The 50,662-nt window shown below is 43.1% G+C and overlaps 1 protein-coding gene and 1 pseudogene across 2 annotated transcripts; both read left to right on the top strand.

The window, feature by feature from the left end:
- Window positions 1–3,002: 3,002 nt before the first annotated feature.
- Window positions 3,003–24,285, top strand: CEP55 (centrosomal protein 55). 2 transcript variants are annotated; one of them, XM_012454791.3, is made up of 9 exons: window positions 3,003–3,313; window positions 5,719–5,916; window positions 8,755–9,030; window positions 11,616–11,684; window positions 17,486–17,636; window positions 18,984–19,297; window positions 20,523–20,594; window positions 21,323–21,448; window positions 23,137–24,285. In XM_012454791.3, exons 2-9 carry the CDS (start codon window positions 5,731–5,733, stop codon window positions 23,335–23,337), a joined length of 1,395 nt encoding a protein of 464 aa, XP_012310214.2. In that variant the 5' UTR covers window positions 3,003–3,313; window positions 5,719–5,730; the 3' UTR covers window positions 23,338–24,285. The 2 variants fall into 2 exon arrangements, with proteins under 2 accessions (XP_012310214.2, XP_012310215.2); XM_012454792.3 differs by lacking the exon at window positions 21,323–21,448 and having other exon boundaries at window positions 3,159–3,313.
- Window positions 24,286–27,090: 2,805 nt separating this feature from the next.
- LOC105718882 (small ribosomal subunit protein uS10-like) lies at window positions 27,091–27,458 on the top strand (annotated as a pseudogene).
- Window positions 27,459–50,662: the final 23,204 nt, after the last annotated feature.

Here is a 50,662-nt window from a genome sequence, read left to right as displayed (position 1 = left end):
TAGATTTCATAAAATTTACGATAAACAGGTTTTTGTACCCAGGTTATTCCAAACACTTAAAATTTTTCAGTAAACATAATAATAAAAAGAAAACAAGAAAAACAAAAATTTTTCAATAAATTATTAGTTTTTAAATCAAGATTAAATAAAATTAGAAATTCAGTTTCTCAATAACAGTGGCCACATTTCAAGCACTCAGTAGCCATCTATGGCTAGTGCTACCCTATTGGATAGATCAGGAGGCACCTTTCCATTACTGCGGAAAGTTGTATTTGATAGTGCAAGTCTATGTGCTGGTGAGGCCCTGTGTGTTCCTTAGCATTGCCTTGGAAGATGTAACCTTCAAAGTTGATAGGTGCTGTAATCTACAATTGCCTGCCTATTTCCATTTAATAACTTTAAACCCATTCAGCAGACTTTTGATCATGTTTTGGTTTCCCAAAAACAAGTTCCTACTGGGAAGAAAATGAGCTCACCTGCTGAGATAAATATCTAGTCTGCTTGGCTGTTACCTTTCTCTTTACATGAATAAAGATGAGTTTCCCAATCTTCATCCTAGACTATCCCTGAGTGAACTAGCAACATCAAAGTACTTGTGAGACCTTGTGGAAACTACCAGCTCCTCACAACTTCATGACTGGCATCCCCTATCTGTAAAGAGCAAACAGTCAAGGCCTGGCGCAGTGGCTCACACCTGTAATCCCAGCACTTTCGGAGGCCGAGGCAGGTGGATCACCTGATGTCAAGAGTTCAAGTCTAGCCTGGCCAACATGGTGAAACCCCATCTCTACTAAAAATACAAAAACATTAGCCAGGCATGGTGGCAGGTGCCTGTAGTCCCAGCTACTTGGGAGGCTGAGGGAGGAAAATCGCTTGAATCCCAGGGGGCGGAGGTTGCAGTGAACTGAGATTCATGTGCCACTTCACTCCAGCCTGGGTGACAGAGCGAGACTCCATCTCAAAAAAAAAAAAAAAAATAAGAGCAAACATTCATTTTCAGGGCTAGCAATGGCAATTAGGGAATTTAATAAGCCCCTCAGGCCAATGACTCTCTTATCTACTCCTGTTCCTTAAGACCCCTACTCATAGGGCAAGCTTTAGGCAAGAAGGTTCTGGAGGGCAGGTGTGGAATTGGAGTGTTTGGCCCAGGAGGCTTGGGTGCTGGCTCCCCAGGTGCCAGTCTGCCATGTACTACCCTCTCTCCAGGGTTCCTTCTCCCTCTCCCCCATTTTCTCCCCATTTGGCTCAAAGGTGAACAGGGAAATGTTTATATCTCTTTAAGAATCTTTGTAAATTTCTGTGGAAATTAATTTTGCCCCTCATCTCAACTCTGAACAATGAATAATGTTCACATGCTGATTTATCTTTTGCCCTGATTTTTCTCACCCTAATCCCACCTGATACGTTAATTCACCTTCCCATCAGAAATGGGAGCTCCTTGGAAGCAGGTACCAAACATCATCTTCTTGCATTCTGTTTTGTTTTTGTTTTTCTGATTCTTTAAAATTCCCCACATGGTTTTCTCATCCATTCTATTCAGTAACATTTGAGAATGTTGCCTTTTGTTTAACAATGGCTAACATCAATTGAGCATTTACTAAATGTTAAGCACTTTACATGAATTTCTTTCATTAAAAAAAAATTTTAAGGTTTTAAAATTAGAGACGGGTTGGGTGGGGTGAGGGCGGACCCCTGTGTTGCCCAGCCTGGTCTCCAACTCCTGACCTCAAGGAATCCTTCTTCCCCCGTCCTCAGGAAGTGGTGGGATTACAGGAATTAGCCATCTCAGCTGGCCAGATTCCCTCATTTAATCCTTATAAGCAAGTTATGAGGTAAAATTATTACTTGGATCATTTTACACATCAGGAAACCGAGGATCAAATAGGTTAAATAAACTTATCCAAGGAAACACATCTAGTCAGGGGCATTAAGGAATTAAATCTGGAAAGTCCTAATCTAGAGTTTATAACCTTTGAACAACATTGCGTTCCTAGGATGTTTTGCTACCGTGTATCTACTGTTTTAAATCTCCAGTGAGCTTATGCTTGGTCTAGGAGAGAAAGGGAGGCCCTGCCAAACACCTCCTATGCTGCTTCTCTCAGCTGTAACCTTCTCAAAGCGGCTAATCAAGAGCTAGAATCGATCCATAGATAGGTATCAGGCTGGTATCAGGCTGGAGGGTTGCAATCTGGTCCGAAAGCTGGTCCCTCTAGCGTTCATAATCTCAGCGTTCAACCTGGGCGTGCCTCTCAGTTTTCCCGTTACACTCCCTTCTGTGCTGGTGCTTTTTGGCAGTAATCCAAGCACTTTGGGAGGCGGAGGCGAAAGGACCATTTGAAGCCAGGAGTTCGTGACTAGCCTGGGAAACAAAGTGAGACCCTCCCTGTCTGTATAATTTTTTTAAAAAAATTAGCCGGGGGTGATGGCGTGCGCCTGTAGTGTCAGTTACTCTACAGGCTGAGGCAGGAGGATCGCTTGAACCGGGGAGACTGAGGTTGCAGTGAGCTGTGATCGCACCACTGCACCCCAGCCTGGGCGACAGAGTGAGACCCTAGGGGATGACAAGGGGGCTGTGCTCCACTGTGAAATCCCGTTGCTCCAGGGGCAGGAGGGGCCCACTTCACACAGGGATAAACTATGCTCAAGGGCGCAGAACTAGTTCGTCCCGTTCCAGCGTCACTGGGTTTATCCCATTAAGAATACTAATTTGCTTCCTCCTCAAAGCAATAAACACAAAACCAGCCCCCGACTGCGAGACACCGAGCTTGTTGAGGTCTGAGCCCACAGAGAACCCCAGAGCCCAGAATTAGCTGGCGGGCGGGGGAGTAGGCGCCCCCGCCCCTCTTCGGCCCGCCCTGAGGCTTTTTCTCCGCCCCTCAAAGGCGACAGCCAATCGGGGAGCCTCGTTTTCGCCGCGCGCGGGCGCGCGCGAACGCCACTCCTCCTTCCTGCGGCCGCGCCCGGCCGGCAGTGACGTGCCCCGCCCCGCAGCCGCGATATTCAAACTCCCGGAAGCGGCATCCGCGCCTGATGGTGTGACTCGGAAGACGCGAGCGCAGTGGTTCGCTTCAGTTGCTGGCTGGCCCCTGGGAGGCGACCGCGGAGGCTGGCGAGGGGCGGCCAGGACACGCAGCCCCGGGGCCGGCCCGGGCCGGACCGCTAGGAAGGGCGGGCCAGTGGGCAGATCGAGTCGGCGAGATTCAATCTCTGCCCGTCCTGATATCAGTCTTTTCCCTGGCGCTCACTTCGTGCCTGGCACCCGGCTGGGCGCCTCAAGACCGTAGTCTCTTCGATCGCTCTTTTGGACTAGGCGGTGGGTATCATCTCCTTACAGATAGGGGCAGAGAGTCCAAGTGACTTGCCCAGGGTCTTTCGTTAGGGAGGCTTTTTTTTCTGATTGGCAAGAGCTTTCGTTTTCTGTTCCTCAAACATCTTTATTTTAGAGGTGAGAAAACTGGTGCCTCTTTTTGCACTTTCTCTTTTCCTGTCTGTCTCCGCAAGTGAGATTTTATGTGGAAAATGTTAAAGATTGGCGTCCGCTTGTAGAAGATGCGGTTGTAATAGATGCCTTGTACCGTTTACTGGATGGAAGCGCTTGTTTGGTCACCTCCTGTCCAGCATGGACATTGGTTCAGCCAATCAACCAATCATTTCTGAGCGCTTGCTGTTAGGCTCTGTGGGTGACCCCCCCCCCAAAAAAAAGTGCAGTCCTTGAAACAATAGTTGAACTGAAAAAAAAAAAGGTTAGCAGGGAGTGGAATTGGGTACCAGATTGTGTGTAATGGTGGGGGGGGCAAGCTGTATCATTTATTAGAGTTCACAGAGGCATGCTAAGGTCATATCTATGACCTCAGCATATCTATGACCTTGTCAGTCAAGGTTTGAACTGTGGAAACCTTGTGGATGACTGGAATAGAAAATACAGGAGGATGAGCGCAGTGGCTCACACCTGTAATCCCAGCACTTTGGAAAGCTGAGGCGGGCAGATCACTTGAGGTCAGGAGTTTGAGACCAGCCTGACCAACATAGTGAAAGCCCGTCTCTACTAAAAATGCAAAAAATTAGCCAGGCGTGTTAGTGAGTGCCTGTAATCCCAGCTACTCGGAAGGCTGAGGCCGGAGAATCGCTTGAACCTGGGAGGCGGAAGTTGCAGTGAGCGGAGATCGCGCCATTGCACCCAGCCCCGGAGACAGTGCAAGACTAAAAAGAAAATACAGGGAAAGGAGGTTGGTGAGACTAGGTAGTGGAGGAGATCCAAACCGTCTGGGCCAGAGGCTAGAAACCGGTAGTCATTCACTGCCAGAGTTTCTGTCCACAGGTTAGGAAGCAGAAGTTCATGGTTCTTTCAAGTTCTGCAGCTCTGTATTTCCATCATTCTGTCTCAATGACTTGGTAGCAAAGTAGTTTTCTGTCCTACGACCCACGATATCAAGTCAACAGTGTGTTATGAACAGAAGCACAGAGGAAAGAACTTCCTGTGGCAGTAGGTGACTGAGAGACGCCAAAACCTTGCATTTCTTCAACTGATGGATGAGTTACCTTAATTTTTCACCTTATAATGGCAAAAATCCAGGACAAACCTTCTGATGGATGATTTGTTCTACTCAGTGTCTACAGTTCTGGTATGTTTAGACATTCTGATTTCAACCAGGACGATCTTAAAAGTCACTTCGCTACCATTCTAAGGTCTCTCCTATTTTTACTGATATCATTTATCACTGTATTTCTGTGTAATATTTATTACAGTTTGAGAATTCATGAATCCTTGTTTGTTTCCTTGTTATAGCCTGTCTTTAAGGCCCATGACATCACGGAACATGTCTTTTTTTTTTAAACCAATTTACACCCAGCATGTATCAGGGTACCTGGTAAATTGTAGGCACTATAGTAATTTTTGAATGCATTAATGATCTCATACTCCTTTATATTCTTTAATCACACTGCCATTATTTTATCTTGGGATGCATGAAGTGGAAAAATGTTTTTTAACCTCCCTAATTAAAAGTTACTTTTATATACTATTTGTATGCATCGATGCTTCACTATATTTTTGCCTGCTAAAGTTTATATTATATACTTGTTTCTAAACTGTCATCTAGTACTGTTAGCACATGCTAAGTTTCTCCTTACTTAATTTGGCCCCTTATTCTTAATTCCTTTCATACCTAAATCTCCTGAATATTATGCCTCTTTTCCTGTAAGTGTCTCATTTTAGGTTCTCCTCACATTTTCCCACTGTGCTGTCTCAAGTGACTATTAAGATAGATCTGAGCTAGGCCATCTTCTAAAACAGAGGACATATGTCGAGTAATGACATTTCAATGCCTATATACTCAGAATTACTTTATTTACCACCAGCTTTTTATTTTGGGCCAAGATATGTCCTTGATTGTGACCTACTTCCTTCAGGCTTCATTTAATGGTTGGGGACCCCTTCATTGTTTTTTAAACAAAACTTTTCCACTGAAGAATAACACAGAACACTGCACAAAACATAAATGTACAAGTTGACATATTTTAGAAGGTGAATACTCCCATTTATCAACCACTGAGATAAAAAAAAAAGTTAAAATACCCAAGAAGCCTCCTTCCTTCTCCATACTCTGCTGGTTTGGATATATCATTTCTATTTAAAGCAGATAGGTTATTAGACCTGTTTCAAACTTGAGATTTAAATTTTTAAACTCAGAATTATACAGTTGATTTTTATTTTTACAGACCATTTCAGAGATGTCTTCCAGAAGTACCAAATATTTAATTAAAAGTAAGTGGGGATCGAAGCCTAGTAATTCCAAATCTGAAACTGCATTAGAAAAATTTAAGGGAGAAATTGCAGACTTAAAGACGTCGGTGGATGAAATCACAAGTGGGAAAGGAAAGCTGACTGAGAAAGAGGAGAGACACAGACTTTTGGAGGTAAATGGTCTTCTGATCCTTTAAATTCTAAGCTCTCCAAGAAAGCGATGCATTAAGATTTCCTGATGCTACCTTCTTCTTCTTGGCGTGTTCTCTGTCTTGTCCAGTTCATTAGTTTTGGAAAGCTGACCTTGGGTTTAGAATCTTAAATTCCTACTTTGACTTTGCTAAGTCTTAGATGTACTTTAGTCATTAACTAACTTCTCACCTTTAAATGTAATTGAGTGTGTGTTTTGAGGTTACCAGGTACTAAGTTTGTTTTGGAAATGAAGACATTGCGATTAATAGTTTTGCACCTTTTTAACACAATAGTATGGTTGTTTTTCAGTTATTTAAAACAAAGTATAACAATTCATCATTCTTCCTATAGCTTCTTGGTAATTTAGCTTAACTACATGAATATTCTTGATAACTTTTGTTATGTTGTATTTAAGATTGTAAAACATTCTGGCTTACTATTTTTACTACTTTAAAATTGATGGCATAACTTAGAAGCATTTGATTTTCCATACTTTTTTTTTGTTTAAGACTGGGTCTTATTCTGTTGCCTAGGCTGGAGTGCAGTGGCTTGATTATAGCTCACTGCAGCCTCAAACTCTGGGCCTCAAGTTATCCTCTTGCCTGGGTATCCCAAAGTGCTGGGGTCACAGGTGTAAACCACTATGCCTGGCCATTCCATGCTTTTTTGGAGTACTGTATTACTCGTTGATGTACTTTAAGGATACTATGCTAGGCTTATATCTCTTTTTTTCTGTGGAGAGGAGAAAATATTTACTCAATAATTATATAATCTGGTTTTCTGGCTTACTAAATGTAAAAAATCAAATCTGTCCATTTCAGAGATTTCCTTGTTTAAAACATATTTTATCATGCATATTGGCTGCTTTCCAAGTAATTCTGGTTTTCAGGGTTTTGGAGGAAAAATTATTAGATGTATTGGCATTTATACTCTGTTCAACTGTATTTCAGATTCCTTAAATTACAATTTGTTATGGCATAGACAGTAAAGAAATTAGGAACTTATTAGAACTAGAGGGACTTAAAAATGTAACCATAAATGTAATCACAAATTTGAATTTAATTATTTTGCAGAAGTTTATATTTAGAAAATAAATGGTTAAGGCCAGGCATGGTGGCTCACACCTGTGATCCCAGCACTTTGGGAGGCCAAGGCGGGTGGATCACCTGAGGTCAGGACTTCAAGACCAGCCTGGCCAACATGGTGAAACACTGCCTCTACTAAAAATACAACAATTAGCTGGGTGTGGTGGTATGCACCTGTAATCCCAACTACTCAGGAGGCTGAGGCAGGAGAATCGCTTTAACCCAGTAGGTGGAGGTTGCAGTGAGCCGAGATTGTGCCACTGTACTCCAGCCTAGGTGACAAATTGAGACTCTGTCTCAAAAAAATAAAATAAAATAAAATAAATGGTTAAACAGTGTACCATTTGATTTCTTTAAATTCTCTAAACAGGTACATAATAAAACTGATTTATTTTTTGTAACAATATATATGGAGGTAAATGCTTTTCAAGCATTGAGAGAAGAGTCATCACCAATCCATAGACATGAAGGTTGTTTTGCAATCTAGCAAAGGAATCTTATCTCTTCCCTGAGAGATAGCTTTCCATTTCATTCCCACATTTTGAGAAGCACTGGGTACTTTGTTCCTTTATAATCAATTGAAATTAAATTTCCTATCACTTCTACCCATTTGTTCTAATTGTGTCTATTAAGGTTACACAGAACAAGTCCTATTTTTCCTTTGCAAACTGACAATTTATTAGCTATGTAAGGAAATCTTGCTTCCTCTTAACTTTTCTTCAGACCAAGCTCATATTATTCAGCCTTTCTCGCTTCTTATCATCTTGAACAGTTTTTAGTTTATCCATATTTCTCCTGAATTATGCACTTAGAATTGAACACAGTGTCCTAAATACGTTCTGGCAAACACAGATTGAAATGATAGTGCTACATGTACTTAGCTGGATACTGTACTCCAAGAAAGCCTAAAATTGTATGGCTCTGTATCTGTATCATACCACTGATTTGAATTAAGCTTGTGGCCAGCTAAAATCCCCTCATCATTTTCAAATGAATAACCATCCACATAAACTTAAAATTCCCCCATTTTATATTTGAACAACTACTGCTTTTTTTCTTAAATGCAAGTTTTAACTTCATGTTGTTTTGACTGTTAGCCTATAAAGTAATTTTAATAATTATTTCTATCATTTTTCTATTTGACTTTTTTCTTTATGTCAGCAGCAGTTTAAAAAGCATTACTTATCTATATCTTGTAAATCTTTGAGATGTTGAGCACTCCTTTAAAGATCACCTTCTAGATTCAATATTGAATAATTTATCAACACTAAGCAGGTTAATGAATGCTTCCCTCTCCTGCTGAAATATTCTGTAACTTTTAAGTTCCACTGATTCAAGTTCATCAATGAGCATGTATATCTTGTGTGACCCACTTTTAGCTTTTAGTTTTTACAAGATCCAGTATTACGGAAGAATGATTACCAAATACTCATGGGAGAGCTAGCTCTTCTTTAGCTTTCTCTCACCACCCTTGATAGAGGTGGTTTCTCCTTTCTTCATGTCTGTGCCCATTTTTTAATGTCTTAACTGTAGCACTTACAACATTGCATTAAGATATTGGCTTAATTCTTTGTGAGCTATCCGAACATAAAACCTTGACTTCCTCATCTTTTTTGGCCCTGGTATTTAGCATAATGCTGACTTGATATATAATAACTGCTTGTTGAAGTATATATTGTTTAGCTAGATGTTTGACCTGGCTTTGTTCTAAGATTCTTCTTAGTTTATATCTAGAAAATTCGAGTCCTTGAAGCTGAGAAGAAGAAGAATGCTTATCAACTCACAGAGAAGGACAAAGAAATACAGCTACTCAAGGACCAGCTGAAGGCCAGATATAGTACCACCACATTGCTTGAACAGCTGGAAGAGAAACCCAAGAAAGGTGAAAGGAGGGAGCAGCTGTTGAAAGCCTTATCTGAAGAGAAAGATGTATTGAAACAACAGTTGTCTGCTGCAGTCTTACGAATTGCTGAACTTGAAAGCAAAACCAGTACACTTCATTTATCACAGGTGCTAATCATTTCTTCAAGACTTTTTTTTTTCTTTCTGATACAGTTTGTAATTCTTAGGAAGAATGACTTTGTTAAGACATGCTTGCCAAATGATGAGACAAATGATGATTATAGTATACTAACAGGTCACTTAACATTTTTTAATAGCCCAGTCCCTTCTCCATAAGCAAAAATAGTTATTACGGTATCATCTACTCCCTGTACCATTGATTTGCCTGAAGGAATATTCAGAAGACAAAAATCTGTGTATTTATGATTACCAAGATTTTGTTGAGCTTTTATTCCTATGGTTTATATCATGAAAACAGTAGGCTTCATTTTTTTGGTTATTTTTCGTATTTGAAACATACAGTTATAATATCAAATATACTGCACTTTCAGTTTCTCCCTCTTTTGTTTGAGAGGCACTAGTGTCATAGAAAGAACAAGGATATGGAAGTAGACAGATAGGAGTTCGGATCTTGGTTTTGTACATGCTAGCTCTGTGACTCTGAACAAATTTGTTAACCTTAACCTTTACAGCCTTAGAGACAATACTAGACTTCTCCAGACCCCGTCCTAAACCTTGGTTTCTTTCTTTTTTTTTTTTTTTAAACATATAAGTCGGGAGGCTGAGGCAGGAGAATTGCTTGAACCGGGAGGTGGAGGTTGCAGTGAGCCAAGCTGCACTCCATCCTAGTGCCTGGCAACAGAGTGAGACTCTGTCTCAAAAAAAAAAAATATATATATATATATGTATATTTGCTAAACCTTAGTTTCCACATCAGTAAAATCAGGATAGGAATACTGATAATTAAATGTGATAATGTATGTAAATTGCCTCCCATAGTGCCTAGCATATAGTAGGTGCTCAGTAAATGGTTACTTATTGATCAGATCTTTGATTCTTTTGGAGATTTCAACATTTGAATACTACTAACATTAATATCATCTATAGGCCGGGCATGGTGACTCATGCCTGTAATCCTAGCACTTTGGGAGGCCGAGGTGGGCAGATCACCTGAGGTCAGGAGTTTGAGAGTAGCCTGGCCAACATAGTGAAACCCCATCTCTACTAAAAATATAAAAATTAGCTGGGTGTGGTGACATGCACCTGTAATCCCAGCTACTCGGATGACTGAGGCACTAGAATCGTTTGAACCTGAGAGGTAGAGGTTGCAGTGAGCCAAGATTGTGTCACTGCACTCCAGCTTCGGTGACAGAGTAAGCCTCTGTCTCAAAAAGAAAATCATCTATAGAAGAAAATCTATAGCTTTCAAATATATCTCAATGCTGTTATGGCTCTTTCTCTGTACTTTATTTCCCCTTTAGGAGAGATAGTGATCAGACCTATACATTTATGTGTACTTTCATAGCTAGGCATTTGAGTGTTTCTGCAGATAAGTTCAAAAAAGTGGAGTTTTTCTAGAGAATTTCCACAGAGCTGAAACTCATAAAACATTACAGTCAGATTCAAAGTAGTTGACTAAAATTTTTCTTTGAAGTTCAAGAGTTAGTTTCTCTACTTTGGGAATATGAAATACAAAGTTGGCAAAAATTATAATTTTTAAAATTTTTACTATTTATTTTTTTTTTTTGAGACAGTGTCTCATTTTGCCTCCCAGGCTGGAGTACGGTGGCGTGATATCAGCTCACTGCAACCTCCACTTCCTGGGTTCAAGCAATTCTCCTGCCTCAGCCTCCCAAGTATCTGGGATTACAGGCACTTGCCACCATGCCCAGCTGATTTTTCTATTATTAGCAGAGATGGGCTTTCACCATGTTGGTGAGGCTCATCTTGAACTCCTGACCTCAGGTGATCCACCTGCCTCGGCCTCCCAAAGTGCTGGGATTACAGGTGTGAGCCACTGCGCCTGACCTAATTAATACTATTAGTAATACAAAATATGATTCTAGAAAAAAATTTTTACCTTTTGTTTGACAATTTAATGTCTTCTAGATGTCATTTAAATAGCCGAGTTGTTTTGTGTTTGTCTTTTTGGTAAAAATCACTGGGCTGTTCATATGCACTGAGGGCTATTCTGGTAATCCGGGGGTCCAGAGGACCACAGAGTCAGATTAGATAGAAAATCTCAGGGTTTAGGGGATCTTAATTTTGACAATGGTTATCTCTGGTAACTCTCACCTGGCTTGATGGTTTACCACCATCTCCTAGATCTGGATTTTTTGTGTTTTTTTGAGGCAGAGTCTCACTCTATTGCCCACGCTGAACGGCAGTGGCGTGATCTCAGCTCACTGCAACCTCTGCCTCCCAGGTTTAAGCGATCCTCCTGCCTCAGCCTCCCGAGTAGCTGGGATTACAGGCACATGCCACCACACTCGGTTAATTTTTCTTTTTGTATTTTTAGTAGAGATGGGGTTTCGCCATGTTGGCCAGGCTGGTCTTGAACTCCTGACCTCAAGTGATCCGCCCACCTCAGCCTCCCAAAGTGCTGGGATTATAGATGTGAACCTCAGTGCCTGGCCTGGATCTGGATTTTGGGATGTCCCTGCGAGGTATATTGTATTATTATGAAACTGAATATAATGAGGCAACTTCTATTGTGGAATGTCTGATGTTAACTAATGTTGGATTATTTACAGACTGTGCCTGCAAACGGCTTCAACTCATCAATATGTAATACTCATGAAATGGAAATACAGCTGAAAGATGTAAGTTCATTTCCTTTTAAGTTATGGGTAAAGAGGGCTAATTCATTTATTCTTAAGTTTTATAGAAATTGGCAACATTAGTGCTGTGACAGAAAAACTGAATGGTTTGTGAGCTTCATTTAAGTCTGTTTCCAGACATTCAAGAATAATTTCCTAAGCATGGTCTCCTTTTTTTTTTTTTTTTTTTTACTCTGAGATGGAGTCTCACTCTGTCGGCCCAGGCTGGAGTGCAGTGGCACAGTCTCGACTCACTGCAACCTCCGCCTCCTGGGTTCAAGCAATTCTGCTGCCTCAGCCTCCTGAGTAGCTGGGATTACAGTCACAAGCCACCACACCTGCTAAGTTTTTGTATTTTTAGTAGTCATGGGGTTTCACCATGTTGGCCAGGCTGGTCTTAAACTCCTGACCTCACGTGATCCATCCACCTCTGTGTCCCGTGAGCCACCATGCCCAGCAGCCATGGTCTCTTTAGGGTAGAGAGCCCTTAGAAATCATCACTGCCACCAAATACCTCAGTAGCATCCCTTCTCAGATCATCTCAGTCTAATTTGCCTAATTTGCCCAACCATTTTATTGTTTTTTGTTTTCTCATTTTTTTTTTCTTTTTTTGAGACAGAGTCTTGCTCTGTTGCCCAGGCTGTAATGGACTGGTGTGATCTCCGCTCACTGCAACCTTCACCTGGGTTCAAGTGATTCTTTTACCTCAGCTTCTCAAGTAGCTAGGATTACAGGCACCTGCCACCACACCCAGCTAATTTTTATTTTTAGTAGAGATGGGCTTTTGCCATGTTGGCCAGGCTGGTTTTGAACTCCTGACCTCTCAGGTGGTATGCCTGCCTCAGCCTCCCAAAGTGTTGGGATTACAGGCATGAGCCACTGTGCCTGGCCTCCATTTTATTATTTTAATGTAAATTAATTTATAGTATCTTCTCTTTTGGCTTATCCATGCAAGATGCTCTCTTTAATATGAAGTTTTCTCTTGAAACTAGGGTTTGTTTTCATAGGTTGAAAAGGAAACTACACTTAGTACTTCTTTTCTCTGAATTTGATATGAGGTTATTTTAGTTATATAGTAAAACTGTATTATTTCAAACTTACATCATAAATAGATTGGTGGGTTTTGTTGGGAATGGAATAAATTGAGGACACAGGACTGCTATTTACAGTGTTTTTTTTTTTTTCCAAGGTTTAGAGATATGAAGTATAAAGTTTCTAACTTAAGTATTAGGTCAGTAGGTTGGTATTTTGGTTCCAGAAATATTACTGGCATGTCTCTCCTGATCTAAGCATGTTCTTAAGATTTCTGTTTTACTTCATCTATCAAGTATACTTTGAAGTCTTTTTGATCTTCAGAAAAAGAATGTAACTCTCCTGGGTGTCTAGCCAAGTGCTAAATACTCTTATCAGAGTAATTTACCTAGAGGTAACTGAAATGAAGAGGAAATATTTCATGTCTTATTACATTGAAGTTTGTTATACAGGTCCTCTGTATATATCCATACGTATGCATTAGATGCGTGTATCTAGAAATAACTTACCTTATACACTCCTGCATTCCTCTTTATTTACTCCACCTTCACCACAATGCCTTTCCAGCTACTCCTTTAATAAACCACCTTTTCTCTTTCCGTTCCCTCTGCCTGGGACACTCTTCCCCAGATATCTTCATGCTTTTCTCCCTACCTCATGCAGGTTTTTATTTAAATGCCACTTTCTTGGCAGTGGGGGAGGGCAGACTGGGGACTCCTTGACCACTTCGTCTAAAATTATAGACAATTTCTGTTCCTTTCTCCTGTTTTTCCCCCTCCTCATCACGTATATGTGAAAGTGGCATTTAAATGAAAACCTGCATCGCCATCATGTGGCCTTTTAGAATATTACTCCTTGAATCTTCAACTAACATGTATTTTTGTTTCTCATACTTAAGTGATGTTTGGTTCCTTTAAAAGAAAAATAAAATAAAATAAAATTGGTCCGGTGCAGTGGCTCATGCCTGTAATCCCAGCACTTTGGGAGGCTGAGAAGAGTGGATCACCTGAGGTCAGGAGTTCGAGACCATCTGGGCCAACATGGTGAAACTTCGTCTTTACTAAAAATACCAAAAAAAAAAATTAGCCGGGCATGGTGGTGCATGCCTGTAATCCCAGCTACTCGGGAGGCTAAGGCAGGAGAATTGCTGGAACCTGGGAGGTGGAGGTTGCAGTGAGCCAAGATCGTGCCATTGCACTCCAGACTGGGTGACAGAGTGGGACTCCATCTCAAAAAAAAAAAGAAAACAAAATTGGCCAGGTGCGGTAGCTCACGCCTATAATCCCAGCACTTTGGGAGGCCGATGTGGGCGGATCACCTGAGGTCAGGAGTTCGACACCAGCCTGACCAAACAGTGTGAAACCCCATCTCTACTAAAAATACAAAATTAGCCTGACGTGGTGGTGCATGCCTGTAATCCCAGCTACTCGGGACGCTGAGGCAGGAGAATCGCTTGAACCTGGAAGGTGGAGGTTTCAGTGAGCTGAGATTGCGTCATTCCACTCCAGCCTGGGCAACAAGAGTGAAACTCTGTCTCAAAAAAAGTTTCATGACCATTCAATGTTGGCTGATGTCTGAGTAAGAACCTCACTGGGGATGGCAGTGGAGCTGGATAAGAGAGTAACTATTGCAGCCTGTTTTTTTTTGTTTGTTTTTTTTTTGAGATGGAGTTTTGCTCTTGTTACCCAGGCTGGAGTACAATGGCGCGAACTCGGCTCACCGCAACCTCCGCCTCCTGGGTTCAGGCAATTCTTCTGCCTCAGCCTCCTGAGTAGCTGGGATTACAGGCACGCGCCACCATGCCCAGCTAATTTTTTGTATTTTTAGTACAGACGGGGTTTCACCATGTTGACCAGGATGGTCTCGATCTCTTGACCTCGTGATCCACCCGCCTCGGCCTCCCAGAGTGCTGGGATTACAGGCGTGAGCCACTGCACCCGGCCTGCAGCCTGTTCTAAGATAGGCCATGAATCCTAGCAATCTTCTCAACTGTGCTAAGTTCACTGATTATTTTTCCCAACTTTTATTATGAAAAATGTCAAACATACAGAAAAGTTGAAAGCAAGTACATTGAACAATCATCTATCTACCACTAAGGTTCAACAATAAGACAGCCTCTTTAAATAAAAAGTCAAATTACTACAGTGAAAATAGCTATCCACAGAGCTTTACATTATTGAAGATATAATACAGAATGGATATACAGTATCTCTCCACTTGACAAATGGACTCTTAAGCCATACAAAGAGGACTACTGTTCCCTAATGGATAAGGAGAGAAAAGTGTCTAGTAAAGTGGCTGAAGGCTCCTGGTCTAAGTCTTTGATTTTAGAGACTGCTTCTGTCTTACTAATTCATTTGCTAATTCTACAGCAGACACTGAAAATCCTTTAAGCGCCATACCTGGAAGCTTTGTTCAAGAGTTTGTAGGGTACTAGTAGAAAGAGCCTAACAAAGCTTAGAGAAACTCTCTAGACTTTAGTAAGAGTTTCCATATATCTTTCTGGGTATGGGATCAATGTCTTTAAAGGATGGAAATTCTTTTTTTTCTTTGAGATGGAGTCTTGCTCTGTTGCCCAGGCTGGAGTGCAGAGTGCAATGGTGTGATTTCTGCTCCCTGCAACCTCCGCCTTTCCAGTTCAGGCAATTCTTTTGCCTCAGCCTCCCAAGTAGCTGGGATTACAGGAGCATGCCACCAAGCCCAGCTAATTTTTGTATTTTTAGTAGAGATGGGGTTTCACCATGTTGGCCAGGCTGGTCTTGAACTCCTGACCTAATGATCCGCCCACCTCGGCCTCCCAAAGTGCTGGAATTACAGGCATGAGCCAGCGTGCCTGCCAAAGGATGGAAATTCTTACCAGAAAGCAGATGCCCTGATAGATACCCAAAACTTCAAGTTCTTTATGTACTCTTCATTGTGGAACTGGAGGTCTGGAAAGAGTGGCTGCTATAAAAGGAAACACTATGTTATATTTTCAGATTGAAATTAAATATAATTTTATCTATGCAAAACAGATCATTTTATGAGCTACTGTGGTGTTCTCCAAATAGTAATCAGAAATCTGTATTCCATTCTTGAAAAAATAAGCTTGTTTGCTGATACTGTTATAGGTTCTTCAAAGTTCAGATTACTATGAGCTCTGGATTTATAGCCGGTCCTCTAGTGTAAAAAGGTTACAATCTTTGCCACACAAAACCTCTGTCTTCACATGACTTCATTCTCTATGTTTATCTGTGTGTCTGTTCCTTCTGATAAGGATACTAGTCCTTGGATTTAGGGCTCACCCTACTCCAATGTGGCCTAATTTTAACTAATTGCATCTGTAAAGACCCTATTTTTTTTTTTTTTTTTTTAATGAGACAGGGTCTCACTCTATTGCCTATGCTGGAGTACAGTGGCACAATCTTGGCTCACTGCAACCTCTGCCTCCTGATTTCAAGTGATCCTCCTACCTCAGCCTTCCAAGTAGCTGGGACTACAGGTGCATGTCACCACACCTGGCTGATTTTTGTATTTTTAGTAGAGACAGGCTTTCACCATTTTAGCCAGGCGGATCCTGGCCTCAAGTGATCTGCCCACCTCGGCCTCCCAAAGTGCTGGGATTACACTTTGGGAGTGCCCAGCCCAAAGACCCCATATCTGAATAAGGTAATGTTCTGAGGTTTCAAGTGGATGTGAATTTTGGGGGACATTATTCAACTCATTCTAAGTATGAAACCCTTATACAAACAGATGAATGACCCCAGCTTGGAGTTTTTAATTGGGTTATAAAAGATCATATAAGGCATGAAAGTTGGTGGTAAAGAGAGAAGGTAGCTGTTTAAGTTTGATCCCCTAAAGAAGACACTGAGATGATGTTAGGAGTGCAGACGGTTTACTGAGGAGCAATATCTGTGCAAGGAAGAAGGAAGTAGGTATGCCAGGGAGACCATCAGACCATGATGAAAACCTGACAGGGTCTCTGTCACCCCATGGGGGGCTCCAAAGCAGAGCGTGCTCCAAAGCAGAATCTTTGTTGAGCAGCAATAGTTAGGCCCTTGTTCAGTTGTTGGCTGGGGCCAACCCAGCTCAGCTCAAAAGCTGAGAGGGACTTGAAGGAGTTAACAGATGGAGGCTGTCAGCTAACCATTCACTGAGCAGGTGGGCAGAGCTCTTTTTTTTTGAGATGCAGTTTCACTCTATCACCCAGGCTGGAGTGTAGTGGCACGATCTCGGCTCACTGCAGCCTCCACCTCCTGGGTTCAAGCGATTCTTCTGTCTCAGCCTCCCGAGTAGCTGGGATTACAGGCGTGACACCATGCCCAGCTAATTTTTGTATTTTTAGTAGAGATGGGGTTTCACCACGTTAGCCAGGCTGGTCTTGAACTCCTGACCTCAGGTGATCTACCTGCCTCAGTCTCTCAGAGTGCTGGGATTACAGATGTGAGCCACTGCGCCCAGCCAACTGGGCAGAGCTCTTGAAGCGGGGTTCTGAGCAGTTCATCTCCATGTCTTTTACAAAATGTGTTTTAGTTTATAGAGAATGACATGTACATGCACACAAAGCAAGTTGTGTACTGGAAAAAGCAAACAAATGAACTTAATCCCACATAAACTATGACGGTGTCATGTTATATATTCTGAAGGCATGTAACATGGAATGGTTGCCCAGAATTAATCTATGAGCCATAGAGTTTTTGTTGGAAAAGAATACATCACTTGGACTCCCTTGCCCATTTTAAGATTTTGTTTTTTTATTTTACTGTTCATTTTCTTTCATCTTTCCCATTAAGGCTCTGGAGAAAAATCAGCAGTGGCTTGTGTATGATCAGCAGCGAGAAGTCTATGTAAGAGGACTTTTAGCCAAGATCTTAGAGTTGGAAAAGAAAGCGGAAACAGCTGCTCATTCACTCCCACAGCAGACAAAAAAGCCAGAATCAGAAGGTACTGACTGGTATAAAAATGTTCTTTTGGGATAGGCCTGACATTTTCTGAAAGGAGTGATTCATCAAATTTAGATTTTTATAGATATGTGTTAGAAAGTAAAATAAGAGCAAGTCTTGTAGCCCTGAAGTAAGAAATACCATTTTTGCAAGTTTTATTTCCTAATGTTTTCAGATCAAAAGAAAGTACAGACACAGGCTAACGGGTGATGTTTAGTGGTTCTGAAGTCACATTCAGTTTTCTCTACCCATGAGTGCCCTTCCCCTTCTTCAAAGTCCTTCTCCAGCTTCTGCTTCCCGAGAGTTGGCCTTGTCACCAATTCTCTTTTCACTTTGCTTCCCTTCAGCACGTATTCATATCCACCCCAGGAGAAAGAATGCCTTTTATAGATGATCCTTAAATCATTTGAACTTCAGTACAGAATTGAGATGAACTTTCTTATTCACGATGCTCTCTTTCTGCCAAGTGCTTTGCAGTTTCCCTTACATAGATCTCAGTGGAGTTTCACAGCAGCCCTAAGAGGCGGGCAGGAAAGGTCAATATTCTCGTCTTACAGATGAAGAAATAGGTTTAGCAATTCTAGATGACATGCTCAGGAAAAAAATAAAGAGAGAAACTCCATGCAAAGCTCTCCTTAAAAAGCCCTGAATTTTATAAAAAAGTCTAAAGAAAAGGGAACAAGACTCATAAGACTGGAGAATCATATTTGAATATTTAAAACAAAGCTAATGCTAAAAAGAAACTATAAATGTCTCTGGAGGCACTTCAAAGCTGTCAGCCCTAATGGCACAAAGTTACTTCTATAAAATCTGTATGTGTTTACATAAAAGCAGGATTTTAATTACAGGCTAAGTCTAATTTCTTTTCTTGGGTGATACAGTTCTCTCTCTCTCTTTGTGGGCCTATGTTTTACCAAAGTAATATTAGCACTTGTTAGAATAATAGTTAAGAAGGGTCTTGCCCTATCTTTCCCATCCCAGTCCCCGTTTTTTCGTCTCATCAGGGCAGCTGCTCTTAATATTTCTATTTTTAATTTTGATAAATTATCCCCATATATAAATAATGAGCTTGTATTCCTATTTGTTGATTGAACTTCTTTAGACGTTCACTCCATACAGAATAGATGTTACTATTTTTAGTTCTTCTGTGAGTTTTATAACTTCACATAATATACCTGCTGTACTTGTTTTTTTATTTCATCAAGTATCAACCATAGTCCCTATCTCTCGACTCTTCATGTTGTAAAATGAGGAAGTAGTGTGGTTCCTTTAGATGTTTGATGTTTCACTTTTAAGGAATATTATTTATTTTATAAAATGAGTTGTGCCATAATGTTGTTTGTCTTAGGTAATCTTCAAGAAGAGAAGCAAAAACGTTACAACGATCTCTTGGCGAGTGTAAAAGAAGATCTTGAGGTGGAACGACAAACCGTAACTCAGCTGAATTTTGAACTGAGTGAATTTCGAAGAAAATACGAAGAAACCCAAAAAGAAGTTCAAGATTTAAATCAGCTGTTATATTCACAAAGAAAGGCAGATGTGCAACACCTGGAAGATGATAGGCATAAAACAGAGAAAATACAAAGACTCAGGGAAGAGAATGATATTGCTAGGCGAAAACTTGAAGAAGAAAAGAAGAGATCCGAAGAGCTCTTATCCCAGGTAGGCTTAACCAGATCCATAATTCAGAGTGTTCACTGAACACTGACAAGGTGTTGGGGACTATTTCACCACTAGATAACTAGCGAGGGACAAAACAAGTTCCTGCCCCTTCATGGGAGTTTACATTCCAGAACAGAAACAGCCCATAAACAATAAGCAAGCAAGGAAACTAAAGAAAATGCAACGGCGTGACATGACAGAGGGAAACTGGGTGCCACTGGAGGCCTCTCTGTGGAGATGGCATTTGGACAAAGACCTGATGATGAGAAGGACCCAGTGAGGTGGGTGACTCTTCCTCTCAGTGGAGGAAATTGTACATACAAAGGTTCTGAGTGAGGAGGAGGTCAGTATATGTGAGAAGCCAAAAGAAGATGTGAAGTAATGAGAGGAATCAAGGCTGAGGCATCAACGTGCCACTGCACTCCAGCCTGGGCGACAGAGAGAGACTCTGTCTCAAAAAAAAAAAAAAAAGTTGCAATTGCTAAGTTAGAATTATTGGAATTGAATAGTACTTTAATGGAACTCTTCTTCTTTTTTTTTTTTTTTATTTTGGGGACAGAGTCTCCTCTCTTGTGCAGTGGCACAATCTCAGCTCACTGCAGCCTCTGCCTCCCGGGTTTAAGCGATTCTCCTGTCTCAGCCTCCCAAGTAGCTGGGACTACAGGCGCCCACCACCACACCCAGTTAATCTTTGTATTTTTAGTAGAGATGGGGTTTCACTGTGTTGGCCAGGCTGGTCTCGAACTCCTGACCTTAAGTGATCCACCTGCCTCAGCCTGGGATTACAGGTACAAGCCAGCACGCCCAGCCTGCCATCTTAGTCTTTACCACCCTCACTTCTGTCTACATGACAGTGATACTGGGAAGAGATTAAGCACACTGATTAAATTTTGCTCCAACTCTGTGGCTGAGGGCACAGCACTGCCTCCTGAGTTATCCTACTCAGAAGTGTCAGAACCTCCAGGAAAGGGGATGTGGCCGCTGCAAAGTTCAATGCTGTTTATCAGTGTTCAGTCTCTATGCCTTGGGGAACTCTCAGCAAGGGTGGTATACTGCTTAGCTGCCAGCATAGATAACCATCAGATGGCCAGCTGGAATGATTCACCCGCGACTAGCAGGTGTCCTGGTTAGAGATGTGAGACTTGCAGTGTGAGCTTTTCATGCATCCCAGGTCAAGCGGGAAGAGGTTGGATGTGACAACATTGTTTCTCTTTACATCCTACAGGTCCAGTTTCTTTCCACGTCTCTGCTAAAGCACCAAGAAGAACAAACAAGGGTAGCTCTGTTGGAACAACAGGTACTCATTGGGGTTGCTTCTAAATTCAATCCTGCCTGTTAGAAAATGCAGTTTTTTCTCATGTTTATGCTGTTCTATGGAGAACCGTTTGAAAGTTGTGAAAAGTATCTTTAAAAGACTTCAGTGAAAGTCTTTTTTCTTCAATAAAAAAAGATTTCGAGATACTCTGCTAGCCACTTATTCCTATTACTGTCCTTAGGCTAAACAGAGTCTTGAGGTGTGATAGCAGTTTTCTTGACAGGTAAATGTTGGCCTTGGCAAATTTTGCTCTTCCTCAGTGGCTGTAGTTCCTAGCCTAACAATATATCCTAATTGGGGCTACCTTATAACTTCAGGCAGAACTGAGAGAGACACCATTTAGTCTCAGAATGTATTATAAATTGTATAGAGCAGAGATTGTTACCATATTCCAAACGAGGTAATAGCTATCTCTTTCCCTTCTCCTTCTCGCCCGCTAAAAAAGGGGGATAGGGAGGACTAATTCTAATCAACAGCTTCTTAAGGTGCTCTTCACTCACCTATTCCTCAGCATTGACTTTGCTCCTTGGATAAACCAAATCCTCAGCCATAAGCTGCTTCATTTATCAACATTTCATGGTACTCAGATGAATTCTTGCTATTTGGTACAATGAATCTTTTCTTTTGTTAATAAAAAAATGTGATCATCCAGTCAAAAGAACTAGACAGTATATATCAGCTATAATTGTCTTGTCCTGGGCCTTGTCCAGATGCAGGCATGTACTTTAGACTTTGAAAATGAAAAACTTGACCATCAACATATGCAGCATCAATTGCATATCATTCTTAAGGAGCTCCGAAAAGCAAGAAATCAAATAACACAGTTGGAATCCTTGGTGAGTTTGGAATGATTAAACTAAAATTTGTCTTCCTCTTTCTGCCATCTTCCCATTTACATACCAAATCAGTTCCCAACTTTGGAGGACACAGCTTAAAGAACAGCTAGCTGTATCTCAAATCAGTAGGCAGAGCCCCTGCCTCATTTGAAGCAACTGCCCTTTGAGCATCAATTCAGAGGACCAGAGAGAGGGACATGATCACATCTGGAATCATTCCCCCAACCTACCCCAGCTGCTGTGATTCTAGAGGCACTAAATAGTGCCTGAGCTGGGGGCGAATGGGTAGAATAGAGGGTAGTTACAGAATCCTGAACTAAAATTGTGTTTATCTATTAAAAAAGAAAGAATGAAAGAAAAATGCTGTTTTTAGGGATAATGGACTATTACTGTTAATATGTGTTTTAGATGTATTATGAGGTTTGTGTGACTCATTCGGAAAACATAATCTTTTAAAACATAAACCTTTTAAATAATGCTATTTCTCTGAGGAAATGGTTTTTTACTTGCTTATTCTCACCTTACTGATAAGCTTTTGGACCATACTTGTTGGGGGTCTGCATTTGTATACATGTCTGTCCCACTAGTACATATTTTAAATTTCATTCTAGTACTGTACAATACTGGTGAAATGTTACATATATGATTTCTCAGTTTTCAAAGAAGGAAAAAAAATGGTAAAAATAAAAATCATTTGTAACATTTATGAATAAAATAAAGAAAATATATTTTTGGCTCTGTTCTTAAGTATTTTACCCATTTCTAATATTTGAAATTAAAATTTATAATTCATTTTTGTTATTGACCATTCAAAGTGTAGGGGCCAGAGGATATGCAAAAGAATTTGTAATTTTCCTATACTTTGTTCTTGCTGTCCACCCTCTTCACTGTGCTGTAAAATACTGTTTTAACTACTCCAAGTTCTTAGAAAAAAAAACATGAAAAGGGAAAATCTCAAAGGTATTATACAATGTCTTAGTCATTTGTGTATAAGCTGTTTGAGCTGCTAAAGTTCTTTGCTGCCTTTAATTTCCATGTAGTACTTTATTGCTGAGGGTCCCTCTGTTTTACAAAACTAGCAGATTTAGTCAGCTTTGCATATAGGCTTACCTAATATTTGGCTCTGTGTCCTAATAAAACATATTCATCTACACACCCAACTCCAATACTTCTGGGCAATTCCAGTAATTCCAGTAGTTATCTGGATAAATTCACAACCACCTCATATAATGCCCCCATAATACTGATGAGCAGAAATTCAAAAGAAAATGTGTCTACAGCTTGAGTACCTATGGAACAGTTAACATTACTAAACAAGCTGGGTGCAGTGGCTTATGCCTTAAATCCCAGCACTGAGGGAGGCTGAGGTGGGCAGATTACTTGAGCTTAGGAGTTTGAGACCAACCTAGGCAACATAGAATTGTTTTTTGTAGAATTTTCTATTTCTACAAGAAAATAGAAAAAGTTAGCTGGGCGTAGCGACATGTGCCTGTAGTCCCAGCTGCTTAGGAGGCTAAGGTGGGAGAATTGCTTGAGCCCGGGAGGTTGAGGCTGCAGTGAGCTGTGTTTGTGCCACTGCACTCCAGCCTGGGTGACAGAGCAAGACTGTCTCAAAAAAAAAAAAAAAAAAAAAAAGCTGAACAATGGGCCTTATTTACAAATTCTATTATTTGAAACTTATTTTTCAGAAACAGCTGCATGAGTTTGCCATCACAGAGCCATTAGTCACTTTCCAAGGAGAGACTGAAAACAGAGAAAAAGTTGCCTCTCCAAAAAGTCCCACTGCTGTCCTCAATGAAAGCCTGGTGGAATGTCCCAAGTGCAGTATCCAGTATCCAGCCACCGAACATCGTGATCTGCTTGTTCATGTCGAATACTGTTCAAAGTAGCAGAATAAGTATTTGTTTTTGTATCAAAAGAATCAATACTGTATTTTTCATTAGCTTGTGGGCATTTTGAGTTACATATTTCACATTTTGCTTATAACTGCCTATCTACCTTTGACACTGGCATGCGAGTGAATCATGGTATCTTTTAGGCTGCTGTGCATTTTTCTTGGCAGTGATAACTCCCTGACATGATTCATCATCAGGCTGCAATGACAGAATGTGGGGAACAGCGTCTACTGAGACTACTAACGTTTTGCACTGTTAAAATACTTGGTGAGGAAAAGATAGTTCAGGTTATTGCTAATGGGTTAATGCACCAGCAAGCAAATATTCTCTGTTTTGGGGGTTTAAAAAAATCAAGGATAATTAACCAAGGATCTTGTTTAACTGTGTTAGCATTTTTTTATCCAAGCACTTAGAAAATCTACAATCCCAATTTTGATGTCCATCATTAAAGGGTGGTGATAGATACTATTTCCTTTTTTTTTTTTCTTATTGTAGAGCGGTTATTAGAAAAGTTGGGAATTTTCTTGATCTTTATTGCTGCTTATCATTGAAACTAAACCCAGCCATGCTCCCCAACTGTGTTCTCCACACGAAACAGGATCTGTTTGAGGCATACTCTTAAGTAGCAACACACAGTGTTTTCTCTTATATTATCTGGCTCTTACTGTAACTTGAATTACATTAGCACATGCTGGTTAGCTAAAATTGTTAAAATACATTTTAATAAGCCCATCTAGCCCTCTCATTTGATTTACAGTATTTTTTTTATTTTTGGCATTCTTAAAGCTTGGCAATGTAATTATCAGATCTTTGTTTATCTGAATAGATATTTTATACATGCTTTGTGTAAATCAAAAATGTTTTAATTTCTTCAGGTTTCCTAACATGCTTACCACTGGGCTACTGTAATGAGAAAAAGAATAAAATTATTTAATGTTTTAATATGTCTAGTGTATTTATGTATATATAGATATGCTTACCCTAAAGGACTATCAGGGGTTACCGAGTAACACACAGTGTAAGATGACAAGACAGTTAAGGATACGTTAGAACCAAAAACTATGTGAAGGAGTTAGAAGGAGTAGATGCTTTCAGGCATCTTTCTTGAATAGATAACAACTCTTTATCAATAAATATGAATTTGAGTTGTTAACAGAGGCAAAACAATAAGCATGCTAAGTTATATAGGTTTTTTTAACCATAGAAATTCTGTTTATGGAAATAAAATTTTACCATTACTGTTAATCCTGGGCTCACAAGATCTTCAACTACAGTTGAACAAAAGATAGGGAAATATTCGGTCACATGGTTCTTATTCTGATCCACAATGTTATGGCAAAGACCATAATATGAAATCATAAATACATGCCATAAGGAAGTTGCTCCCCTTAAAACTTTAAAACAAGCCTGTTTTACCTTTAGTTTACAGATGTGGAAAATGTCTTGGTCATCGGTCAGTAGTGGAGTCAAGCCGAACCCAGGCTTTGGTCCATGCCTGTATGGAACAAGAGATACAGTCTCATGGGATAACTGGCTAGGACATAAACTGTAATAGAAACGTCAGCCTGACGACCTCTAAAGTTTGGTTCCCAGAGACACAGGGTGATCTGGAGTTTGTTTCAAGACCCCGTTTTATTTTCTGTGTTCACTGGAGGGCTGTAGTTAACTTTCCCTGCCCACTTCAGCCACCATCTGGGCACCAATATCAAAAATATACTTTGGAAACATTGGGCAGGCCTCTTGTGGAGCTCTCCTACTGTAGAGGGGAATTTATATATTTCCAATTAGCAGATGATTGAGAGCAGGAAAGATTCTACTTTCCTGGATCATGTTACTGAAGCAAAGATCAATAAAGGCATCTCTAAGACCTGAAGATCTTCAAGGTTCTCACAATTAAGACTTTCTTTTCCCCCTTCACTGTCTACCTTTTTTCTTGGCAGATAATCACCTACTCTTAGGGCATGTTTTGTTGTGGGGGACTATAAACTGTACCAGGAACCATGCTAGATACTTAATCTACTTAAACTCATTAACTCTTCCTTGCAACTCTGTACATCAGCACCATTTTTCAGATGAGAAAACGAAGGCTTGCAGAGATTAAATAATTTGCCCAAGGTCACCACTAATAAGTAGTAAAGAAAGGATATAAGCTCAGTTTGTCCCAGAGCTCATCTTCCTCCATTGAGCAGTTACATTCCCAGCCAACACATGCTGGGGCTGCCGTGCCAGGATTATTCCACTCTGTTGCTTTTTATTAAAAAATTATTTTACATATAGTAAAATGTTCAGATCAATGAGTTTTGACAAATACATATATATATATATCTTTGTAATCATCAGCCAAATAAAGTTATAGACTATTTCTACCACCATTTCTGAAAGTTTCTTTAATTACTTCTAGTCCAGAATCCCCTCCTCCCAGAGGCAGTCTAATTTATTTTTATTTTTATTTATGTATTTATTTATTTTTAGAGACAGGTTCCCCTCGGTCACCCAGGCTGCAGTACAATAGCTCGCTGCAGTCTTAAACTACTGGGCTCAAGTGATCATCGTTCCTCAGCCTCCCAAGTACCTGGGACTGCAAGAACATGCCACTGCACCCTGCTAATATTTTTAATTTTCTGTAGAGACATAGTCTCATTGTGTTGCCCAGTCTGGTCTCAAACTCCTGGGCAAATTCAATTCTCCTGCCTTGGCCTCCCAAATTGTTGGGATTACAGCTGAGAGTCACGGCACCTGGCCCTATTTATCTAAACACATACTAAATTAAGTAAGAACTACACTAATTAACTAAATTACTAAAAACCACAATAAATTAACAAAATTAAGAGCCATGCCCAGTGTCTGCCTGCCTTTGGTTGCTCTCCATTGCCATCAACAGTTGTTTTTTATATTTTGTCGAGAGTTTATAGTTATTATTGAATAGTGGGTTAGTCTGATAAAAGCTACCCTGTCATTACCAGAACCAGAACTGTCTACTGGTTTTGTTTTTTGTTTTTCTTTTCTTTTTTTTTTTGTAAGAAATCTGTTGTAGTTGAGCCAGAATTTATGCTAGGAGCCACATTCTGTGTGTGCATGTCCAGCCTCCAACAAACCCACAAACTGGTGATTCCTTGGTGACTTTAATATCGGCAAATGTAACTCTCGTCCTTAGACGGAAGGCAGGTGGAGGTAAGTGGAGAAGAGAGGGAAGGGTAGATGGTTACAGGATACATTACTTTTACCAAGAGCTTAATGTTTTCAAGGCAAGGGCCAGATGATAGAAAAACACATTCAAAGAACAGAACATGGGGAAACTAAAACCTGTGAGGTTCCCACTATGTGCTGAATTTGTGGTTATGTGTTACTTCATCAAGGGCTACAGCTAGCCATTTTGACAGGTGAGAAAACTCAAGCAAAACCTCCACTATTATTAAAACAACAACAGCAACAAAAAGACATTCCTGAGCTTCCAACCCAAGTCAGTGCCAGAGCCCATCTTTCCACCATGCCAGAAAAGCCCTGACATATTTTCCAAATTCTATAACCTTAAGTGAAATGCGTAAAAGTGAAATAACCTTAAATGAGTCTTAACGAAACCTTAACTAGAATAATAGAACTGTTCTTGGATAGAGACAAAAACAGAAAACAGCTTTTTGAGGAAGACGCAGTGGTATTTGGGGATCGTGCACCCGCACGCTCCTGCTCCTGACTCACCGCTGTTCGCTCTTGCCAAGGATCGAGTTGGTCAGAAGCCGCGCAGCAGCCATGGCTTTTAAGGATACCGGAAAAACCATGGAGCCGGAGGTGGCAATTCACCTAATTCGAATCACTCTAACGAGCCGCAACGTAAAATCCCTGGAGAAGGTGTGTGCTGACTTGATCAGAGGAGCAAAGGAAAAGAATCTTAAAGTGAAAGGACCAGTTCGAATGCCTACCAAGACTTTGAGAATCACTACAAGAAAAACTCCTTATGGTGAAGGTTCTAAGACATGAGATCGTTTCCAGATGAGAATCCACAAGCGACTCATTGACTTGCACAGTCCTTCTGAGACTGTTAAGCAGATTACTTCCATCAGTATTGAGCAGGAGTTGAGGTGGAAGTCACCATTGCAGATGCTTGTCAACTATTTTAATAAATTGATTACCAGTTGTTAAAAAAAAAGAAAGAAAGAAAATGCCAGCTGGTCTCTTGCCCTCTCTGATCTGAGAAGAAGGCCTGCTGCCCAACCTCTCCACCCGTTCCCTGGATTCCCACTATGCCAGTTCTCAAACATCTTTACTTTCATTCTTCAAACATTTATTAAATGCAAAGCTCTGGGCTCAGTATTAGCGATAAGTGATAATAAAATGCAGCTCCATCTTCACAGTCTAGTAGAAGAGACCAACATCTAAACAGATATGTATAATACATGGTAGAAAGTGCTATAATCAAGGTACATGTAGGGTAGGGAGTTTATTTAATCTCTGTAACAAAGTTCAAAGACCTGACTCTTGAAAGATATAAATCTTAGACTAACATAGAATAAAAAGTAAGTAGGAAAAATGCACGTCTAAGAAAGGAAAATGGAGCCACTCATGAGGGCGGCTCCCCAGGTGGGCCATGGAGCACTTCTGAGACATGAGCCGTAAGTTTGGTGCTGAGCTTTGCAGATGGTGGCACAAAGAAACCATCCTGTACCCTATTTACAGGACTTAAAAACAACTGACCCTCAGAAGAAACATAACTATAGCATTCTTGGTACTGAGACTAAAGAAATCCATTCCTCCACAGAGAAGAAACCATGTAGTGTAGTGGCTGATGTTCTCGAGTGAGTCCCACTCCACTGATTTTTCTTTCTTTTCCTTCCTTCCTTCCTTCCTTCCTTCAACTCTCTCTCTCTCTCTCTCTTAGATGGAGTTTTACTCTTGTCATCCAGACTGGAGTGCAATCATGCAATCTTGGCTTACTGCAACCTCCACCTCCCAGGTTCTGGCAAATTCTCCTCCCTCAGCCTCCCAAGTAGCTGAAATCATAGGCGCCCACCACCACACTCAGCTAATTTTTTGTATTTTTAGTAGAGACGGGGTTTGACTATGTTGGCCAGAATGGTCTCAAATTCCTGACCTCGTGATCCACCTGCCTTGGCCTCCCAAAGTGCTGGGATTACAGGCGTGAGCCACCACACCCAGCCCCACTAATTTCCTAATACCTTTCCACATAGGCGAGAAACCTCAGTACCAGAGGCTACGCCATAATCCTCAGGGGCAGGCAATGTTCAGTTACATCCAGCAGTTCTCTGCTGTTCTGGCTGATCCCAGAATAAACTTCAGGGTGAGGGACCCCCCTCTAACAGCCCCTCTGACTGGGGCCTGGCAGGTAACGACCATGAGCCAGGCAAGCCACTGACAATGGCAGAGGTTGGAAATGCATGCTTTCACCCAAAGGGGGCTCAGCTGCTCAGCACCAGGTGATGTCCCAGGATGTTACGAGTCCAGTGTGGCTGATCTTTTTTAGATTTTCCAAGAGAAATCTGGAATTTTATTTGTTTGTTTGTTTGTTGGAATTTTAAAATATGAGATCGAATAAAAGTTTTAACACTATGGGACAAACACATTTTTTGGTTTATACCCTTTGTTTGGAGCATCTGAATGGGGCAAAAGAGGAGTGATTTGCTCAGGCTGGGATGGGAGGAAAACCAAGGAAGGTTCTTGGTTCCTTCCTGGTCTTATGACAGTTCAATTAAACAGGGGCTGATGTGACTGACACGGCGGACACCGCCCTCCCTGACCCTTCCCTTCCACCTGCCATCTGGCTTCTTTCCTGGGTACACTTCTTGGACAGAGAGCTGGCTGGCTGCCAGCATTTCCTGGCCACCCTCTGCTCCCCTAACCAGACAACCAAGGGAGTGTCGGTGCTGGAAAGGAACTGTGAGATCATCTACTCCAGTATCTTTGCTGCAGGAAATCTCACTCCTGGAGCTTTTTGAAAACAGTGGTTCGCTGCTTCCACCAGATCTAAATCAGAACATTTGGAAGAAGATGCATTTTTAAGCGTCCTGATGCATTACAAAGATTGGAAACCTCTGATCTCATTTAAGCCTGGTGAAATGGAGTCCTAGAGAGGAGAGTGACTTTTCCAAGGTCACAGAGCTGATTTGCAGGAGAGGGAAGGAGGCCCGCAATGGCGGTTAGGGCCCCCACCATCTTGGCTTGTGGGCCACGTTCCAGCAACTTTGCTCTTTCCAAGCCTCCCAGTGCTTCATCTTCCTAAGGCAAATCTAGTGGTTTATTGGCTTGGTTCCCTTCCTCTTCTTTGTCCTCTGTGCTGTGCTCTCTGCTTTTGAATCTAATTATTTCTGGCTTTGATGGTTGGATAGGAAATATCAGCAAGACATCCAAGGGGCATCCTGTCTGCCATCCTGCCTGCCAATCTAGTGGTAACACCCAAACAAAGGTGAAAGATCAAGACCAAGCTAGGGGTTTTCACAGAGTTCATGGACAGAATCCAGACAGATGACAAAGGCGTAGAGAGTACTGAGCCCTGGGGAGTGTCCCATCGTCCAGAAGTAGATGGGCGCATTCAGAGAGAATCACATCCATATTGTGTCACTCAAACCCAGCAACCGGAGAAAGAAGGAATGACACACACCAAGGAGAATGAGTTAGCATCTGATCATGGCCTTCACCTTCTCGCCTGCCAGCTTCACTAGATTGATTTCACCCCAGGAGCAGCACATCTCCTGCTAAAACGTTTTAACAGGTATTACAGGTAAATTTCCCGAAGAAATCTCATCCCTTTCAGGGGATGTACCAACCACTGATCTCATCACTTGTTTCAGCAAATATTTAACCCATCTGCCACAGACAAGGTGCTATGCAAGGCACTAGAGACGGAGAAAAGAGTAAAGCAGAGACTGTCTTCAGCAGAGCCACGGCCAGGAGACCATCAACGCAGATCAATGGCACCACGATGACGTAAATGCCCCATTAGAAGTCACCCCAAGGATAAGAGAGGACAGGCTTTCCAAACAAGGCGATGACTGAGCTAGGTTTAAGAAAACAAATGCTATTTCAGTATTCATAGTATTTGTTCCTGGACTTAGGTTGCAAGTGAGTCATTAGGCAAAGCTTAAAGAAAAACATGCCCTGTATTATATTGGCCACTTTCTGATGACAAAGGATGAGGCTGTAGAGGAAGGGCAGTAGGTTAATCCAGTTTCTGACACAGTGAAGGGCGTTCCTTCATATTCTATTAACTTGATGTTAAGAGTCACTTAGCTTCAAAATTACATAAGTAAACTATATTGAATGCTGAACTATCAGAGGAGATAATAAACAAAGGTTTTTTGTTTCATTTTGTTTTTTTGAAACATAGTCTCACTCTGCTGCCCAAACTGGAGTGCAGTGATGCAATCTTAGCTCACAGCAACCTCAAACTCCTGGACACAAGTGATCCTCCCACTTAGCCCCCTGAGTAGCTGGGACTACAAGCACGTGCCACTGTGTGCCTAGCTAATTTTTTATTATTTGTAGAGACAAGGTCTGGTTTTGCTGTCCAAGCTGATCTCAAACTCCTAGGTTCAAGCAATCCCCACCCCCAGTCACAACCTCCCAAACTGCTGGGATTACAGGCGTGACCTCTAAACTAGAGGATTTAATGAAGGAGAAGAAAAGCCTTAAGAAAAAAAGGCTATTGTTCTGTTTGATTCACAAATTATACATAATGGCACATATGCTACCTTGAGTGGATTATGGAGGTATACATTTTCACTTGACTTTTATAAGGTAGAAGTAAGGGGCAGGGAAGGTGATAATAGAACATTAAGAAGAAAACTTGTAGAGTATATAATTATCAGCATAAACTTAATCTTTATTAATTAAATTTGACCTGTTAAATGAATTTAACAATATGTTGCTTATATGCTACAGTAGCAGTTTCTTCCCTTGAAGGAGTGAACTTTGTGGAAGTGATTGTGTTTATTAGCACTCAAAAGAGAAGCACCTCAAATCAAAAAAAATATTTTTTTTTTGTAGAGATGAGGTCTCTTTATGATGCCCAGGCTGGTCTCGAACTCCTGGGCTCCAGCAATCCTCTCGCTGCCTCAGCCTCCGAAAGTGTTAGGATTACAGGCGGAAGCCACCAAGTCTGGCCCAATCAATTTCAAAATTTTCTTTTGTTTTACTTCTTTGTTTTACTACTTGTTTTACATCACGTTACTGTGCAAAGAGCTTTGAAAAGGGAACTACCAGACCTGGGTTCAAATTCTGGTTCTGACTCTCAGCCAGTCTCTTAAATTCTGTAAGTTTCAGTTTCCTCAACTCCAAAATAGGAATATTAATACCTATCCCATAACATCCTAGGATGATTTCCATTACATCCTAGGATGTTACCTAGGCTGGGCACGGTGACTCAGGCCTGTAATCCCAGCACTTCAGGAGGCCTAGGCAGGCAGATCACCTGAGATCAGGAGTTCAAGACCAGTCTGGCCAACATGGTGAAACCCCTTCTCTACAAAAATACAAAAATTAGCCAAATGTGGTGGCAGGTGCCTGTAATCCCAGCTACTCAGGAGGCTAAGGCAGGAGAATCATTTGAACCAGGGAGGTAGAAGTTGCAGTGAGCGGAGATCGTGCCACTGTGCTCCAGCCTGGGCGACAGAGTGAGACTCCATCTCAAAAAAGAAAAGAAAAGAAAGGAAAAATCCAGTGTATTGCAGGGGCTCCTGTGTATTAAGTGTTTTATTTTGTTTTGTTTTTTTCTTTATTTTGCTATCGTTTGTATTAAGTGTTTTTAGTGTTGTCCCAGGTGATATGTTAAACACTTCATGTATGTCTTGTCATTTTATTCTCACAGTAACACTATATGAGAGTTTCTATAATGGTTCCATTATACAGACCACAAAGCTACGTTTAGAGAGCTTGTCCAAGGTCAGACAGCAAAAAGGGTGGCAAGTCAGAATGTGAACCCAAGTGGGCCGGGCGTGGTGGCTCATGCCTGTAATCACAGCACTTTGGGAGGCCGAGGCGGGTGGATCTCCTGAGGTCAAGAGTTTGAGGTCAGCTTGGCTAACATGGTGAAACCTCGTCTCTACTAAAAATACAACAATTAGCCATGCGTGATGGCGAGCACCCGTAATCCCAGTGAGGCTGAGGCAGGAGAATCACTTGAACCCAGGAGGCGGAGGTTGCAGTGAGCCAAGATTGTGCCACTGCACTCCAGCCTGGGCTTCAGAGAGAGACTCTTTCTCAAAATAAATAAAATAAAATATTTTACAAAAAGAACGTGAACCCAAGTGTGTCTGCCTCTAGAGGCTGAGCTATCAACCCCTACATTATGTGGCCACTCTTCTATCACCCTAAAGCCAGAAAATGTATGTGAAAGCACATTGCAGATAGCAAATATCGTCCCAGATTATTTTCATTTTTCAGCAATGACTCTAGTGTGGACGGAATTGTAGAGAACGTGAGAGAAGAAAGTGACACAACCGGGCCCCAGAATCTCTGTTCATTTTACTTGCCCATTTTCACCTCATCTCTCATCCTCATTTGCAACTAGCATCAATGGAGATGCATTCAAATGCAAATAACAGAAAACACCATCAGGACATTTACTGTCTTTTTAAAAACAAGTACACTGGGGTCTGTTGGGGGGAAATAGGGGAGGGAGCGGGGGGTGGGGAGTTGGGGAGAGATAGCATGGGGAGAAATGCCAGATATAGGTGATGGGGAGGAAGGCAGCAAATCACGCTGCCATTTGTGCACCTATGCAACAATCTTGCATGTTCTTCACGTGTACCCCAAAACCTAAAATGCTATTAAAAAAAAAAAAAAGGAAAGAAAAAGAAAAAAAAAAAACAAGTATGGAATCAGAGGCTGGCAGTTTAGATCAGCAGTTTCACAATGTTAGGGCTTTGGACTCATCTATCACTCTGCTTAAGTTCACATCTGGACTGCTACAGTTCCAAGCTTCACACTCTAATGAGACTTTTCTTCAAAACCAAGAAGACAGCTTAGCCAGGATCATGAATGAGCACTCCTTATATGCTTCTTTTGTTTTATTGGAAAGTCTATCCTTTGGAAACGGAAATATCTATAAATAAACTCCACAGCACATGTCCCTTACACCTCATTGACTAGAAATGGATGTACAGTGTATTAGGACGGGCCAGGCCAGGCTTTGGTGAGAAGTAAGCCCTGAAATCTCAGTGGCTGAACACAAACACAACAGAGGTTTATTTCTTGCTCAGCTGACAATCTTTGTATGCTGGTGGCCCTCTTTCACCTTGTGTTGTACCGTCTGGAACATGTAGCCTCCACCATCACCGCAGCAGGGAAAGCACAGCTAGAAGTGGTGCACCGCTCTTTAACTGCCCCAGCTGGGATGTGCCACATCTCTGCTCACATTCCTATTGGTCAGGACTTGGCCTCGCCTTACTGCAGAGGTGGCTGGAAAGGATAATCAACCCAGGAAAGGAAACAGTGAGATGAACCCATTGTATTGCGTGCGGAGCACACAGCCACCCCCACATGTCAGGGAAGGAGGGGCTTAGGAATGGCTGCTGGGTGGGGTGCCTGCTACTCCACCTCACTTCCACTTACTCCCCAACCAGGCCAGGATGTCTGGTCAAAGATATGGCAGGGAAGGCTCTCCTTCTGTGGGTTTCCATGACCTTGAAGGAAATAAAAATATTTCTCCCAAAAATATTGAGGATTGTTAAATTAAAGACCCTGGAAACACAGTGGAACACTCTACCTCAGCCTCTACTTGCCTGATGGCAGGACATAAATCCTTCCATACTGGATGTGTGGGTGAATGAGCAGATAGATGGATGAGTGGGCAGGTGGATGAGTGGATGGATGGATGGGTGGGTGGATAATTGGGTGGATGAATGGGTGGGTGAATGGGTGGGTAGGTGGATAGATGGGTGGAGGGTTGGATAGGTGGATGAATGGATGGGTGGGTGGGTGAATGAATGTGTTGGTGGGTGGGTAGATTGGTGGATGGATGGATAGATGGATGGATGGATGGATAGATGGATGGATGGATGGGCAGATGGATGGGTTAGTGGTTACATGGGTGGGTGGGTGAATAAATGAATGGGTTGGTGGGTGGGTGAGTGGATGGATGGATGGATGGATAGATGGGCAGGTGGATGGCTGGTAGATGGATGGGTGGGTGGGTGAATGGATGGGTTTGTGGGTGGATGAGTGAATAGATCTTCCATACTCCTTATGCACCCAGAGAAGGCACCAGCACGTACCAGAGGAATCTGGAATCAGATTTTACTATCTTTCCACATTTTTCCTACCTTTTAAAAAGAGAACTGCTCTCTCCTTCATCTTGTCACTATGCAGGATTTATGGCTCTTTGTTAAAATGCTATTTAAGCAAGGCCACTGCTTTGAGAGAGAAATACTTTATTTTGAGACAGGGTCTCACTCTGTTGCCTAGGCTGGAGTGCAGTGGCACAATCAAGGTTCACTGCAGCCTCAATCTTCTGGACTCAAGTGATCCTCCCACGTCAACCTCTCGAGTAGCTGGGACTACAGGTGCGCACCACCATGCCTGGCTAATTTTTGTATTTTTTGTAGAGATGGGGTTTCACCATGTTGCCCATGCTGGTTTCAAACTCCTGAGCTCAAGGAATCCTACCACCTCGGCCTCTTGAAATTCTGGGATTACAGGCATGAGCCACTGTGCCTGGTGGAGAGAAATACTTTTAAGACTGAGGCCTGTTTCACGTAATGGGTATGGCATGCATTAATAAACTTCTGCTGGTTTTTCTTTTGCTAATCCGACTTTTGTTTTCAGGCAAGTTACTCAACTAAGAACCTAAATAGAGAAATTCCCCCCTGCAGCCTCTTGTGCCTCCCTCTTCCCCAGTCCTTCTCTCTCAGTATTAGTCTTTCACTGGCCTGCCACCCTCTCCCCAACCCCTAACAGACTGGAGACTTCTTCTTTTTTTTTTTTTTTTTTGAGACAGAGTTTCGCTCTTGTTGCCCAGGCTGGAGTACAATGGTGCAATCTTGGCTCACCACAACCTCCGCCTCCTGGGTTCAAGCGATTCTCCTGCCTCAGCCTCCCAACAAACTGGGATTACAGGCATGCACCACCACTCCCAGCTAATTTTGCATTTTTAATAGAGATGGGGTTTCACCATGTTGATCCCAACCTCGGGTAATCCACCCGCCTAGGCCTCCCAAAGTGTTGGGATTACCGGCGTGAGTCACCGCGCCTGGCCCAGACTATAGACTTCTTAAGGTCACAGGTTGTCTTCCCTTCCCATCTCTCATGCCTACACTAGGATCTGATCCATTATAGGTGCTCAATAGACATTTAGAGCAAGTGAATGAGGCTCTTTTTGAAACAATGGTTTCAGCCATTTGTGTCTGAGAGCTGCCTGGCTTTTTATCTTTTGAATTTCTGGTAGAATCATTGAGGAATGAGAAGTATGATTCAACCCTTAAACAGACATGGACACACAAGAAGCCATGATGCAGACCTCAAAGCTGTGGCCATAAATAAAGTAAATATTTGGTCAATGACATCAACCTATGTAAAACATTTCTTTAAGGAAACTGCCTTAGAATCTCACTTAAAATACCTTAAAAGACGTGGCTTTACTCAAAACGACATCTCCAAGATTCAAAGTGTTGAGTGCTTTGCGTGCCCAGAGAAGGTACCACAGGGATGGTGGCTGAGGTAATGGGTAAAAAATACAGGGTAGTTAGAGATATCCTCTTTAAATTCAATTAAGGAAGCCAAATAAGTGAGATGCTTTGTCAATAGGGATTATCATCACTATTATAGTTGTTTGTTTATTTGTTTGTTTGTTTGAGATGGAGTCTCACTCTGTCATCCAGGCTGGAGTGCAGTGGTGCAGTCTCAGCTCACTATTACCTCTGCCTCCTGGGTTCAAGCAATTCTCCTGTCTCAGCCTCCTGAGTAACTGGGATTACAAGCACATGCCACCACACCTGGCTAATTTTTGTATTTTTAGTAGAGACAGGGTTTCACCATGTTGGCCAGGCTGATCTTGAACTCCTGACCTCAAGTGCTCCGCCCACCTTGGCCTCCCAAAGTGCTGAGATTACCGCTGTGATCCACTGCGCCCGGCCCATTAGTTGAAATGTGTTGAGGACTAACTGCACCAGGCATTGTGCTCAAGACCTTATATAAATTATCTAATTTCATCCTCTCAACAGTGCCATGATGCAGGTACTATTCTCATGCCCATTTTACTGATTGGTATGGAGGTTCAGAGAACTTACTGATTGGCATAAGGCTCAGAGAATGTAATAATTTACACAAGATCATATAGCTGCTAAAGGGGTGGCAAAAATTGAGAATAGGCTGTTTAGTTCCACAAGCAACATTTTTTTAACCATTAAGCTTTAAACTTGTTTCCAGATTCAGAGTACTGGAAACCAAATGTATTGAGTGGTGCAAAAGTAATTGCGGTTTTTGCCATTACTTCAACAAAACCGCAATTACTTTTGCTCCAACCTCTAGCAGGTGTCTTGCTTATCCATCACTGTGTAACAACACACCCCAAGGCCAGTGGCTTTAAAACAAAAGTGCATGAGTACATCTCATGGTTCTGTGGATTGACGGAGCGCAGCTGGATGTCTCCCTCCCAGAGTCGCTAATGCAATTTCATCAGAGAGTCATAAGGCCTAGTTTCAGAAGTCACACAGCACCACTTTCACTGTATTCTTTTATTTATTTATTTATTTTTAAGACAGAGTCTTACGCTGTTGCCCAGGCTAGAGTGCAATGGCGCCATCTCTGCTCACTGCAACCTCCGCCTCCCCAGGTTCAAGCGATTCTCCTGCCTCAGCCTCCCAAGTAGCTGGGATTACAGGTGCCCACCACCATGCCCAGCTAATTTTTGTATTTTTAGTAGAGATGGGGTTTCACCATGTTGGCCAGGCTGGTCTTGAACTCCTGACCTCAGGTGATCTGCCCACCTCTGCCTTTAGAAGTGTTGGGATTACAGGCATGAGCCAGGCGCCTGGCCTCTGCATTCTATTATTTAAAAACGGGGCACAGGACCAGCCTAGCTTCAAGTGGAGAGGAATGCACACGGGGATGAATATCAGGAAGCATCCTTCATTGGGAGTCATGGTGGAGACTGTCTACCAGTGGACCAAGCTGAATGAGCAAATGGTAGGCATCTCTCACGTGTGCTGAGGACCATGCCTCTTGAAAGGGCTTTCACATTCATTTTCAGAATTACCAGAAGTCACACAGCTTCTAAATGTGGGTGTGGAATGTGAACTTTGGTCTTCTGACTCTTAGCTCTGCAAACTATAGAATTTTCCAAGCTGCCAAGGCTCAGAACTTTTTGACACTTTGAACAAAGCAGGAAGGAGACAAGAGTCTCCGCCTACAAAAAAGTCACCAAGGGGAAGCAACCACAGATCTAAATTTGAAAAGAAAAAGGATATCACAATTGTAAGAGTTTTACAACATGATCACACCTACTATAGTTGGTGATGAGGAATGGACGTGCAACCACTGCTCATGAGAGTGTGATTTGGTGCAAACTTCCCAGATGTGAAATACATACCAAAGCCTTAGAGTTTTGCAAAATCTATAAACTGGGAGAAAGGGAGCCAGGCCTTAGAGCCTCCTTCCCGCATGGGTTGTAGAAAGAGAGGACATGGGGCCTGTGCTCAGAAGTTGCTCAGCTAGGGCTGGTTATTTGTCTATGGCATCAGAAGTCTGATAAAGCCAGGCCAGAGGCCTCCGAGGCTGAACAAAACATTGTCACAGGAGGAGCAAAAGTTAAACACACAAACACACACACACACACACCTATACACACACACATGAATGCACATGAGCCCAACCCCAAAATTTCATATTTAGAAAATTTTCTAGATTGTGTAGATTTTTGCTAACAGGGAAAAATTAGACATAAATAGCTAACAAAAAGTATAAACTATTCTGCCACTAAATTGAAGTTTTAGGAAACAATTTAGTGCTATATAAAAGATTGCAATATTATTGATGGGGAAAAGGCAGAGTTTGAAAGAGCATTGTAATACTATTGTATTTTTCTTTCCAAAACATACATGTGGTCATACACACAGAAGAAGAGATAAAGAAAATACCTGCCAGGCATAGTGGCTCACACCTGTAATCCCAGCACTTTGGGAGGCCGAGGCGGGTGGATCACCTGAGGTCAGGAGTTCGAGACCAGTCTGGCCAACATGGTGAAACCTTATCGCTACTAAAAATACAAAAATTAGCCAGGCATGGTGGCAGACGCCTGTAATCCCAGCTACTCGCAAGGTTGAGGCAGGAGAATCACTTAATCACTTGAACCTGGGAGACAGAGGTTGCACTCCAGCCTGGGTGACAAGAGCGAAACTCCATCTCAAAAAAAAAAAAAAAGCTAATAGTCATTGAAGGATGGCGAGACTTTGGGTGATTTTTCTTTATTTCACTTTTTTTCTTTTTCTTCTCTATATTTTCAAATTGCTTATAGGATGTGTTGTTTTGGTAATGAGTTTTTGAAAAAGAAAAAAAGAATGGGAATTAGGAAAATATAGAGGATTTTAAGTTGATTTCAACCAACAAATGGAAACTACACAAATGAATAATATAGTACTGTGTATCTGACTTTTCAAAGTGCTTTCTAATTCAAGGTCTAATTTGATTTCTACGATAACTCAGTGACGGAGCCTGGACAGATATTGCTATTTTTATTTTGCAAATGGAACAAGTGAGCCTCTAACCAATTAGTGACAAAACCAGGATGAGAGCCAGATCTCCTGGGCCGTTCATGGACCTCAGATGGAGTCACACCTGGCTTTGAATTTGGACAGTTAACTTTCTATTCCACTTAATCTGTTGGGGACCCCCTGTTTTAGCCCACCCAGAATTCCTTGCCCTGTATTTTGGTCTCAGCACTTTGACTTTTCTTATGAACCTGCCCTTCCTCAGTCAGTCCAGATTCCTGATGGGCATGAGACTCCTGCCCTGCCTACAAGAGCCGTCCCTGGGAAGTCTGTGGATAGTGCCGGAAGAGTCTGCTGAGCTGGTAGGAAGTGGGCAAGAGCTGCTGTGGCCTCTTTGCCTCCACTAGGGGATGGATGGGCTTCCTGAAACAAAGCCAATTCAGAGAAAAGAGTCAGAGGCAAGGACAGGTGCCCAAACACGTTGTTTGCACCCCTGGATCTAGGTGTGCCTAAAGCTAGTCACTGCCTGGACTTTGCTTCTCCAGGCCAGTGAATTTTTTTCTCTCTTTCTTTTTCTTTCCCTCCTCCTCCTCCCCTTTATCTTCCTTCTCCCCATTCTTCTCTTCCTTCTCTTCTGTTTGTTTTATATGAGTTGGATTCCTGTTAATGGTAACCCAAAGTCTCCTGATCAATATATTCTTCTGCCTCAGTCTTCTCACCTGTCAAATGGGGATGATAATAATATCAATGTTCATCTTCTGCACAGGATTGTTGTGAGACCTAGCCGAGTCACTACAAGTAAGGTGCTTGTTACATAGTGAGTGGTCAGTAAATGCTACCTATTAAGGAGTCAGAAAAAGTTGAATTCAGAAAATTTTCTCTCTCAGCTAGCGGTGGTGGTTCATGCCTGTAATCCCTGCACTTTGGGAGGCTGAGGCAGGTGGATCACCTGAGATCAGGAGTTCGAGACCAACCTGGTCAACATGGTGAAACCCCGTCTCTACTAAAAATACAAAAATTAGCTGGGCGTGGTGGCACGTGCCTGTAATCCCAGCTACTTGGGAGGCTGAGGCAGGAGAATCGCTTGAACCTGAGAGGTGGAGGTTGCAGTGAGCTGAGATTGTGCCATTGCACCCCAGCCTGGGCCACAGAGTGAGACTCTGTATCAAAAAAAAAAAAAAAGAAAAGAAAAGAAAAAAAAATTTATCTCCCATTCCCACAAAAAGAAAGAAAGAGATCTCTCCATGCATCAAAATATGAGGAATAGATTCCTATAATGCAAATTATGAGAAAAGAGACAGCACTGTGTCAGTGAGTTCACCAGGGAGTCATTCCAGAATTTATGGCCTAGGAGTGACCTCACCTCACACTTCTATCTCTCTCTTGTTCTCTCTCTTGCTCTCGTGTGTGTGTGTGTGTGTCTCACAGGAATTGTGAGAGAGGAGGAGAAAGGGGAGATGAAGTGGTTGGCTGGTCAGAAATGGCTGATTTTGCAATGCAGTTTGGGGAGAGGAAAAGTGAACTGGGAGAAAGTTAGCCAGGCCTTTGAGCCTCCTTGCTGAATGGGTTGTAGAGAGAGAGGACATGGGGCCTGCGCTCAGAAGCTGCTCAGCTAGGGCTGGTTATTTGTCTAGGGAGTCAGGAGTCTGATGAAGCCAGGCCAGAGGACTCTGAGGCTGAACAAAACATTAGCCCGAGAGAAGCAAAAGTTAAACACACACGCGCGCGCGCACCCGTTCTGGCTGGATTGAGCAGAAAAAGGCATAATGTAATTCACAGGCTCTCTGATGGGAGGGCCAGAGAATTGACCTTGAAGGCTTCCCAGCCCGGAATAACGTCACATGATGGAGGCTGCTCCAGTGGAACACTCAGTGTCACCACACTACAGCACAGACACCATGCCCGGCTTGCACCACTGGTGCAAGGATCCCAGCAGCCCCTCCACTGTGCCCTAAACTCTTGTCCATAAATGGATTCTGTGGAACCCCAGCTTGTCTTCTCCTGCGAAGCCAAGTCTCTTACAGTATGTCTGTTGGGTTAAGCTTACGGTACATGCCTTGGTGTGAGGGAGGCTGGGAAAGCCAGTGTTGGCCTCTCCCTTAGGGAGGCGGGACTCATACTGTGGGAAATTTCCAAGTCACCTGATGGAGTTCAAAAGGACAGCCATCAAGTCTGATATATATCCCTACAATAACATTGCTATATTGGGTGGGTGTGTACGTGTGTGTATATGAAATGATTTACGTCCCGAGGTCCACTTTCCAGAGTGCTTTCATCCTTAAAAATCCGAAGAACCATCATTCAAGATGCCACCAGGAGCAGGGAGCCCAGTTCTTTCATTTGGGTGTCACTCAGCACCCGAGAGCTCCAAACAACAGCTCCAGGCTTCAGGTACCATTTGGTCACCACTTCTCCTGTGGCTCTGCTTGTTCAGGTCAGCATTGCCCCTAGATGTGGGCCCAGGTCTCTTTCTCCCCTTACCCCTGAAATGAAAAGCTGACACACTCTTCAGAGATGTACCAGGCTCACGGATGGATGGGTGCATGGATGGATGGATGGATGGGCTGGCGGATGGGTGGATGAGTGGGTGGGTGGATGGACACCAGAGCTGTGAGGGACAATGGTCACTATAGCCAAATGACACCAGGGGGCAGTGCGGAGCAGCTTCCTCCCTACACTCTTCATCAGACCTGTCTGGCAGGGCTTCTAGAGCTCATTTTGTTCAACATTTTCATTTGTGAGGAAGGAGTTGAGGTCCAAGACAGGAATGGCTGTGTCAGTAGCGCACAGCTCCTGAGCTGGCTCTCGGTGAGGCTCCAGCACCCTCTGTATTACAGTATTTGCATAAGCCCACCTTCCCGGAGGCCTCCTGCTGCTCTCAGTACCTCTGGAGCCCCTCCTAGGAGGCTCCGCAGCTGCGGCTGCTGAACTCAATCAGCACAGAGGAAAGAGACAGTCAGTTCAGGGCGTGGACCAGGCTGAGTCATTGTCTTCAGCCCCTCCTAAGGGCTGGGTGTTAGGGCCCTTGTTAGACGCCCCTTCCCCAGCCACGTCTTTTCTCTCCTTTTGGTACCCAGATCACCTGGAGGTCATATTTCCCAGGAAAGGAAGGACCACACTCAGAGAATACATCTTCCAATAAATGATCCCTCTCCTCTCAAAATTTACTTCTGTGTTACATTCCCTCTAGCCCTGCTTTTTAATTTCCACTGTCTGTTTCTTTGGGACACTGGGGGTGGGGTGGGGAAGTACTAGTGTGGTGACGGCCCCTCCCACCCCCACCCTATCCGTCTCCATCTTTACAGCAGGCTCCTGAGGACCACAACTTAGACAGCAGAGACATTGGGAGGCTCACTGAACCTCAAGTTTCTATTTTCATTCATTCATCTATGTAATTATTCAACTATTGAAAAGATTTTAAGCCCCTACTATGTATCAGATGCTAAAAAATCACAATCTTACACTTATTAAGTCCTTACTACACTTAAAGGTGTGACATTTATTATATTATCTTTCCACAAGCCTATGAAAGAAATATTGATTTTTGTTTTTTGTTTTGTTTGTTTGTTTGTTTTTTGAGACAGAGTCTTGCTCTGTCACCCAGGCATGATCTCGGCTCACTGGAACCTCTGCCTCCTGGGTTCAAGTGATTCTCCTGCCTCAGCCTCGCAAGTAGCTGGGACTACAGGCAGCTGCCACCACGTCCAGCTAATTTTTTTTTTTTTTTTTTTTTTTAGTAGAGATGGGGTTTCACCGTGTTAGCCAGGAGGGTCTTGATCTCCTGACCTCGTGATCCACCCACTTCAGCCTCCCAAAGTGCTGGGATTACAGGCGTAAGCCACCACACCCAGCCAGAAGCCAAGTTTTTAACATAGGATTTTTTTGTTTGTTTTGTTTTGTTTTAAATGACTGCCACACATACTCTGTCCTAAAACAAAGAGAAGTTTAACAACAACAACAACAAAATATTCAGGACATAATCGTGCAAGTAAAAGTGGATGTGGGAAACCTACATGGTCGACACTTTTCCCATTTCACTTTAACCAGCGGAAACTAAAGCAGTGCCTGGCGTCTGGGAGCCATTGCTGGAGGGTTGGTGTGGTGCACAGCTGTGCCCTTTCACTTTGCAGCCAAGCTGGGGGCTAAGTATGGCACGGGACAGTTATGTGCATTGAGGAAACTGAGGGATAGAATGGAAAAATAATGTGCCTGGAAAAAAGGTTTGTTTTTTTTTTTTGAGACAGAGTTTCCCTCTGTTACCCAGGCTGGAGTGCAGCGGTGCAATTTTGGGTCACTGCAATCTTCACCTCCCACGTTCAAGCAATTCTCCTGTCTCAGCCTCCTGAGTAGCTGGGACTACAGGCATGCACCACCACACCCAGCTAATTTTGTGTGTTTATAGTAGAGACAGGGTATTGCCGTGGTGGCCAGACTGGCCTTGAACTCCTGACATCAGTTGATCCACTCACCTCGGCTTCCCAAAGTCCTGGAATTACAGACGTGAGCCACTGTGCCAGGTCCTGAAAAAAAATTTTAGATGCATATTACAAAATAGTGTGTGCAATATAAGCCCCATTTTATAAAGTATCTGTAGGCATACAGACAGCCCCGGATGTACAGAAAACACACTGGAAAGTTATACGGTGCAATCTCACAGGGTTATCGCTGTGTGGGAGAATGCTGGACAAATTTATATATTTTCTGCATTTTGTAATCGTAACACAGAACTAATGAAGAAGCCAAAAAAAAGTGATGTAAGAGGCATTGTGCAATGCTGCAAGATCTTGGCCAATGGTCTCCTTGGGATATGCGGAGTTTCAGTGGAGCCACATCTTATACTGCAGAAAGCCCTTCTGGGCTTGTGCTCACGTCACTCACCTGCGGCCTGGGCATTTCTAGGACTGGGCCTGGTGCTTGTCATGTAGTACGGACTCAATCGGTGTGTCCTGAATGGACTACCTTCCTTCCTTCGCTGGCTACTGTGGCTCCTGGCCAAGGGAGGGCCACAGAGAAACACTACCGCTTAAGTAGAAATACACCATACCGAAATTGCTTTTCTTTCTGAGTTGAAAATTTTGTATTTAGGAGCTTTAGTTACATCTTTCCTTGGAAGAATGGAGAAAAGGCGATCACTGAGATCCCGCTTATCCAGTCTGAGCTCCTGTATTGGGCAATCCGGCTTCAGGGGAGGCAGCAGGTGTTGGGTCTTCCATTGATTAGGCTCCTTGGTAACAAGCAACAGGAGTTAATAAATTCTGGCCAATTTAAGCCAGAAAGAAATAGACTGGGAAAGATCCGGGTAGCTACCAGTCTGGACAGGAAGGCTGCAGAGCCCAAGTGACGAAACGGGCAGGACTGAGAGCGTTGAGTTTCAGGGACCAGTGCTCTAGTCCCTGAGCTTTAGCTCCCAGACAGAACAGTTTTCTTACTATTATTTATTTATTTATTTGAGACAGAGTCTCGCTCTGTCACCCAGGCTGGAGTGCAGTGGCATGATCTTGGTTCACTGCAACCTCTGCCTCCCAGGTTCAAGCAATTCTCCTGCCTTGGCCTCCTGAGTACCTGGGACTATAGGCGTGCACCATGTTCGGCTAATCTTCGTATTTATAGTAGAGACAAGATTTCACCATGTTGGCCAGGCCAGTCTCAGACTCTTAGCCTCAAGTGATCCGCATGCCCTGGCCTCCCAAAGTACTGGAATTACAGCCCTGAGCCACTGCACCTGGCCTCTGACTCCACCTTTTGAAGGAAGAATTATCAAAAAATTCGCAGCCATATTTTACAACCTGCAACTCAATGCTCTCAGTCCTGCCAGTTTCATCACTCGGGCTCTGCAGCCTTCCTGTCCAAATTGGTAGCTTCCAGGATCTTTCCCAGTGCATTTCTTTCTGGCTTAAATTGGCCAGAATTTATTAACTCCTGTTGCTTGCCACCAAGGAGCCTAATCAACACAAGACCCAACACCTGTCGTCCCAGCCACTCAGGAGGCTGAGGCAGGACAATTGCTTGAACGTGGGAGATGGAGGTTGCAGTGGGCCAAGATGGCATCATTGCACTCCAGCCTGGCAACAGAGCGAGACTCTATCTAAAAAAAAATCATAATAATAGTATTAATAGCACACCACCACTCCCAGCTGATTTTTGTATTTTTAGTAGAAAACAGGAATTCACCAGGATGGTCTCGATCTCTTGACTGCATGGTCCGCCCGCCTCAGCTTCCCAAAGTGCTGGGATTACAGGCGTGAGCCACCTCGCCCGGCCACTGCTACCATTGTTATTGTTCCTTGACTCTCCTCGCCAGTCCCCCTACTCACTGTTCTTCCCCAAAGTTACCTCAGCAATTGGGGCTGATCCTTTCTTGACTTACTCCTAAGGCCTCCTCAGGGAACGAGGGCTTCTTGCGTTATGGGGCTTCTTTTCGCCCCTTTGGTCTGCCTGGGAGGAACGGAGTTTAGTCACCCCAGGACTGCTGAGACAGTGGTCAGGCCTGGCCATGAGTGTGAGGACATCCCCGCCTCACAGTTGCTAAAGGGCTGGCCCCTGCTCTCCTTTCTCCATCTCCTTGGGCAAGAATGCCGCAGCAATGACCTAGAGGAAACTCCCAGGCAGATGAAGTCGGCTCAGAGGGACTCACACACGGGTCCCGCCCTGTCGACGCCCCCACTGTGATAGGGGATGTAACTGCCCAGTGGGTTCACCTTGCCCGCTGCCTAGACATGGCCAATTTATCAAGACTGGGGAATTGCACTGGAGAAAGAGTCGTTCACACAGAGCAGGCTGTGCAGGAGACTGCTGTTTTATTATCAGCAGTCAAGACTCAAATCAATCTCCCCAAGCATTCAGGGATTGGAGTTTTTAAAGATAATTTGGCCGGTAGGGGCTTGGGAAGAGGGGAGGGCTGATTGGGTCAGCTTGGAGATGGAATCGTAGAGGGTCAGAATGAGTTTTTCCTGCTGTCTTCTATTCCTGGGTGGGATCGCAGAACTGCTTGACCCAGATTACTGGTCTGGGTGGTGTTGGCTGGTCCATCGAGTGCAGGGACTGCAAAATATCTCAAGCACTGATCTCAGGTTTTGCAATAGTGATGTTACCCCCAGGAGCAATTTGGGGAGGTTCAGACTCTTGGAGCCAGAGGCTGCCTGATGCCTAAACTGGGATTTCTAATCTTATAGCTAATTTGATAGTCCTGCAAAGGCAGACTAGTCTCCAGGCAAGAAGGGGGTCTTTCCGGGAAAAGGGCTGTTATCAATTTGGTTTCAGAATCAAACCATGAACTGAATTCCTTCCCAAAGTTAGTTTGGCCTATGCTCAGGAATGAAAAGGACAGCTTAAAGATTAGAAGCAAGATGGAGTCAGTTAGGTCTGATTCCTTTCGCTGTCGTAATTTCCTTGGTTATAATTTTGCAAAGGCGGTTTCAGGTATGGGTGGGCTTTGGGGGCTTGAGCAGACACCACAATCAAGTGGGCAGGAAGAGACAATGAGAAGAGCCATTGCTGCCTACAAGCCCACAAACCATGAGGCACAGCCCTCTCCAACCACAGTGCAGGTCGGACCCTGCCAAGGACTCCCACCTGAGGGGCGCACACAGGGGCCATCCCCAGAGCCTTGGCCGCATCAACCCTGGGGAAGGAGCGCCTTCCGACTCATCTGTTCAGGAAAGTCCCTTTTTTCTAACTTAACATAAAGCTTTGAGTGTGCTAGCTGGGGCCCGGCCACTGTATCTTGTTTAAAGTAGACACGGTGTGATCCCTGCCCGGGGCCCCTAGTGTGTGAACAGCTTACACACAGGCAGCTGATCACTTGAGTCTTGCTCTTCTTTTCCACCTTCTACTGGGGTTCCTTTCCTTTGGCAAACAGGTGTGGACGGTGGAGAAGATCACAGGGCTGGCCACGCCAGAACACTTGCCCCTTCCCAGGTGTGCGATGCTCTCTCGGGCCTTCTCACCTTTGCATTGCTGTTCCCTTGGTCTGAATGCCTGTGCCCTGTCTACCTGGGAGCTCTTGGGCCACCTTGAAGAAGGAGCCTTGCAAGGTGGCCTTCCCCTTCACCCTAATCTGGCCTGGCTGAGGTGGTTACCCAGCTATGAAGGGTCAGGGCAGTTGGGTCTGGGGATCTGGAGGAGTGTGTGTGTGTGGAGGGGTGTCTCACCTTGACAAGATGGGAGGAACAGAGGCAGGAGAGAGACTTGAAATCTTTGCATGGGGGTCAGCAACCTTTGCATTCTGCTCTATAATATATCCTAATTTTGCAAGGAGATTCTCCAAACCTGCAAAAACATATGTCTCAGAACTGATAGGTTTAGATAGACAGATAGATACATAGATACACAGGCAGATGGACAGACTCTCACAGAGAGATTTGGAGGGAGAGTGATGAGCCAGTAAGCATTTTTATACCAACTTTATAAGATTTTTCCAGAGGAAAAATAAGAAAACCAGCCAGGTGTGGTAGCTTACACCTGTAATCCCAGCAGTTTGGGAAGCTAAGGTGAGTGGATCACTTGAGGTCAGGAGTTAGAGATTAGCCTGGCCAACATGGTAAAACCCTGTCTCTCCTAAAAAGATGGATCTTGAACACAGCTATGCAGGAGGCTGAGGCAGGAGAATCACTTGAACCCAGGAGGTGGAGGTTGCAGTGAGCCAAGGTCACACCACTACACTCCTTTCTGGACAATAGAGAGAGACTCTGTCTCAAAAAAAAAAAAAGGAAAGAAAGAAAGAGAGGAAGGAAGGAGAGAGGGAGAGAAGGAAGGGAGGAAGGGAAAGAAAGAGAAAGAAAGGAAAGAAAGAGAAAGAAAAGAAAAAGGAAGGAAAGAAAGAAAGAAATAAGGAAAGAAAGGAAGGAAAAGAAGGAAGGGAAAGGAAAGGAATGAAGGAAGGAAAGAAAGAGAAGAAAACCATACACAGAGAAAGTCCCCTGTGCACCTCTCCCCTCCTGTTTGGTTGGAAATATAAAGAGGAACAGAAGCCATCTGCAATGTTGGCTTTCTCTTTAGCTTAGAAACGAGACTGTCCGTATTTACGCTTGGTGGATCCTTGTCTCGGTTTCTATGGTTTTATCTGAGAGTGGAAAAGGTAAAAGAACTAATGAGCATGAGCAATAAATATGACTTTCACAGTAACGGATCAGCCTATGGTTCTCTGCTGTCCAATCTCCAAGGAACATGTGAACTCTGTCTACCCTGAGCATGCCGCACTGAGCCCTGTGTATGAAAGCCATGGTGGCTCATGCCTGTAATCACAGCACTTTGGGAGGCCAAGGTGGGAGGATTGCTTGAGACCAACAGTTCAAGACCTGTCTGGGCAACCTAGTGAGACCTCACCTCACAAAAAATAAAAAAAAGTTATCTGGGCATGTTGGTGTGCCCTTGCAGTCCCAGCTACTCATGAGGCTGAGGCAGGAGGATCACTTGGGCCCAGGAGTTCAAGGCTGCAGTGAGCTATGTACATACCACTGTACCCCAACTTGGGTGACAGAGTGAGACCTTGTCTCCAATAATAATAATAATTATCATTATTATTTAATAAACTGGGTCTGTCAGCAAACAGGGTTGTGTCCATAATCCATATCCAGTGTTGACCACAGAGCCTGACCCACAGTGTCCATTCAATGACTGTGCTAACTGCTTTACATAAAGGAACTTCATTTAATCTTCCCAAAACGCTACGAGGTCAGTACTATCATTATCCCCTTTCATATATGGGAAGACTGAAACTCTAGGAAGCTACAGTAACTTACCCAAGGGCCCACAATGAGTTGTACAACTAGGGTTCTGGTCCCCAAAGGCTAGTGCCCACACGTGCTCAGATGCCCCAGGGAAATGGCGTTACTCAACATTTATCTGGCTCCTCGTGAACTACTAGCTCTACTAGGTAATTCACAGTTCCAGTGTTAGACTCATGACATTGTACCTTTACAAAGCTGGGTGTTTAGGAGTTGCTGTGATAAAAAGCAGGGGCTACATGAAAATCCACGTGGAGCAGGAAAGGAGGGTAGCAGTGCTCAATATGATTTTGTTTGAAAAGCTGTGAAGAGTGCAACAAGTGCACCCAGCCCATCGGGAAGCCGTCATTGTTGGTTTTTAAGAGAATTCTTTTTGAGACAGGGTCTCGCCCTGTTGCCGCCATTGGAGTACAGTGGCATGACCATAGCTCACTGCAGCCTCAAACCTCTGAGGCTCAAGCGATCCTTCCAAGAAGCTGGGACTACAGGTACAAGCCACCATGCTCAGCTAATATTTTTGAAAAAATATTTTTGTAGAGATGGGGTCTGGTTACGTTGCCCAGGCTAGTCTTGAACTCCTAGACTCAAGCAGTCTTCCAGCCTCAGCCTCCCAAAGTGCTGGGATTACAAAGGTGAGTCATTGTGCCTGGCGTCAATGTGGTTATTTAAGAATGAAACAACAGGCTGGTGTGGTGGCTCAAGCGTGTAATTCCAGCACTTTGGGAGGCTAAAGCAGGTGGATCATTTGAGGTCAGGAGTTGGAGACCAGCCTGACCAACATGGTGAAACCCCATCGGTACTAAAATACAAAAATTAGCCGGGAGTGGTGGTGGGCACCTGTAATCTCAGCTATTCAGGAGGCTGAGGCAGGAGAATCTCTTGAACCCAGGAGGCAGAGGTTGCAGTGAGCTGAGATGGTGCCACTGCGCTCCAGCCTGGGCAACAGAGCGAGACTCCCTCTCAAAAATAAAAATAAAAAAAGAATGAAACAACAAAACTTTTACCCCAATTTATATGTATTATTATTTTCCAAGATAGTTACTAAGTTGTTAGGACATAAAATCTTATTAAGTTGTTTGGATCCAGCTACTTAATAAATGAAACTGTTAGGTTTTTCTTTTAGCCTAGGGGTGCCATGAAGGTGCTATGAATAAAGAAAGTTTATGAGCCTCTGCATTTTGCCATTGGTATAACCCAGGGGGTAATGTTGGAGAAGGCCTTTTTGTGCAGAGAGCTCATCCTGGTTGTACATTCTGGGAAACTTCTTTGTGCCTATATCATCACATCAGCCTGTGATGAATCAGTCTCTCTCTCTCTCTGTCTCTCTCTGTGTTTTTCCCTCTTACTTTGTCTCTCTCTCTGTGTCACATACACACACACACACACACAACACACATACACACAGAGTTTCCTTTCCCTCACATAAGAACTAATATCCCCTGACCATAACCAGAGAGTTGCCAAAACCCCATTTGTCTGAGTTCCCTTTATTTCAATTTTTTGCCCTTTTTCAACTGTTTCAGGAAGCAAACCAGTTCTTTTTTTCAACTTGAACCTAGTCAACATTCAAATTGAGCATGTACTTCTCAGGTTAGAAGCCACATCATCAGCTGAGACCTGTTTGATACCATGAAGAGCAGACACACAAATAGACCCCCTCCCCAGACAGTATTTCAGACTGGTTGCACCAGGTTTCTTCTTTTTTTTTTTTTTGAGATGGAGTCTTGCTCTGTTGCCCAGGCTGGAGTACAATGGCGTGATCTTGGCTCACTGCAACCTTTGCTTCCCAGGTTCAGGCAATTCTCCTGTCTCAGCCTCCCAAGTAGCTGGAATTACAGGTGCCTGCCACCACGCCCAGCTAATTTTTGTATTTTTAGTAGAGATGACGTTTCACCATGTTGGCCAGGCTGGTCTGGAACTCCTGACAGGTGATCCATCCACCTC

This window comes from Aotus nancymaae, unplaced genomic scaffold (genome assembly GCF_030222135.1).
Source record: "Aotus nancymaae isolate 86718 unplaced genomic scaffold, 86718_ANA_hifiasm-v0.15.2.pri h1tg000010l, whole genome shotgun sequence".
Lineage (NCBI taxonomy): Eukaryota > Metazoa > Chordata > Mammalia > Primates > Aotidae > Aotus > Aotus nancymaae.
This window is presented reverse-complemented; position numbering and strand designations above follow the sequence as displayed.

Coding starts and splice junctions, on each gene's coding strand:
- CEP55 (XM_012454791.3), top strand. CDS start 5,731: ATGTCTTCCAGAAGTACCAAATATTTAATTAAAAGTAAGTGGGGATCG. Junction 9,031..11,615: donor GTACACTTCATTTATCACAG/GTGCTAATCATT, acceptor GATTATTTACAG/ACTGTGCCTGCAAACGGCTT. Junction 20,595..21,322: donor TAGCTCTGTTGGAACAACAG/GTACTCATTGGG, acceptor GGCCTTGTCCAG/ATGCAGGCATGTACTTTAGA.